We start from the raw sequence: 72,089 nt of genomic DNA, 5'->3' as shown, positions 1-72,089 counted from the left end.
GACTTAGGCTTTGTTTACTTCTTATGCATTTAAATGTTTATAAAACATCTTATAAACGCACAAGCAAACACAATGTAATAATATACTGATTCTATTCGTGCAAACGGCTCAAATAATACTGAATCAGGTCAAAAGTGGATTGTAGAGTTTTTCTGTATACAAGTAACGTTTTATTCGTGCCAACTTACTCGAAACATCGCAAACTCGCTCGAAACATGCTTTTCAGTATACTAACCCTAACACTATGAGTTAGAATCATTTGATTCAGAATAATTATAGAAGTGCAACGTAGAAAGACTAGCAAGTCTCAATGGTTTACACCAATAAGGAGACGAGCAAAGCTTTATGATCAGTAGTGGGAGTCTAATCTCCATTAACGAATCAAAGCATTCTTTCAAAGAATGGGATAGTTATGTAAGAAGGAATCGAAGTCTTTCTAAGACAAGTTTGATCAAGTGATGAGTTGTACTCATGAAAATCTTATCATTGATGGGATAAGCGTTAGATATAACGAGATACACCTTAAAGAAACTACCATCATCAGTACCTTCTACAAAACACGAGTTGTGGACTAGAGTGACTCTAGTCTAGCACATCTCAAGGTGTAATGTTGTTCCAACGCATGTTGGAAAGGTATCCAAGTAATTGGAGTTGAGTACTGAGGTATGTTTTAAGGTCGTCCTAAATGATGTTAGATTATAAGTTCTGTAATCTTCAAAGATATGATTCTTGTATGAAGATCAAGAATGGAACTAAAAGACTAACAGTGTGATAACTCTCAGTACAAAGAGGGATGTCGAATTGTCCACGTTACCAAGGACTAATACCATTAGAAGCTTATGCACTAATAAAATCAACTTCAACATCTAAGATTGTTAGAACCATGTCGTAGTGGGAGCGTTCCTAGGAACATAACAAGTTCATGGGTCTAAGAGTGTCGCAAGACTACGTCTTAGATTAACTTGAACATAATCCCTTTAACTACAATGTAGAATTGGTTTGTTTGGATATTCATCCTTGGAAAGGTGGTAGATTCCAAACTACAATCTTAGATAGACAACATATTTTACAAGACTTGCAATACTGCCTACCGGTTGTGTCAGTCAGTGGGAGCTAGTACATTTGCAAGTGTAAATGTGGATCTCAAATGGCTAGTCAATGACAATGGGCTATTCCCAAAGAGAAATATCATATTCTCGCTGTCGTTGTGCCAAGATTTGTTCGATCCTACTGTCTATCAGAACTTACATAAATTAGATTGCATGTAGTATGATTGTCAAGATAGCTTTCTATTAATGGGAGTTTTGAGGAAATCATCTACATGGAACATCCTAATGGGTATGTAATAGAGGGCAAGAAACACATGATTGGAAGCTAATGAAGACCTTTATGGTCTTAGGCATGCATCTAAATAAGAGTATATGTTTTAGCGAGATTGTCAAATGTTTGAAATTTGACATGTGCCCTTAAGCGTGTTGTAAGCACAAGGAAGTTGAAAGTGCATTGAATATGGTATTATTGGTACTCTACGATGATGAAATCTATAAAAGTTGCAAACAACTAAGATTGGCATCTAGCGTAGGAAACTGGTTGTCTACCCAATTTAAGATAAAGGATTTAAGAGAAACTAATTACATTCTAAGCATCTAATTCTTTAAGATTACTAGTAAGAATGTTGAGATTCTCTTAGGAATCTTATATCTATACATAGCTTGGAACATTTTAGCATTGGAAATTCCATGAAAAGGTTGTTACCATTCAAGATGGAATTGTCTTGTCTCTAGTCAAGTTTCGTTTGACACTTAGTGAGAACAAGAATTATGAGACTAGTTCTGCTGATAGATGTCTCATGTATGCTATGATGTGTACTAAGTTTGATATTAGTTGTGCTTTTGCATAGCAAGTATATATCATTTTAACCATGGCAAAGGACTTTGATTAAGGTAATGAATATACCATAGTACTTGAGAAAGACTAATCGCTATATTCTAGTTTACCAGTCATTCATGTAATGTCCTTGGGGATACACTGACTAAGTCTTATGACTAATCAGTGATCGAGTAAGTCATCCTCATTATATGTGTTTACCTTAGGAGTATACTCCTAGTAGCTTTGATTGTAAGTTTAAGTATGCCTATGAGTATTTTACTCTAGCAAAGGCTAACTCAAGAGGAACACGAGATCATAAGCTAAGCAATCACATAGTGGTGGAAAAGATATTATCAGAGAACAACCAAGCAGATTTTTCACATAAATTGACTTTGTGGCAACATGTTTCAAACATGATGTGAAATGAATGGTAGTTCGATATATCTAGCTCCAAGACATGCTTTGTGTATAAGTGGGAGAGTTTTTGATAGTGGGTATACTCGAAAGCATGTTTTGAGTATAAGTGGGCGATTGTAAGGGTTAGTATACTGAAAAGCATGTTTTCAGCGACTTCGCTCGAATAAAATCTTGCTTGTATACGGAAAAACTCTACAATCCACTTTTGACCCGATTCAATATGATTCGAGCAGTTTGCACGAATAGAATCAATATATTATTACATTGTGTTTGCTTGTGCGTTTATAAGATGTTTTATAAACATTTAAATGCATAAGAAGTAAACAAAGCCTAAGTCTTTTGCTTAGTAGTCTGGTTGTGGGCGTCGTCTACAGTCGGTTCTATGCAATGCTTTGCAAAAGAAAAAGAAGAATTTCACAGCCTAGATAGGCGTTGGCTACCTATCGTGAAAGGTTGCAATGTCAGTCCGATTATTTCTAAGCCTTATTGAAATAAGATGACGTTGGTGTGGTATAGCACTGAATGGATCTAACAGAAAGACGAGTCTTTATGCTATATACTGAAAGACGAGGTCTTGATAATTAATTTCTTAATTTACATACGTTAGCATTGAGCATACGACATTGAGTATCTACTACTTTGACTTACCAAAGGTGCGGGTTTTTCGTCACCCAACGATCCGGATATATTGGTTAGTGGTGATCATCATCTAGCGGTGCTAGGATTGCTATTATGTTGAATTGTGCGCGAGGTGAGTCTCGTTTGATAATGTCCTCAAGAGGAGCTTGAACAAGGTTTTATTATTCACAAACTGGCTAGTTGGAGTCTTATTACTCTATGAATAATAAATAAGTGTTTCTTGCTAAGTCCACTCTTGGAATTAATAAGATGTTAATTAATTAAGTCCATAGTAGACTTTAATTAATTAATGGACATTTATATCTTAAGCGCGAGAAATAAATAATAAAAAAAAATAGAAACCCAGATTACTTGTAATTTCGGATTTGGATGGGGAGGTCAATATTACGTCTGTAGTGGCTGCTCGTAATATTCCAATATAAGCTTGTATTAAATTGTGGATTCAATTTAATTAGTAAAAAGCTAATTGGGGGAGCCCATAAATAGGAGAATAAAGGAGACAGAAAATCAATTGATTTACACAATGAAATTTTCGTCCCCCTCTATTTTGAGAGGAGCTCGAAAATTTCTCAGCTCTCCTCCGTGAGTTTTTCAGCTCCTCCTCCGTGAGAAAGTTCTGTCTTCTTTATTCGAGTCCTAGTGTTTCGATAAGATCAGTCCACCCTGATGTCGGAATACAGTTCGGGACACTAGTCTGAAGATCTGTGGTCTAGTATTGAAGATCATTGTGGAGATGGCGCGAGCAATCGACGATTCTTTGGAGAATCAAATCGGTAACTCTAAACTGTAGAATACATGTTTAGGATTTATATTCTATGAGCATGAATTATTTGCGTTCTAGCATGTAATTCTGTGTTAACATGTGAATTGATTAATCACATAATCGCTCAAATAGATCCCATGTCTGATTTATTTGTTTTGTACAAGTCTTCCGTTGTGCAAGGGGCTCTAAACCCCAACAGGTGCGGCGGTCCGCCACAAAAGAGCGGCGAGCAGATTTACCCTAATTTCCTCTCCAAGATTTATCATATTTTGCAACCCTTTTCCTTATTTGAGAAGGGCGATTTTTCCTCTATAAATACCCCCTCAAGCTTCATTATTAGTATCCTCTTTTTGCAACATATTTTCTAGAGATTAAAAGTTAGAGTGCTTCATTGTGCAACGAGTTGAAGAAGGATTCAAGAGCATCAAAGCTACAAGGATTCAACCTTTTGGTGTTATTTGCTTTAGTTTTATGTTCCAATTGTTTTCCCTTCAATCTATGTCTTTAGATTATTACATCATGTGTAACAAATTCATAGGATTCTAGGGATATGTTCGTAACCACTTTGGTTAAACAATTCCTTTTCTCTTTAATATCCGTTTTGTTTTTACTTTGTTTTTTCTCTAAGTGAATACTGATGCTTCATGATTGAGTGATACAATCTTGGATGATTTAATATAACTTGCTACATAAGCGTGAGAGGAGGTTGGAGAGTTAGATCCACTTGTAGACACTACAATTAGCTTCCTTTAAAACGACACTGTTAATTGAGAGTGAGAACTTTTCAAGGGTCTTAGGAGCTTTTAGGAGTTAAATATTTAGGATTGACAACCCTAAAGTTAGTAATCAACGTTTGTATCACATGAGCATAAACTAGGTGGCTCGTCATATCAAATTAAGAACTGTGCTAGGGTATTGTAGTTAGAACTTGTATAACCATAATTGTGAACGCATATCCATGGAATTCCTTATCTCTATACTTTTATCTTCGTGATTTATTTGCATCTAGTTGTTTATTGCTTTCAAATTATTCTTTGTTTTCAAAATTCTCAAAATCTTTCGGTTTTTCAAATAGTAATTGAGTTTTAGTAGGAGGTATCCAATTTGTGACTGTTTTCCTCGTGATCAATATCCGGTACTGACCTTTAGCTATACTATTCATACTCTGTATACTTGCAGGTATTTATTGTGCTAATAAAAAGTGCATCACTTACCCTAGGGATTTGGGCCCAACATCATCCTATAAATATGGAGAGAGTGCGCACAAGAAGAGAGTTCGGCACCATCATCACCTTCAGTCACCTCATTTTCACCCTATTTTCATATCATGGACTAAGAAGTTAGCAGTCGGAGTCGTCGCTTCCACCTCTACTATCATCTCTTCTTCCTCATCAAGGAAGGAGGGACCTGGATCTGCCTAGAAGTCTTTGTAATTTGAGTTTTTCTTACACCTCGAGGGGTCAAAACAATTTCCATTATGTTTTCAGTTCATCGCTTCCGTAGCTTAGTTGTTTTTAATGTTATTCTTCTAGTTGCTACTCTAGTTACCTTACCATCGGTGATCGCTCTTTAAATCCATGTTCGGAATTCTGTTTTAGTTAAGCTTATTGAAGATCTTTTATGAAATGGAGTTTTTGATGCAAGTTGTGTTGGATCTGATGTTCTTTTTTTTGATTGCTTTCGTTAGTTTTAGTTCTGCTTTGTTTATGTTTACTCGTAGGTAGATTTACATTTTAGTTCGTTAACTTGCATGACAATAGGTTAGATACTTTAGATCCGCTTTTCTTTACGTCGATTTCATATGAATCTGTGTTTAATTTGTCTGATTTCTATTTTTATGTTTGTTGCTATATTTAGATCTGCTTTTGTTGTTTTTATTTAGTTACTTAGCGAAAAAGAAGGTAGGAGTTTGTTAGAATTGCAGTCTCTGTCACCTTTTCGTTGTTTACAGCTTTTTAGCAGTGCGTGTGATGAGGCTCGTTTCACGCATGTGTTCTAGCATAAAACTAGATCAAATTCTGGAAACTAACGTCCAATTTTGAGCCAAATATGTGTAAAAATCCGCCATATTCAGTGGACGAACAAATCAGTTGGGCAGATGAATGGATCAAGGAAAGAAGCCAAGAAACTATAGCATTGAGTTGATCAAGTCCAGAATTGAGTGGAGTTAGCAGAAGTCCTCCGCATGGGAGATAGAGTTGAAGACCCCACCACAAAGTGAAGGGCATGAATGATATTTCAGAGAGGATGGTACCCTAGGGATCATAGCCCTACGCATCTCTATATAAAGGAAGCCCAACACAAGAAGAAGGGTAGTCCTAGCCAGAGGTGACAAGGGGGGGGGGTCTCACATGCATTCTTAGAATATACTTAGGAATTCAGCTCTCTTCTAGGGCTGAAATCAAAGCCCTTTTACTTCATCTTCTTGATTTCCATCACACACACTTGATCCTGTTTTAGTTTAGTTTAGTTTAGTTTAGTTGGCATTTGGTAGTAGTTTCCTGTACTGTTAGCTTTCGGTTCTATTATTCCGCTTCGAGAAGAAGCGATGAAACAATTTCCTATTTTCCTTGTTTGTTTTTAGTTTACTTTTGATGTTATCGACTTTTGTTGTTTTTAATTTAGTAGATTTGAAGTTATGTTTTCATTTCTAGTTGATGTGTTTTGTTTTTATGCATGATACTTCTGATCTGTTTTGATTTCCATTTTACGATGCACATCTTAGCTCAAGTGTCTTGTTTCATGTCGATTTGGTCAGATCCGAGTTTTCAATTCACGTTTATGTTTAGATCTGGATGTCTATGTTTCATTTCTGCATGAGTATGAGTTAGTTTCTAGTTTACGTAGTCGTAGCTTAGATCTTAGGAATAGATTTAATTTTATGAGTTGTTATGATGTTTCATCTTACGTAGCTTTTCAGATTTGTTATTTGCTTTGTCTTTCATGTTATTTTGGTAAAGAAGATGAAGTTGTTAAAAAGTTCTTACTTTATCGTACACTTTGCAGGGGACTGACAGTCTCCCCTTTATGTTGTTTGTTCATTTATGGAAAGTTCAGTTAAGTTGATCAAGTAGATTTAGTTAAGCTTAGCAAGTTGATCAGTTTAGAACCCTAGTTAAGTTTATTTTCTCAAGTCAAGTAGTTAACTTAACCCACCCCTAGAAAGTGTGGTCACAGTCATTCCCAAGTCATGTCATGCAAACAAATGTCAAACACATCATCTGCATGAGATCGATCCTTACTTCCCTATACTAGTTAATAGTATTGTGGGTTAAGGTTTTGAGAGCACTTTTGAGTTCTTCCCTTCTTCTCACTCGAGTCGGAGTATGTCAAGTTGATCAGCCTGAATTTCCACTGGATCCACTCACCGGCATTTTGCAGGTAGCAGGCATATATAGGCCGTTGTTGGGGATGATAGTGTTTATCCTACATTTGTTGTGAGACTCCTTGGGTGTAAATATTGTTAATATTTTCTGTTTCTTTCTTTTGATTTCAGTTTAGAGACAACTCAAGGGAACAACAATGAAGAATCAATATTCTTATCTATGTGGGTTAAGCGTTTTCCATGCTGGTGTGAACCAAGGGAGGTACTGGAGCAAGAGAACACATAGATGGGTGGAGCGTCTCAGACTTTACTTAAGAAATTTAGTTTAAATTTTGTAAATAAGCTCTTTGTTGTTTTTTGTTTTCCCGGTTCGAAGGCACTGAGTCCAGGAGACAAATAGAAGAAGAAGAGGGAGTGGAGCCGCAGACTGCTCAAGACAAATCACCTCCCACTCCACCAACTAACTCCGATGCCAACTCTGAAGAAAGTGAGAACATCACTGTTGTGAGTCCACTTGAATCGATAGCCACCCTAAACAAGGAGGAAACCCAAGAGGAATCCACCATGGTTTGTGATCAGAAAGATGATCTGGAGATAAGTTCACTCTATGCCCACTCGGTGAATGAGCCGACATATGCCATATCTATCACTCAGGAGCAGGAAGCAGTGCATGTAAAACTAGAAGTACTTGCTATCTTACCTACTTTTTCAGGAGCTAGTGCTGAGAGCCCGATTAAATTCCTTCGTTAGTTTGATAAAATCTGCCGAGTGCAGAAAAGGCCAAAGAGGTCAAGTAAGGAGGATTTGAAGCTAAGGGTCATTTCCCTCTCTCTGAAGGGCGAAGCAGATACTTGGAACCCAACAGCATCAAGACGTGGTCAGATTTCAAAATGGAGTTCCTAAACTAACTCATTCCAGCAGCAAAAACAAATGCACTGCGAAGGGAAATCATAGAGGCTACCCAAGAGTATGGTGAGGGCCTATGCAAATATTGGAATAGATACAGAGGTCTCCTGGATGCATGCCCAAATTAGAACATGATGGAAGTGGAGGTCTACTCAAAGTTCTACGATGGAATGGATGGAAAGAGCAAAGACCTAGTGAACTCATCAAGCGGAAGAAGTTTCTACAAGCTAAGGCTGAGTAAGGCCAAGATTGTCCTGGAAAAGCTTCTAAACACAAAGAGAGAGTACGACGATACATTAGTGACTCCATTGCAAGAGAAAGTGAAGAGTACTTCCACAGAAGCCAATGACAATCTGCTAAAGAGCCGGATTGACAAGATAAAGAAAACTCTCCAGTCAGTGATTGAGTCAAGCCAACCTTAATTCCGTCCAATCCAAACCCACTTCTAGACTGATCAAGTGATCCTTCGCCAGAATACAGGGGAGATTTGGAGTTCAAATATGAGTTGGAACCATAGAGGTCAAGGAGAGGTGTACCAAAAGAAATACCCACACTGTGGAGAATGGAGCTGGGCAGAAGAATACCCACCTTTCCCATACCATACAGGGCCCTATCCTATCTCTATCCAAACACCCTCTTGGCCAATGAGATATCCAAACTATCAACCTCACCCTAAATATCAAAGCCATGAGTTTAGCCCACCGACATACCCACCTGACTATTCCAGTCATCACCCTTCATTCCTAAGTTATCCTCATCAGACCTACCATTCCAGGGCAGGGGATCACATTCCGACATGGTCAAATGAGGACTGGCAAACTCAAGATACTCATCATTACCAAGACCAAACTTATCCTGATCAACATCAATACCAAGACCAAACTTATCCTGATCAACATCAATACCAACCTCAACCTCAACAGAGTTTTGAATCGTCCTTGAACGAAAATCATTATGCAAACTCTACAGAAGGGGAGATTGAAGGATTGATCGTATCCCAGCAAAACATGCAGCACTGTTTGAAATCAAATGATGAGTTGACTTTGTAAATGCAGCGAACTCATGACGAACACAAATCCAGCATGAACGAAATGATCAAGCAGGTCTCTCTATTAACTGAGATGATGACGAGGATACAAGAGGACAGAGAAAGGCTTGGTGTGAATGAGAAAAGGACAGATGAAGAAGATGTAAGGAAAGCCGAGAAAAAGGAGCCATCAGAAGCTGAGGAAAAGTCATGGCCACTACCGGAGAAGCAAGAAGAAGTAGAGACTGCTGAGACAGAATTAGCTGAGAAAGAGATGCTAGCCGAAGAAGAGTCGATTACCACACCTACTGGTGATAAAACATCGCAGGAAATTCTAGAGGAGGAAATGATGAACCTCAAAAGAAAGGAGAAGAGATCATCAAGCGTGATGTGGAATTCAACAATACACTACTCTATCTCCGGTCAAGAAAAGTGCATGTGCTTGGTGAGAAAGTGAAGGGCTCTACAACTGAAGTGGAAGGAGAGAATGCACCGACAGAGAGACCACCTCCAGTGATCGACAAGTCTTATGGGTGTGGTTACGAAAAAAGTGAACCAGAGCTGAAGAAGGGGAGACCCAAAAGGAGAGCAGCAAGATCTATCTACTAGGTGCTGCTGCAACCATGGTCGGAACCGCTTAAGGTTGATAAGCCCCCGAACCCCGGATTATTTCCCAAGGAAAAGAAAAAGATTCAAGGGACGTACAAGAATCACAAGAAAAAGCGGGAAGCCATGATTTCCAAGTGGATAGAATAGAGAAAAGTTAATCCAGGATCTCCAAGTGATGACCATTCCCATAGAAGTTTGCCAACATACGAACTGATTAATTTGAAAAGAAACTTAGATCCACTTGATCCAGTCAACTGTAAAAGGGGCAACGAGAACCAGAGGATGGATGATTACGAGGAGAAAAAGAAGCTGCCAACTCAGAAGTACAGAGGTATAGGGATGATTAAAATGGCAGAAAGTACTACTCCTCATGTTTTGGTGGGAATCAAAGCAAGCCAAATTCAGAAGAGCAATTGCCCACTTGCAGCTCAACCGATCCACCGCATCTTGAGGATTACAAATTTCAGGGAATATCCGGCCTTATAACTTTGTATTTGACAATCTACCTAAAAAGAAAAGAAGAAAATAATAATTCAGCAGTGTGTGTAGTGGGGAAATCATACCACGACTTTGAAATAAATATTTTTATTTTCACTTTTTTATTTTTAGAAATTTTCCAAAACAAAAAGATTACTTCTTAGAAAACAGTAAAATTATTTACAAAATTCTGGGACGTACCTGGTAGGGATTCAAATGAAACTGTATCTTGAATATTTTCTACCAGTTGTTTCACAAAACTTTTCAAATTTACCTTATTTTTTAGCACGGTTTTAGCAATTAAGTGAAAAAGAAAGTTAATGTGCAACTTTTGCCTTTTAACCGGGAGAAAGCTAAAAAAGGAAAAAATAAAAGGAATATTATAAATCCTCAAATTTTGAATTTTGGCGTAGGAAGGCGAACAGGCGCTCACGTCACGGAGATCATTTCACCTTCCTTTGTTGATATCTAAACGTACTTCCTCCCGTCTTTTCATATCTCAGCCAAAATTTACACAGCCTATTCTCAAAGAAAAAAATAAATCTCGAACCCTAATCCCCTCACTCTCAACTTTCCGCAGAGTACCTTTTCAGCTAAAAATGGACAAACCCTCTTCCTCCGGTCTACCACAGAAACCCTCAGCCGGATATCGAGTTCGGTTGATCCCTGCAACTCCCCGACCAGAGGGCACAGCGCCTCCAACTGCACAACCAGTGACGATTCCGAATGTGGATACATCTCAGCCACCGGAGACAAGTCCGCCGGCAACCTTTACTCCGATATCATCAAAGAGGCAATGGCCAAACTAAAGCGTTTCGCAATCACTGCAGAAGAGACAAGCTCTAGTGAAATTTCGAGTGAGGCTGCAACCCAATCGGGCACCAAGACTAGCCCAACATCGTCGTCCTCACTCAGAATCAGTACAGACGACGAAGGAGAGGCGGAGGAAAGCCTGGAGAGGAAGAGAATCGGTCGGACGTTTGAAGAAATTGCGTCCGAAGTGATTACGGAGATGCGCGAAGCTGAAGAGATGGAGGTTGAAAAATCAAAAGAAAAACAAGGAGCTAGGGAGCCACTGCAAATACCTGCAGAAGCGGCCAACAGGGAACACCAAGAGAATTCCATTAGAAAGATTCACGACCTGACAGAGACATATGATGCGGGGGTAGCTGCGTCTGACAACTGGAAGCGTCAAATGGAGGACACGATGAATTTAGTGATAGTAGAGAATGCAGAGCAAAATGCTATGTTGAAGGCTCAAAGGGAGCAAATGATCAAGATGGATAGAGTTATCTCCTCTTCACGGTAAACATTGCTTGGTCTAAATGTGAGAAGTATTTTGTTAAGATATGTTTGTGAAGTTTGGGTTTTCTGTCTGTTCTTCTTACATTTAGTCCACTTCTTGGTCTAAGTGTGAGAAGTTTGTTTCTCTGCTTTTGACACCAACTACCTTGTTTTCCACTTCATCAAGTCACTTGAGGACAGCATGTAATGAAGTGAGAGAGGAAACAGTTGGTGTAGTTAGTGTCAAGGTTATGTGTTTTTTTTAGCTAGGAATCTTCTGTTAAGTGTTTTGCTTTATGTGTTTTTAGATAAGAACTGATTTAAGAAAATAAAGGCAAGATTCCTTTAATAAGAGTAATTGAAGAGATGATACATGTTGGTTTGTTAGTTTCCCTTCTCTAATAAACCAAAATCTGCTTCGAAGATGTGAGAAAGATAGAAGTAGCTTTAATCTAATCCCTATGTGAAGCCCTCTAAAATGTGAGTTAAAAGCCAGAGTATAACACTTTCTACTGAAATAAAAAAATTAGAGAGATTGCCATTGATGCTTAGAGGAAAATGACATAGGCTAGTAAAGACTAAAGAAAATAAGATACCCCAGTTGAACCTACTTCATTGTAAAGGCACCCGCTAGATACACCTTTTGAGCCTTAACTATGATCATCCCTTCTTTGAAAACCCTAAGCCTTCATGCCATGTGAACAAGAGGATAGGCTAGGGCAACTCACCATTCGGGATAAGAGATAGGTTGTGAAATAGGGGGGTATATAAACAAAGAGTTAGAAAGAAAACGGGCAGGAAACATTGTAACCTGACCCACAAAAAAAAGAGAGAAAGGTAGAAAAAGAAAAGTTCGAAAATGGGCAAGAAGAATGTATAACCTGACCCACAAAATGAAAAGGAAATAGGAAAAAAGAGAGAACATGAAATGATGTAACCCGACCATTAGAAAAGTTAGATAAATAAGGCCAAAATGGCCAAAGGTAGTTCCATAGTTTCAGATTGAATATAGGGAGGTTGTTATAGTTTTGTCCCTAAGTTCACATGTCCTTCACATTTCTATATAAATTATGAACTTAGAACCCATAGGACTCTTACCTGTATACACTACAACCCTTGTCCCATTACAACCTAAATAAAGACCTTAAGGAGTTAGATTCTGTCAATAGAACTCTAGTATCAATAGTATGGCAAAACGAACAAGAGAATGGTCCTAACAATTCTAGTGAGGATTGAGTGACCGAGTGAATCCAACAGTTGGGAAGATAGAAGCTATCTTGACAAACGGACAAGCATGATCAGGTAGAAGAGGGGAGGGAAAGGAATCTGAGACTGTAGACGATTGGATTGACCTTAAGCTTGTGGGGACGATTGCCGAACAACATAAACCAGTTCTGTCCTTTCGATCTTTTCTTTTTACTTGTCGAAGTGTTTAGTTACTTGTGTGTTTTACTTTTTAGGTCTTTTACATATTTGTGTTATTCCTAAGTTGTTTTAAATAAGATCCATGCTTTGAAACTTGCCTCTTTTCTTTTTCTTTTCTTTCATACTTGAGGACAAGTATGGGTTAAGTGTGAGCAGTTTGATGAGGCTCGTTTCACGCATGTGTTCTGGCATAAAACTAGATCAAATTCTGTAAAATAACGTCCAATTTTGAGCCAGGTGTGTGTAAAAATCCGCCATATTCAGTGAATGAACAGATCATTTGGGCAGATGAACGGATCAAGGAAAGAAGCCAAGAAACTGCAGCATTGAGTTGATTATGTCAAGAACTGAGTGGAGCTAACAGAAGTCTTCCGCATGGGAAATAGAGCTGAAGACCCCACCACAGAGTGAAGGGCATGAATGACATTTCAGAGAGGATGGTACCCTAGGGATCAGAGCCCAACGCATCTCTATATAATGGAAGCCCAACACAAGAAGAAGGGGAGTCCCAGCCAGAGGTGAAAGGGGGGGGGTCTCACATGCATTCTTAGAATATCCTTAGGAATTCAGCTCTCTTCTAGGACTGAAATCGGGGCCGTTTTACTTCATCTTCCTGATTTTCGTAACACACACTTTGTCCTATTTTAGTTTAATTTAGTTTAGTTGGTGTTTGGTAGTAGTTTCCTGCACTATTAGCTTTCAGTTCTGTTATTCCGCTCGAGAAGAAGCGATGAAACAATTTCCTATTTTCCTTGTTTGTTTTTAGTTTACTTTTGATGTTATCGACTTTTGTTGTTTTTAATTTAGTAGATTTGAAGTTATGTTTTCATTTCTAGTTGATGTGTTCTGTTTTCATGCATGATACTTCTGATCTGTTTTGATTTCCATTTTACGATGCACATCTTAGCTCAAGTGTCTTGTTTCATGTCGATTTGGTCAGATCCGAGTTTTCAATTCAAGTTTATGTTTAGATCTGGATGTCTATGTTTCATTTCTGCATGAGTATGAGTTAGTTTCTAGTTTACGTAGTCGTAGCTTAGATCTTAGGAATATATTTAATTTTATGAGTTGTTATGATGTTTCATCTTCCGTAGCTTTTCAGATCTGTTATTTGCTCTGTCTTTCATGTTGATTTGGTAAAGAAGATGAAGTTGTTAAAAGTTCTTACTTTATCGTACAATTTGCAGAGGACTGATAGTCCCCCGTTTATACTGTTTGTCAATTTATGGAAAGTTAAGTTAAGTTGATCAAGTAGATTTAGTTAAGCTTAGCAAGTTGATTCAGTTTAGAACCCTAGTTAAGTTTATTTTCGCAAGTCAAGTAGTTACCTTAACCCACCCCTAGAAAGCGTGGTCGCAGTCATTTCCAAGTCGTGTCAAGCAAACAAATGTCATACATATCATCTCCGTGGGATTGATCCTTACTTCCCTATACTAGTTAATAGTATTGTGGGTTAAGGTTTTGAAAGCACTTTTGAGTTCTTCCATTCTTCTAACTCGAGTCGGAGTATGTCAAGTTGATCAGCCTGAGTTTCCACTGGATCCACTCACCGGCATTTTGGAGGTAGCAGGCATATATAGGCTTGCAGGATCAATTTAATGATTTGATTTGAGCAATCCACAACGATACAACAAAGAGAAGAAGAGAACAAGAAAGATAGATTTCAGCTTCTCGGCGTCTATTTTGTGTCAGTGGTCCTAAGTTACTTTTACCATTCCATTCTTAGCTTAGTTGATCAAGTCACCCGTTCCCTAGTTATGAGTCTGTCTATTCTAGCTTGATCAGTTTAGTTTAGTTAGTCGATCAGTTCCCCAATCCTTAGTTTAAACTTAACTACTTAAAAGCATGGCCGCTAGCCAACCTCCCAAATGTCTCAAACCCAACTCCACTCGCATCTGTCCTTGAGGGATTCGACCCTTACTTCCCTTTACTAGTCAAATAGTATTGTTGGTTAAGGTTTTGAAGGTCCCGAGTCTCTCTGTTTGCATACCAATGACCGGCCAGCTTGATCTATTGCCTTACTAGCTTGATAAAGTGCGTGAACTCTATGTGCTTTTCATCTGTATTGTAAACTCTGAGTGCTTAGTTGCAACGAAAATGACTCTTCAGGGACAAGAGATAGAAACAACCTCCTTATTTAAAAATTTAACTTCCCAAAATTTGGAGTAGTTCCCTGACCATTTTGGCGATATTCCTTCATTATCCTCTACAGGGACAGGTTGCAAATTTTTCATGCCCACCTTCTCTAACTTCCTTTTTTTCTAATTTTTTTTTTCATATTTTCTCCTGGGTCAACTACACACTTTTCCTGCCCACTTTTTTTTAATTCCGGGTTAGATTACAACTTTTTCTGCCCTCTTTTTTTCTATTTTTCTTGGGTCAGGTTACAGATTTTCCTAACCGTTTTATTTTCTAACTTTCTACTTCATAACTTCCATATTTCACAACCTATCTCTACCCTGAATGGTGAGTTGCCCCCGCTCTGCCCCCTTGTTCACACGACATGTGTAGCACCTCAGAAAATTGTGGTTTTTTTATTATTATTTGTATTTGGCGGCTTTTTTTTTAATTAATATGGATGTTTAATGGGAATTTCTTTTGTGGAAATTGAGTCTATATGTGTTTGAGTTAATTATGTGAAATTAGTTGTTGTGAGTTATGTGAGTTAATTTGATTAAGCTTTCAATGTATGAATTAACTTAAATGGGATAATGCATAATCATTCTAGCCATTTTATTTGAAATTTTCGGTCCTCCTATTTATTGGAAATAATACTTTCTTTCTTGGATTTAATTAATTGCTTTGGGATATTTATCCAAATTAAATCCAAACCAAATTATCCCTATGCCATTCTACATGATTTTTGACCCCATGGCCATCCCTTGAAATTTTCAAAATCTCCTATTAATTAGGAGAGAGAATTATTTTTGTAGATTTAATTGGTATCTTGTTCATCTCTTTCCTTGAATTAAAGTCCAATTAAATCTTACCATATCTTGCCAAATCTCTCCATATTCTATGTTAATTAGGATTTGATTCTTTCTTTCCCTAAAACCTCATATTTTTCGCCCATGTGCCTTTCAATTACTTGTGGGATTAATTTATTTGTTACCTATTCTGTGGGAGTCTTTTCCTACAAGGAATTACCAAATTTAAATCCTATTCCTATTTGATTTGAGGATTTAAGTATTTTTCCTTGAGTTTTCCCATTATACACGCCCCTTTTGTGAGTATCTTTCTCTCCAAGTAAATACCAAATAAATATCTATGCTAATTAAATAGCAATTTTTGAAAATTACTCCCCCACATACTACACGCCTATTTTCCTTTTAATGGTGGGATTTATTCATTGACCTTTATTTTATTCTTCCACAATTTTAATTGCTTTATTGTGGGATTTATCCTAGACTATAAATTAAAAGAACCCTAACCCTAGCCCTCATATTTTCGCCTCCCTCTTCTCCCCATACCACACGTCACTCTCTTCCCCTCCTTCTCCACCAATCCTTCACCAATTCCTTGTTCTTGCATCATTTTGGAGTTGAAATTTCTAGATTCATCGAAGAATCGCATCATTCGTCATTCCTACCGATTGTTTTTCAAGAGAAAGGTATACTTTAATTCATCTTTCTCCTTCTTACCATTGAATCCATGTTTCTTGATCTCCTCATTCATATAGTGAATGTAGAAATCGTAGATTAAAACATTAATCGGTCGGGAAGGATGTTTGCATGAGAAAGTATGTGTATGTGCGTGTATGTATGTGTGTGTGTGAGTTTGTTGATGATTCATTGGTGAATGCTATGTGTAAATAGGAGAACATGGTTGTGATGTCGTTTTTGAAGCGGGAATATGTGTTGAAAGCATGAATATGTATGTGTGGATGAATGATAGACAAACCCTAGTTTGTAAATGTTGAGCATGAAAACTGTGGTGTTCGGACAGTAGGTTCCGATGAGTGTTTGGCCAACCAAACGATCATATTTTGGCATGAATTTTTAACTGAGTGAAATTTTAAGCGTCTTCTGTGTTGTGTCAAAATTTCAGCCTCTTTTGACGAAAGATGAATTTTTAACAAATTTTTCAATTGAACTGCGCAGTCCTGTCAGAATTTGTATTCTCATCCACTGAGTTTTGTTTTTATTTTTGACCAACCTAAAGATGTGATTTTCGTGTGGAATTTTAACTGGATTAACCTTGATGTGTCTACTGTGTGGTGACAAAATTTTAGCTTCAAATGATATCGGATGGATGTTTAATGATTTTTACAAAACGATTGCGCTGTTATGCCAGATTCATGTTTTGATTGAAATAGTCTTGTTGGCAAGTTTTAAATGAAATACATGATACATGTGTGAGTAAGAACTTATCCTATGATGTGATTATGCGTTGCACGTTGATGTATGCCAAAGGGTTCGTATCGTTTATGATGGTGAACGTTGGGATGGGCAATATGAGAAAATGATGAAAGGAACGATAGGGCATGCAAGAGTAATGTGTTGATAGAAAACTGATTGTGTTGTACTATGTGGTTATGATGTTGATAAGAGTTGTTGTGCGTACGTGGGTACGAAGAGCAAGGATTTCAATATAGTTGTGAACCGTGTTTGTAAGCAATCGAGGTGGGCTTTCTTTACTAAAACTCTTTTACTTTTCAAAAATGATTGTGGAGTTCGTTTGAGGTTTAAAGTGTTATATCATGCCATGATTGTTTTGATGTTGAGATTGTTGCCTGATGCGAAGTTCGTTTGAGGTTGCTCCATTAGGCTATAAGGCTGTGTGTGAAATGAATTCGGGTCTGAGTAGGGCCGCAAACCCTATCAGGCTGTGTACACTGGTGGGGTCGGGAGCCGTCCTTGCTAGTCGGCCGGTCTCGTGGGCGAATAGTGTGGCCACACTTTCGTCGCACTATGGTAAGAGGATGTGATTGATTGGTTGTGGAGAAAGTGGGGAGATTGTTTTCACTGGCCAGTCTACAGAAATGTTTTGTGATACTCGATGATATTCTTTTCTAAAATGTTAAAACTCGAGTTCACTATGGTGTGGATGACATAACTTTTATCAAATATTTTGGCGTGTGTCCACTGAGTATGTCAAGCACTCAGCCCTGCATATGTTTTCTATATGTGCAGGTTGAGCGGTGATGTTGTGGCGGATGTTGAGTTGAGCCTTAAGAAATTTCGGATGCGTCGTGTCTTCATACATAGGTGTCTCCCTATGACTCTCTAGACACCTTTATTCCACTGCCTTTTTCGAATCGTTCTTGATAAAGTCTTTCATTTTGCTCTACACTACTTTATGACATTAATTACCTTGATATATTAACCCGCTGCTTAATGGTATAATCAATTAAAACTTTTCTTTTGAAGCTTTCTTTAAGATGTTGTCTTTCATTGATTTCCCCTTCTTCTTCCCCGCTCCTTAGTCCCTTCCCTAGTCACGATTTCCCCGTCTTTACTATCCTTAGTAAGGGCGGTCATGACAACATGAAAGCTGAGGTGCCAAAAGAAAGGACAATTCTGAATAGGCTCAACAACAGTGCTAACTAGGGGTTACCCTAAAAATGAGGCTGGTCCAGTAGATTCGAAATAATTAAGCTCAACTGGTTTTTTCTATTGTCTTTAGTCCTTACTCCCCTATGTCATTTCCCCTAAGCATCAAGTGGCAGTCTCTCTGTTTTTTTCTGTTTAGTAGAAAGTGCTCTACTCTAGCCTTTTAACCCACTTTTAGGAGGCTTCACAAGTAGATCAAAACAAGGTTTTTCTATCGTTCTTACTTCCTCCAATCTGATTTTGATTTATTAAGGAAAGAGGTCTAAAAAATGGACATGCATTCTGTGTTCAATCACTCTCACTAAGGGAATCTTGCTTTCTATTTCGCCAGTTTATACTTAAACACCAAAGTCCTAAAAAAACTGACAATCTACTGACTCAAAACCAACATATACATGCTTTAACCTAACTGCACTAACTCCTCCCCCCTCCCGCTTCATTCCTGCTTGTCCCCATACTTAGACAGGGCAGTTAATGCACACACATTAACAGACAGAAACAACACAAGAAAAACACAAACTTCTCATACTTAGACCAAGAATTGGGCGAGGTAGGAGAAGACACAAAACATCAAACTAACTGAACATATATACAAAACAAACTTCTCACACTGAGGCAAACAATGGACTAAGTGGGAGAAGACACAATCATAGAAACTGCAGAAACCAAAAACATGCTAAATTAACAAAAACTTCTCACACTTAGACCAAGAATTGGGCTAAGTGGGAGAAGACACAATCACAGACATATACAAATACAACAAAACATGCACAAAAATAGGGACAAAACATGCATAACAGATACCTAACACAAAGGAAATTAAAAAAAAATGAAATGTAAAATTACATCTACACTGGGGTATTCAATTCTGTTTCTGGCTCCCTTAGGAGCCAGAGTTCTGGGGCACTTGCTTCGGGTGGTCGGCTTTCACTTTCTTTGGAACCGATGGGGCAGGTTCCTCTATCTCCTTCAAAGATGGCTTGGGTACGGTTTTCTTCACTGACACAGTGGTGGTGGGTTTGGTCATCACTTCCTTTCTCTTCTTGGACAGTGTACTGGCTGGATCACCTATAGCTTTCTTTAGAAAGGAGGCTTCTGGGGCTAGCAGATCAGGCTCTCTGCTGGGTGGGAGGTGCAAGCTGTTGGATTGGGGGAAATCTCTTCTCCATTGAGGTGACCATCCTCATCATCTGTAACGCCGGTACTTTTTAAAGTACTAATTTAATGTATATCACGAAATAATTAATAAAATTATTTCGAATTATGATGCTTCTCGATAAATGTGCTCTAGGAGAATTATGGTTACTGTGGTTAATATGAAAAGAAGCGTGCATGTTTATATTTAATTATGAACGTTGGAGACACGTTTAAGGTCTCGTTGAAAGATCGACAATGAAATTGTTGATTTATAGCAAGATGAAAAAAATATAAGTGGGAAGGAATATATGTTTTTATGGATAACGACGCGCATAAATCGAGGAATGGTCAAAGGGATATTATATTTGGGACAACACCAAATATAAAATGATGCCGTTAAACGTACTTTGATGTTTGGTTATGAAGAACGCGATAACAAAATAAAATAAAGACCCGTGAATTTTAATTAACGAAGGAAAATACGAAAAATATAAAAATGTATGAATTTATGTTGGACTTTCCAAAATAAATTTGAAGTCCAATTAAATATAAAATAACTTGAATTTTAATTACTCTTTAAATCCATCAAGTAGTAGTTTTTTTTAACTTGGACTTGTAACTTCATTATTTATTGAGCCCAATTGAAATTAAATCATGGAAGCCCAAGTATGGTTTTTAATTTAGTGGACCAAGCCCAAGTTTCTTTTTCTTTTTCTTTCTTTCTTCTTCTCCTTTTTTTCCTTCATGGCCGACGGCCTTCAACCCAAGGAGGAGACTCTCTACTTCTCACCCCTTCCATCTTCCACCATTACTTCCACCACCCCAAGAGTCACCACTACCTTCCATAACTCCACCTATAACTCCTCTCATCATTCACACTTAGCAAAAAAAAAAAAAAGAAAGTGAGAGAGAGCCGAGAGGAAGTCGACGGGAAGAAGGGAGGAAGTTTTGGGCCACCATCCTTTGTTTTTCCTCTACCATTTTCACCCATTTTGGAGGTATAATCCATTTCTATCTTAAAGCATGAGTTGTTTATTAGCTTTGCATGCATAATATATGTCTTTGTACCATATTTCTTCCATAACCACTTCAAGTAAGAAACCAACTAAGAAACAACCAAACGATCGCCGTATGTAATCGAAAGACTCAAAGAACGTAACTTTGTAATGAAAACGTACCATGCGGGTTGTTTTGGGGTGGTTTCGGGTTTGTTCGGAGTAAATCGGGGAAAGCGGCGGCCGGCAGCGGCTTTTGGTGGACGGCAGAGACGCCGCTGGTTCCCGGTGGCGACGGCGGCAGCTCCTCTTCTCCGTGGCAGCAGCGGCAGCGTCGTGGCGACCCAGCAGCGGCGTCGCGGCAGCAGCGGTGTCACGGCGAGGCAGCAGCGGCGGTAACTCCACGACGGACAGCAACTTTCCGACGGCACAACAGCTTCGATGACGGTGCAGTGGCGACGACCCCGACGGTGGCGTCGAGCCGGAGAGAGGGCGACGGCGGCGGGGCTTCGTCGTAGGGCAGATGGCCGAGAGAGAGGGAGTCGGGGAGAGAGAAATAAGATAAGAGGAGAGAGAGAGAAGTGGGGAAGGAGATAGAGTTTTGGGCCATGTGTTTTTTTTTAAGTTGGGCCTTGTTTTAAATCTTTTAGTTGGGCCTCATAAGTGATTGAATATGAATTTTATCGTCGTTACAGAGATTTAATATGAATTTTATGTGTTTTCCCGAAAAGGTGGTTCGCACACACGTTAACAGTCGGAACGAAGAAGTTTTATGGAAATCCGAAGCATTTGAGGTGGGCTTTACTACTTAAATTCTTTTATTTTGAAATGATATGTTTATGGTGAAATAAGGGTGGTTTAAAATAGTATGTCATGCCGTTTTTATGTTTTGAAGTGCTTATCTGATTGTCTACTAGAATAAAACTCTACTAGACTTTGATAGTTAACGAATTCGGGTCTAACTAGGGTCTACGCCCTACTTAGGCTAGTGCACTGATAGGGATCGTGAGCCGTCCCCTAGGTCGGCCGGTCCAGTGATCGAGATTGTGGCCACATTCTCGTTTCACATGATAGTTCAAATATGGTATATGATGGAGGATGATGTTAGTCAGCGCGGACACTTTTTAAAGGAATGATTTTTGTGCTTCTCGGTCTCTTTTAAAGTAAAACCCGGGATTCACACGATGATGGCTTGTCATATTTTAACGATAAATGTATTTCGGGCATGAGTTCACTGGGTGCATCAAGTACTCAGCCCCTGCATATGTTTTCCCTATGTGCAGGTTGAGCGAGGTCGGGAGGCGGAGGAATGTTGAGCGACGAATCAAGATCTATATTCAATAACTGTTCCAGTTACTATTATGTCTTCATACATTGTAGTAGCTAAACTCTCAATTGTTTCCGCTACTCAATGTTTTAAGAATTTCTGTTATTTTTCTTGAATTGTTGAACTCTGTCATTTTCGTTATGTACTTTCGGGTTTGACCTTTGGTTTGAATAAATGGAATTTCATCGTTGATTGTTAAGTTGCAACGCCTTGAATTGTATTCCCCCCCTTCCTCCCCGCTTCTTATTTCCCCCTCGAGTCACGATTTCCCGTGCCTCCTATCCTTAGGAAGTGTGGTCGTGACAGAATGGTATCAGAGACATTTTTCCTTCCGCTCTGGACCGACAGTCGTTTATTCAATCTAGTCTAGACTCGTTTCGCTAGACTAAAAGACTATCCGTTTAAAGCTCAACACTTCGTCTCACCGCGAAAGAAGGCAAAAGTTGAAACGAAGTATATTAGAAGTGATAGAACGAATGGGGCGCAGAAGGGCGCGATTTCCAAAGGATGATGAGGTGACGCGGCAAGGATAACCTTGTGAAACGCGATTGTGATAGATTGAAGGATAGACGAAGTTGCAAAAGTACCACGTTTATAAAATATGAAACATCTATCCTTAGATGATAATCTAAAAAGAAAAGAAGTGTTACGACTTTTCCTTATGGAAATCGACAGGTATATGCACGGTAGTACGCATGACGTTCTTTACGCGTTTTATCTTTTTCTACCTTGCTTTGTTCTTTTCTGCGACTGGTTGCTAAGGGGACTCACTTTTTGTAGATGGCGATCATGATCCACGCACCGCTAAGGGGAAGGTACGTCAAGAATGGATTGCGGGCGGTGGAGATGTATCGCGAGTTCGAGAGGGGCGAGAGGACCCCTTTGATATCTTATGTCACCGATTACTTGACTTTATGGCGGGATGCTCATGGTTGTGGAGTGAGGCACTATGAGGGAATCAAGAGATTGATTGATGGACTACCGGCACCTTGGAATAGGTGGGCCGACGAGGCTTCACGGTCATACGTCTGGCATAAGCTTCCCGACTATAGCATGCAAGGGGACATGCATGGTTTTGTGAAGGTTCTCTTGGAAGCACTGGTTGATGCTCGTGATGGACCGCCACCCTATGCTCCTCCTAGGAAGGAGGCATCCTCATCGAGTCGCAGCCCCTACAGCGGGGTCGGTACGAGAGTGAGACTCCGCAACCAAACTTCCCCAAGAGGAGGGGGCTTGGGATGCGCACCTCCGCACCTCCCGCGACGGAAGTTCTTGTAGTCGATATGCATATCGACGTGGCTACTTATGTTCGGGAAAACGACGAGGAAGAGGAGGAAGATCCTCTCGAAGATGAAGAGGAACCTCTTGAAGACGAGGAGGATCCCATGGAGGACGAAGAAGACCCTGAAGAAGAGCCCCTTGCGAGAGAGGTTGAGGTTGACAGCGAGGAAGGGGCGAATTATGAGAGAGCTCCCGAGGAGTAGTGTTTCGTTTGATGTTTGTTAGCTTTTGAATGTTTTGTTTTGACGAACTATGTAATAGTTTCTTTTGACGTTTGTTTTTCCTTCCTTGTTTTAAAGACCTTGTGGAAACACGTACCGTTTTGCTCTAAGTTAATAAAGTTTCCCGTTGTTTTATCGTTGTGTTCGTTTTACCACGTTTTGTATGGAAAGTTGTGTTATCATATTAGAAAGGTGTGTGGTATGATGTGGTGATGGTAAAAATTTGGACTTTGATACTAACGCATATGTTGAACAGAATGCCTCCCCGACGTGCAGCCGTTCACCACGAGAATGAGGCAAGCAACGAGACCCAAAGCAGTGTGGGTCCTGAAGGACAACCACCACCACCACCAACACCGCCACAGCCGGAACGTAACATCGAGAAGGAGTTCCGAAAGGAACGTCCTCCCATGTTCGATGGAATGGGAGATCCAACCAAAGCTGAGACCTGGATTCGGGCCATAGAACGCATCTTTAAGTTCTTAAGGTGCACCGACCTGGAGCGCCTATCATGCGTGACTTACCAGCTCACCGGGTCCGCAGAATTTTGGTGGGAGACTAAGCAGCGGACAATGACGCAAGAGCAATTAGACACCCTGACGTGGGAAGACTTTAAGGAGGAACTGTACGACAAATACATTCCAAGGAGCTACCGTAAGGCAAAGGAGGCCGAGTTCTACAACTTAAAACAGGGGCGGATGACTGTGACAGAATATGACCGTGCCCTATGTGACATGTCTCGATATGCACCGGAGCAGGTAAATACTGACGAGAAGATGGCGGAAAAGTTTTGTGCCGGTCTGAGGCACGAAATCAGGATGGCTTTGGCGTGCCGTGGAAGGCTCTCGTATGCCGAGTCATTGTCTCGTGCATTGGACGTGGAGGAAGTAATGCCACGGGAAAGGACAGTTACACCTACTACTCCAACACCGCCGACCCCACAGCAGAATTTCCGAGACAAGAGAAAGTGGGACGGGGACCGCGAACCCTTTGACAACAAGAGGTTCCAGGGTACCCCAAACTCTTCTCGGGGAAAAGGAAAGCAAGCTGCTCCATTCCAAAGTGGAGATTTCTGCCAGAGAGCACCCCTTTGTGCCAAATGTCAGAGGAACCACATGGGGGAATGCAGAGTTGGGACCAACGTGTGTTACAAGTGTGGTGGGGTCGGACACATCGCCAAAGAGTGCCCGAGCAACAACAATACTGGAGGTGGAGGAATGCCGAACGGACCTCGAGGGAATCCTACACCACCCCAGCATCAGCAGCAGCGTCACCAACCATACCCGACTCAAGCTAGGGCCTATGCCTTGGGACGCAATCAAGCAAAAGCCCCACAGGGAGAGCCAAAACAAGATAATCTGGCAGGTATGGGAACATTATTTGACATGCCTGTTGCTGTTCTGTTTGATACGGGTGCGTCGCACTCCTTTATATCGCACTCATGCGTGACTGCTTTAAGACTGCCTGTTGTTGAACTTGAACATAAGATGAATGTGAACTCACCGGTAGGAGGCCTTATAGACCTTTCACAATCTTGCTCGAACATAGAATTCATGGTGGGGGAACTTAGTTTAACGGCTCACAACTTGCATGTTATGCCGATGGATAACGTCGACATTATTCTGGGGATGGACTGGCTAGCCGAAAACTATGCCACTATCCGATGCCAAGAGAGGCAAATTTCAATACAAACCCCGGGGCAGGAGCCCTCTACCTTCCACGGGTTTTCGATGAATCAGCGAACTTGTGTGATATCGGCACTTCAAGCAACTACGATGATTAGAAAGGGGCGTCCTGCCTATCTCGTTTATCTACAAGGACATGACAAGAAAGAGAAGAAAGTTGAAGATGTGGCAGTAGTACGTGAGTTTCCCGACATATTTCCCGATGCTTTGCCAGGCCCTCCGCCTGACCGACAGTTGGAGTTTACTATCGATCTGGAACCAGGAGCCGCACCAGTGTCGAAAGCACCCTATAGGATGGCACCGAAGGAGTTGGAAGAACTCAAAATCCAGCTACAAGAACTACTGGACTTGGGTTTTATCCGACCGAGCGTATCGCCATGGGGAGCACCTGTGCTGTTTGTGAAGAAGAAAGACGGGACACTGAGAATGTGCATAGACTATCGGGAATTGAACAAGTTGACTCTCAAGAATAAGTACCCGCTGCCGAGAATAGATGATCAAGAATAAGTACCCGCTGCAGGAGTATTTTCGAAAATGGATTTAAGGTCAGGATATCACCAGTTGAGGGTACGAAGGGAAGACATACCTAAGACGGCATTCCGAACAAGGTATGGGCATTATGAGTTTGTAGTAATGCCGTTTGGACTGACAAATGCACCGGCAGTATTTATGGATTTAATGAATCGAGTATTCCATCCGTACTTGGACAAGTTCGTTCTAGTATTCATAGATGATGTGCTGGTTTATTCGAAGGATGAAAAGGAACATGAGGAGCACCTAAGTATCACGTTGGAAACACTACGAACGGAGAAGTTGTACGCCAAGTTCAGTAAGTGTGACTTCTGGCTAAAGGAAGTAAATTTTCTGGGGCATATTGTGACGGCCGAAGAGATTTGAGTCGACCCTGCAAAGGTGGAGGCCGTACAACAGTGGAAGGCGCCAAAGACCCCAAACGAGATTCGGAGTTTCCTTGGACTAGCAGAATACTACCGGAGATTTATTGAAGGATTTTCTAAAATCGCAAGGCCAATGACTCAACAACTGAAGAAGGGGACCAAGGTCAATTGGACACCGGAGTGTGAGGCTAGCTTCCAATTGTTGAAGGAAAAGTTGACCACCGCACCTACTCTAGCCTTGCCGGAACCGGGAGTAGACTATGTGGTTTACACTGATGCGTCGAAGGTTGGACTGGGATGTGTTTTTATGCAGAATGGTAAGGTGATTGCCTATGCTTCGCGACAGTTGAGACCACACGAGTTGAACTACCCTACTCATGACTTAGAACTAGCGGCCGTTGTGCACGCGTTGAAGATTTGGAGGCACCATCTCTATGGAGTTCGGTGTGAGATTTTTACCGACCACAAGAGTCTGAAATACTTCTTTGAACAGAAAGACTTGAACATGAGGCAACGCAGATGGCTCGAGCTAGTCAAGGATTATGACTATGGCATTAACTATCATCCGGGCAAAGCAAACGTAGTTGCAGATGCTTTAAGCCGGAAAGCCCAACCGCTGTTGGCTACCTTTCTCACTTAGGAAGCAGAATTGATTCGTGAATTTAGCAAGATGCGATTGAAGGTAGTGAGAGCTCCGGAGACCGTGAGGGGAAAGATTGCCACATTGGTAATTGTATCTGATCTGCGGACAAGGATAATAGAAGGGCAACGAAATGATGAAAACTTGGAGAAAATCCGACTGAAGGTGAGGAAGGGCGAGCAAGAGAAGTTTAGAGAGGAGGCTGATAATGCTCTCACCTACGAGGGGAGACTATGCGTGCCGAGCGACGAAGGACTTCGAAATGAAATTCTGACCGAGGCACACGAGACCCCATACACCGCTCATCCTGGAAGTACAAAGATGTACCAGGACTTGAAGGGATCATTTTGGTGGGATGGAATGAAGAGGGACATAGCTTTGTTTGTGGAAAGATGTTTGGCATGTCAACAAGTAAAAGCTTTACATCAACGACCCTATGGGAAGTTGCAACCGTTGGAGATTCCGGAGTGGAAATGGGAACATATCGCTATGGATTTTGTGACAGGTTTACCAAAGACCCGACAAGGGAATACAGCCATTTGGGTAATCATAGATCGCCTCACCAAGAGTGCGCATTTTATACCTATCCCTATAACTCATGGATCCGACAAACTAGCCCGGATTTATGTGAAGGAAATCATTCGACTACATGGGGTGCCAGTGACAATCACGTCAGACAGAGACACCCGATTTACTTCAAGGTTTTGGATAAGTTTGCAACGAGAGCTTGGTACGCGACTGAATTTTAGTACTGCTTTCCATCCACAAACCGATGGACAGTCCGAGAGAACGATTCAAACTCTCGAGGACATGTTGAGAGCCGTGGTCCTTGACAGAGGAGAGAATTGGGAAGTTGTGCTACCATTGATTGAGTTAGCCTACAATAACAGTTTCTAGGCGACAATAAATATGGCCCCATATGAAGCATTGTATGGGAGGAAGTGTAGATCACCACTCTACTGGGATGAGGTGGGTGAAAGAAGAATACTCGGGCCAGATTCGGTCGAAGAGATGATAGAGATCGTACGACAAATTCGACAAAGGATAAAAGAAGCTCAAGACCGACAGAAGTCGTATGCTGATGTCCGGCGTACGGAATTACAGTTCAATACGGGAGATAAGGTGTTTTTGAAAGTATCTCCGTCGAAGGGAATAACGAGGTTCGGTGTAAAGGGAAAGTTGAAGCCACGATACGTAGGGCCTTATGAAATTCTTGAGAAGGTGGGACCCGTAGCGTATAGGTTGGCATTACCACCGAGTTTTGGGACTATGCATAACTCGGAGATGATATTGAATCCCGACTTGAATGATGAGGAGAAACCCGAAGCTATTCTGGACAGGAAAGTGCAAGAGTTGAGGAATAAATCGATCGTGTCCGTGAAAGTACTTTGGAAACACCATGGCCATGAGGAGGCTACTTGGGAACTCGAGGATAAAATGAAAGAGAAATACCCAGAGCTTTTCGTTAGAAATGAGTAAATCTCGGGATGAAATTTCTGTTAAGGTGGGTAGAATGTAACGCCCGTACTTTTTAAAGTACTAATTTAATGTATATCACGAAATAATTAATAAAATTATTTCGAATTATGATGCTTCTCGATAAATGTGCTCTAGGAGAATTATGGTTATTGTGGTTAATATGAAAAGAAGCGTGCATGTTTATATTTAATTATGAACGTTGGAGACACGTTTAAGGTCTCGTTGAAAGATCGACAATGAAATTGTTGATTTATAGCAAGACGAAAAAAATATAAGTGGGAAGGAATATATGTTTTTATGGATAACGACGCGCATAAATCGAGGAATGGTCAAAGGGATATTATATTTGGGACAACACCAAATATAAAATGATGCCGTTAAACGTACTTTGATGTTTGGTTATGAAGAACGCGATAACAAAATAAAATAAAGACCCGTGAATTTTAATTAACGAAGGAAAATACGAAAAATATAAAAATGTATGAATTTATTTTGGACTTTCCAAAATAAATTTGAAGTCCAATTAAATATAAAATAACTTGAATTTTAATTACTCTTTAAATCAATCAAGTAGTAGTTTTTTTTAACTTGGGCTTGTAACTTCTTTATTTATTGAGCCCAATTGAAATTAAATCATGGAAGCCCAAGTATGGTTTTTAATTTAGTGGACCAAGCCCAAGTTTCTTTTTCTTTTTCTTTCTTTCTTCTTCTCCTTTTTTTCCTTCATGGCCGACGGCCTTCAACCCAAGGAGGAGACTCTCCACTTCTCACCCCTTCCATCTTCCACCATTACTTCCACCACCCCAAGAGTCACCACTACCTTCCATAACTCCACCTATAACTCCTCTCATCATTCACACTTAGCAAAAAAAAAAAAAAAAAAAGAAAGTGAGAGAGAGCCGAGAGGAAGTCGACGGGAAGAAGGGAGGAAGTTTTGGGCCACCATCCTTTGTTTTTCCTCTACCATTTTCACCCATTTTGGAGGTATAATCCATTTCTATCTTAAAGCATGAGTTGTTTATTAGCTTTGCATGCATAATATATGTCTTTGTACCATATTTCTTCCATAACCACTTCAAGTAAGAAACCAACTAAGAAACAACCAAACGATCGCCGTATGTAATCGAAAGACTCAAAGAACGTAACTTTGTAATGAAAACGTACCATGCGGGTTGTTTTGGGGTGGTTTCGGGTTTGTTCGGAGTAAATCGGGGAAAGCGGCGGCCGGCAGCGGCTTTTGGTGGACGGCAGAGACGCCGCTGGTTCCCGGTGGCGACGGCGGCAGCTCCTCTTCCCCGTGGCAGCAGCGGCAGCGTCGTGGCGACCCAGCAGCGGCGTCGCGGCAGCAGCGGTGTCACAGCGAGGCAGCAGCAGCGGTAACTCCACGACGGACAGCAACTTTCCGACGGCACAGCAGCTTCGATGACGGTGCAGTGGGGACGACCCCGACGGTGGCGTCGAGCCAGAGAGAGGGCGACGGCGGCGGGGCTTCGTCGTAGGGCAGATGGCCGAGAGAGAGGGAGTCGGGGAGAGAGAAAAAATAAGATAAGAGGAAAGAGAGAGAAGTGGGGAAGGAGATAGAGTTTTGGGCCATGTGTTTTTTTTTAAGTTGGGCCTTGTTTTAAATCTTTTAGTTGGGCCTCATAAGTGATTGAAAAATTTATTTGATTTTGGGCTCTTCTTTTAAATTGTTGGGGCTCACTAATTTAATTTGGAGATATAAGGTGGCTAAGGAATTAAATCTTTTGGGCCGGAAATTAAAATTTAATCGGGGGAAAATATTTAAATAGTTCCGTAAGTTCTTGTTTTAAGAGTGAATAATTTACCTTAGTATGAAATAATACTTTTTCAACGGTAAATAATTACAGAAATTAAAGTATGCGCTTAAATAATTTTTTAGAAATTATTTTCGACGTTATGGAAAATACAAGGAGCCAACGAAGGAAAGAACGAGCGTAAGCGGCCGACCGGCGTCGCACGCGACGCCTTGGGCGGCCGTCGAATAACTGAAAATGCACGAAAATCGAGAAAGAGAATTAAAAGATTTTAATTAGAGTGCATGCATTCTAATTATCGTCGTTACAGAGATTTGATATGAATTTTATGTGTTTTCCCGAAAAGGTGGTTCGCACGCACGTTAACTGTCGGAACGAAGAAGTTTTACGGAAATCTGAAGCGTTTGCATTGGGCTTTACTACTTAAATTCTTTTATTTTGAAATGATATGTTTATGGTGAAATAAGGGTGGTTTAAAATAGTATGTCATGCCGTTTTTATGTTTTGAAGTGCTTATCTGATTGTCTACTAGAATAAAACTCTACTAGACTTTGATAGTTAACGAATTCGGGTCTAACTAGGGTCTACGCCCTACTTAGGCTAGTGCACTGATAGGGATCGTGAGCCGTCCCCTAGGTCGGCCGGTCCAGTGATCGAGATTGTGGCCACATTCTCGTTTCACATGATAGTTCAGATATAGTAGTAGCTAAACTCTCAATTGTTTCCGCTACTCAATGTTTTAAGAATTTCTGTTATTTTTCTTGAATTGTTGAACTCTGTCATTTTCGTTATGTACTTTCGGGTTTGACCTTTGGTTTGAATAAATGGAATTTCATCGTTGATTGTTAAGTTGCAACGCCTTGAATTGTATTCCCCCCCTTCTTCCCCGCTTCTTATTTCCCCCACGAGTCAAGATTTCCAGTGCCTCCTATCCTTAGGAAGTGCGGTCGTGACATCATCATATTGATGGCCTCAGCCATCTGTCCATTTTGAATCTATAAGGCCCCCTTGAGTCCCACGGCAGTTGTACTCATCGTGCTCATTGTACTCCTTATTTTGCCCATGTCCCGCCTCCATCCATCTCTATCAGCACCAGTCGGCCCCTCAGCATCCTCCAGCTCTCTCTTCACAGTCTCTACCTCAGCATCCCTACTTCGTAAAACTAGATTTCTCCATTTTTCATATACAACAGCCCTTTGTTGAAGAAAAACGTTATGTTGAATAGCTATGGGCATCACACATAGGAAGTTGGGTAACTTACCTTGCTACCTTCATTATTACATTACTACGCAGATAAGCACCAAGGAGGTGGCAGGTATAGAGGTGGCGGACGGTGTGGGTAGTCATCAGATTGTAAGCTTGGGCCAACCAATATCCGAGATGGACCTTCACACCTTTTAGCATGCAGCAGGTAAAGTAAACTTCGGGTGTGGTAAGGGCAGAGCTTGTCTGACCCAGGAGATTGTACCTGAGGAAGACTTGCGCAAAGCGCAGGACCGGGTTGACGATGTGGATCCCTTTAGAGGAACTAGTCTTGAACACCTCTCCACGCGTGTGGGTGATAAATCCTATGGCCTTTTGCATGTTGAAGCTAGCAGTTTCTTTGGGGGGCTTATCTCCCTCTCGTTCGAAATCCCTTCTTCATCTTTCTCCAGGTTAAACAACCCCATCCGCAAAGACCATTCTCTTATACTCAGCGTTATCTCTTCGTTGAACAAGCGGAAGCTGTAGAACTCCTTGGCCAGGGCAATTGGCACCTCTGTCATTCTATGATCCAGCAGCCACTCGAATCCTATGGCGCTGATGTATGATAGGGATTCTTCCTCCGACTCTATCTCACGGAGAGATGGGGGGTGTAAGCGCTTTCCTGACTTCATGAGCTTCCCCTTCTAAGTATGCCCTTCACACGTCAAGGCCTGTTTAGGGTCCTCAAAGTGGACCATGGCCTCCAGTAGCCTCTTTGTCACCAGCACCACCATCACCTCAAAGATGGGCTCCTTCTCCTAGTGGGTCTTTGCTTCTTCTTCCTCCTCATCGACATCCTCGATCTCCTCTGTTGTCTGGGAAAATGGTACTCGGATTGGTTCTGGAGAGGCTTCTTTAATCACCAGGGTCGAGGAAGCCTACCTATGCTTCTGCTTTAGGGGTTTAGCCTCCTGCTTCCCTTTGCATTTCCGTTCCGCGGCATAGCGCTTCTCCACGGCTTTAGGAGAGACCTTCTCTATCTCTACTAGGGTCTCCTGGGACTCAGGAACATCTTCCCCTATCTTATCCTCGCCATCTGAGTCCACTAATTTCAATCGCCTAGCCCTCGTAGTAGTCCTAATGTAACACCCATAAAAAAATAAAAGAGGAAAAAAAATTCATTTATTTATTTCAATTTTGTAGTCAAATCTTGGTCAAATATATCTCTCCAAACCCCATCACCAAACGATTTCCCCATATCTCCACTCCCTAAAATCTCTCCAACAAACCATATCTCCACAGAATTATTATACTACTCCATATCAGTTTCAAATCTACAATTTATATGTGAATATATATACCCAAACCGTCCCACAAAATTTTCATCACGTCTGGAGTAGGGCAGCCGTGAGTTTCATCAAGTTTTCTTCATGCACATTGAAGTCCATTCCTTGAACGAACAGGTATAGCCTTTTCCCCTCAATTTTCTTGGCATAATTCATGATTCACGGTAGTTCCTCCACCAGAATTTAATTCACCCTTGAAAATTGTTGAATGATTTATTAAAGCCTCGATCTTTAATGCGTAGATGTTGCCTTTTTGTTTCTTCCAACCTCAATTCTTGATGCCCATTAATATCTGAAATCAAACAATTAGAAAACTTAATAAATGGTTTAGAATGGGGAAAAGGGAGAGGAGCGTACCTGTTTGTGCTTGGCGGCGGCGGTTGGTGAACGGAGCTGAGAGCTGGAGCTCGGCGGTGACGGAGAGGCAGTGACAGCGGCAACGGTGGTTGCTGGTGCAGCAAAGGCCGAGAGAGGGAGAGAGTTGGAGCCACATTTTGTACTTCTAATTTGGGTTTTGCAGTTTCTGTTTTGAGACTTTAAATTGTGAGATGAGAATTGGGATTGATGTTTTGCAAAATTGAGAATATGGAAAGGAGAGTAAGATGAGAGGAAGAGATGAGAAATTGAGAGTGAGCTTTGTGTTCATTTGTGACAGTTGTAGAAGAATGTCAGAGAGAGCGTGAGATTTAGAGAGGGAGAGAGAGAGAGGGGGAGATGCTGGTTTGAGTTGTGTCTTTGGGAAGCAGTCGTGTGGTGGCAGGGAGTATATAATGCTACTGTTTCCTTTTCTTGCTTTAGCTTTTAAATGTTGGGCTACTTTAATACTTCTAGTTGGGCCTTGTAAATTAAATAAACGGGTTGGAGAGTTTCTGTTTAATTGCTATGTAGTTTGCGTTTAGTATCTTCTGCTTGGCTAATTAAATAATTTTGAGTAGGCGTTGGACTGATTGTGCGAGAATATGTATGTTCATCTATGTGAAAGAACGATGAATAATTTGAGCACACGCACGTAGGATGCATGCATTGTTTTAAATTAATTTATTTTGCAAAGTCTGATTTTAGCATATCATATTATTTTAAAAAGGGTGAACTTTGCACGTCGTTTGTGGTTGAAGCAGAAGGTGATTGAGGAGTTAAACATTTGAGGTGGGCTTTCTAACTAAGTATTTTGTGGGCTTTCTTTTTAAATAAGGGCAATGCCCTAAGTATATTTTTATGTGAAATATATTGTGTCATGCCATATTTTGTTTTTAAGGATGTGCCTATCTGATCGCCCTAGTGGGGAGTGAGTCCCTACTAGAAGTTATGAGGTTAATCGAATTCGGGTTTGTCTAGGGAGTGAGTCCCTATTCAAGCTAGTGTACACAGAGGGGATCGTGCGCTAGCTTTCGAGTTGGCCGGTCCGGTGATCGAGAATGTGGCCACGTTCTCGTTTCACATAGGAGGTTCAGATATGGTACGAGGAGAGAGAAAAGTGGGTTGCAACCATACTTTTGAGCGAGAAAATGTTTTGGGTGACTTGGTCTTTTATAAAACCCCGAGTTCACTTTTAAATGCTGAAACAATATTTTATAAAATATTTTCGGCATAAGTCCACTGAGTGCATCAAGTACTCAGCCCTGCATTTTCTTTTTAAAAATTTGCAGGTTGAGCGTGACGGGCGCGGTGGGTGTTGAGCAAGGTCGTTGAAGAAATCTAAGTGTCTATAGTGTGTCATGTCTTCACACGTGGCATATTCCTTCTCTCAAATGCTTCCGCTAAGTAGTTGTCATTCTTTTAAGTTCTTGTATCGTTGAGATAATATTCCTTTTTGAGTTGTTGATTGTTGATACACTCTAATTTTATTCGAGCTATTTCCATTTGTTTCGAGCTATGGTCGAGTTGTGTTGTTTTCCCCCTTTCTTCCCCGCTTCTTTAACCCTCCCCTAGTCGCGATCAACCGGGTTTTCTATCCTTAGAAAATGCGGGCGTGACACCTAATCTCTTCCAATTTCTTACTTCTCCGGGTATTCCTCCTTGCTGTTCTCTAATCGGTCGGCGTGTCTTCTGACTCCGGCCCATCCTCTAGTACCAAAATATCCTTCAACCCTTCAGCAACTTCGGGTTTGTCTACTTCCATATCGACCTCTCTCTCGGTCTCGACATCATCACAATCGTCCTCATCGACGACTTCCTCCTTCTCTACAGCAGTTACTTCCACAGGAGTCTCTTCCTCAACCCTCCGTCCATCCTCTTCGTTCTCAGCTTCACTCACATTACCCTCGTCAGTCCTAACACCATTATCCTCAATATCTTTGTCATCCACTCCTACCTCAACCTCTCTACCCTCGCCCTAGTTATCTCTCCCTCATCATCCTCAGCATTCCCCTCACCCTCAGACTCATTCCCAACAGCTTCATCATCACCCTCATCCCCTTGGACTTTCTCCTCTTCATCCCCTGCCTCACTACCCTGTTCATCCTCCCATGCTTCTTCCTCAACCTCCCTTGTCTCCACTACCTTGTCGTCGGGGGTGCACTCAGCGGTACCTGCATGTGGTATGGTAGGAGAAGGAATAGATGTTACGGGTTAGGTTTCGGTTTGGGTAACCGATGATGGAGGATTTTTCACTGGGGCTAGGGTTTCAGATAAAATTTGGGGGTTTTCTTTGTGAGATGATGGGGTTTGTGATGTGGTCGTTTATGTTAAAGTTGTAGGTCTGGGTGGAATTTCAAGTGGGGTTAGGTTGGAGACGGTTCTTCCTCCTGAAAAGCGGACGGTGGTTTCTTCGCTGGTGGATTTTTCGTCGGCAGCTTTATTGATGACTCGTCGGCCGTAGATTTGACAGACTGGGGGTTCTTTCTCCTGGCAGTATGCCTTGGTGGTTGGTTCTCCATGGTGGTTCGGCTGGAAATCGGTGGTAATCGGTGGCCGTTTCGCCAGAAACTAACACATATGATGTTTGGAATTGGGAGAAAAGGATTTTAAAAATAAGATGTGTGTGTTATGAGAGAAAATAATTGTGAGAGAAAAGTTAAACGATATAGGGAAGTTATTTTAGGAAAAATAAAGAAAAGGGTAAGAAAAAAGAGAATAAGGAAAATCAAAATAAAAATAAAAGAAAAAGGAAGGGAGAGGGGCGGTTGCATGCTGATGCAAGCAACCGTACGCCTCTCCTTAAAATTTGAATTTTGAATTTTGAAAACTTCCCCCTATTTTGTCCGAAAATTCCTCCCCCTCTTTTTTTCTGAAAATTCAACACTTACTCTCACATTACAACACTTAGAAAAATATTTCCTACAAACGTGAAATACCTGAGCAACTGGTCAAGGGGAATTAAATCCAAATATTTCCAATTGCAAATTTCTCTCCGATATGCTGATTTTTTTTGTATTATGAAAACATGTTCACATTATATACAAATTGAGCGTAAGTATTCTTGGGAGTATGCTCGTTCAGTCCTCAGATTTTGAAAACTCCTTTCCTATCTACCTAACCTAGCAATTCCTGAAGAATACTTAGCAACATGACCAATTAGGTATTAGTGGAGAGCCTGCGTAGTGGAATTTCCTCCACCACGCACATCTGTGAACTATCCCTAAACACCATTAACAAGAACTGGAATAGAGTTAGGTGTGCTTCCCTGAATTTCAACGGCTCCATTCGCTTAGAGGCTCGTGTAGGGTCCTATCCATTAGGACTTTAGCTTCTTGGGAATCAGTTTGAGCCTTGATTGGAATAAGAGCACCTTCTGACCGACTTGCAATTCCTTGACCCAAAGGTTTTTGTCATGCCACAATTTGGTTTTCTCCTTGTACCACATCGCAGTGTCATATACGATTCAAGCCTAAGTACCTCCAGCTCTTGCAGTTGGAGCTTCCTCTTCTCTTCACAAGCCCGGGGCTTCATATTCATTTCTTTAACTGCACAATAAGCTTTATGTTCAACACTGATAGGGAGGTGGCAGATCTTGCCAAACAATAGCCTGTAGGGCGACATTCCAATGGGAGTTTTGAACACCGTTCGATAAACCCATAAAGCATCGTCGAGTCTTTTACACCAATCCATTCATGATAGGTTCACTGTTTCTCTAGAATAGCCTTGATTTACCTGTTTGAGACTTCAGCTTGCCCATTTGACAGTGGGTGGTACGGAGTAGGTAGCATGTGGTGGACTCCATATTTTCTCATTTACGCTTCAATAGTCTGATTGTAGAAATGGGTTCCCTGATCAGAAATAATAGCCCTAGGAACTCCACATCTACTGAATATGTTAGCTTTCAAAAACTTGGCCACCTCCTTGGAATCACACGAGCTTGTAGCCTTTACTTCAATCCAATTGGACACATAGTCCATTGCTACCAGAATGTAAGTATTTCCATGGGAACGGGCCCATGATATCCATTCCCCATACATCGAAAATCTCACATACTAGCAAGGAAACCTCCATCATTTCATCCCTCGCAGAGATCCCCCCGGTCTTTGGCAGTGATTACAATTCTGACAAAATTCATAAGTGTCTTTATTCAGCGTAGGCCAGTAAAATTCGCTATCTAGAACCTTCCGGACTATTTTTCTTGGCCCAAAGTGACCACCACATGCCAGTGCATGGCAATGATTTAAAACATCTTTTTGCTCCCACTCAGGGATACATCTTCTGATCACGTGATCTGAACCCATCCTCCAGAGGTAAGGATCGCCCCAGAAATAATACTTGGTTTCACTCTTGATTTTCATCCTCTGGGCCCGGGAAATGTCTGGTTTATTAAGCAACTCTTCTGTGACTAAGTAATTTTCTAGGCCCGCAAACCAAGGTTCTGCATTCAGCGTATACTACCCTTTGTCTGAATCTCCAGGGCCGGTTAACGCTAACACTGCCGCCCAACTAATAGGTCTAGGAGATTCCACCACATAGTACAAATGTTCCTCTGGGAACGCATTTGGTATATCTTCTTCATTGTCACCCTAATGTATCCTACTTAGGTGATCAGCCACCTTGTTTTCAGTGCCTTTCTTGTCTCTAAACTCCCAGTCAAATTCTTGAAGTAACAAGACCCAGCGGATCAATCTCGGCTTAGACTCCTTCTTACCTAACCGATATTTGATAGCTGCATGATCCGTGAACACAATTACCCTTGACCCTAACAGATATGGTCGGAACTTCTCGAACGAGTAGACTACAACTAGCATTTCTTTTTCTATGGTGTCGTAATTCAGTTTCCTTTGTGGATCCCGATATGTCTTTGCGTCTTCTTCTAAGCGGATGTGATGCATGCAGAGATTGGGGCTAATACCCACCAGGTCTGACAAAGTCCACCCTATGGCTTTCTTGTTCCACCTGAGCACTTCCAGTAATTTCGCCTCTTAAACCTGGGTTAGGTTACTGTTGACGATCACAGTGAATGTTTCATTCTCTTCCAGGTAAGCATACTTCAGGCTTGGTGGAAGTGTCTTCAATTCCTTCTTTGGTGAACTTGCCTCCTGGGGCAGTGGATTCTTTTTCATTTCCTTCGTGGTCATATCCTAGGGTCTGACACTTTTTCCAAACTGGCCTAATGGGTAGATCCCCATGACCTGGTCAATTCTTGAGTATTCATTACCTCGCACCATCCTCCTACCTCTTTATCAATGGAATGGCTCAGGTCTGAATTATCAATTTGTTCCTGCATGAGTTCAAGATATTCCTGAACCAAGGGGTTAATAATATCCACGGCATGATGGTTTTCCACATCCAAAGGTTTTTTCATAGCCTCATCAATGTTAAAATTGAATTTCTCCCCATTATAGTCCCGACAAATTATCCCATCAAAAACATCAATTATAGTCTTAGTTGTGCGTAGGAATGGTCTACCTAACAACACTCTGCTAGACTCAGCAGATTTATTTTCACTCATCTTAATCACATGGAAATCAGTAGGGTACAAGAAGTCATGTACCTTAACTATCACATTCTCTAACACACCTTATGGACTTATGCATGACCTATCAGCCAGTTGGATCACTACCTTCGTATCAACCATTCTTACTCCTACCGGTTTCTTATAGATCGAAATTGGTAAAACATTAATAGATGCTCCTAAGTCGCACATTGCTTGCTCAACTCTAATGTCCCCAATCGATATAGGCAAAGTGAACATACCTGGATCAGTTCATTTCGAAGGCATCCTCCTTTTCTAGATCATCGCTAAAACACTCTCTCCGATCACTATCTTTCCATTGGATTTGGTCTTCCCAACGATGAATTCCTTGATAAACTTGCTGAAGTGAGGCAATTTCAGAGCCTGTAGGAATGGCAGGTTGATTTCCAGTTTGCCAAAAAATTTCATGAAATCCACAGATTCATCTTTCTTCTTCTTGACTTCCCTGCGGCAGGGGAATGGTTTATCTTGCTTGACCGTGTTGCTGGAGTCTCCCATGGAAAACTCTCCAGTTTCTATCCTTACTCTTTCACTTTCCACTTCGGTTTCTGGGCTAAGGAGGAATGGGTCAGCCATTCAAGGTAGTGGTTTCCTCAAGTCACCGATCTGGATATCATCTCCTATTTTGGCTTTCCCTATTTTGGTGTCTTCTTTTTGCTTGGCCAGGTCATCATTTTCTTCATTCACCATGGTCGACACTCCTTCGTCAATCTTCATTGTTGGCCCTCTGTACTCGTGTCCTGATCTCAGGGTGATTTGACTGATGTTTGCTCTGTCTGGTGGCTTGACTGTGAGAAGAATTCTTCCTTCGTTCCCACGCATCTCACTTAACAAAGTGGCAATTTGAGACATCTATTTAGCTAGCATATCCATAACCACTTTCTGTTCTTACCGGGCGTCTTGCAACTTGTGGACTACTGTTGCTCTGGAGATGTTGTTGCGAGCTAAGTAGATCGCCAACCATGTCGTCTATATGCTTTGGTTGGCTAGGGTATGACTGGTTTGAGCTTGACCCTTGGTTAGAAGCGAATTTCCTCTGTTGCCCTTGGTTCGAGTTCTGGTGGGCACTTGGTCCTTGGTTTGCTTGGTAATTGGCTGGAGGATTTGCATTATTGCCCTCGTAGTTTCTCTGGTGTAGTGGAACATAGTTACTTGATGGTTGGTTTTGGTTCCTGTTAACCCACCCAATTGGACTGGTTTCCTTGATTCCCATTCCCCCAATTGTTTTGCCCCTCTCGATTCCTGCTGGACCAATTCGGCTGAAAATTTTGTCCTTCTTGATTCATGCTAGACCAATTAGATTGAAAATTATGACCCTCCTGATTTTTGTTAGGCTAGTTTGATTGGCCTTTAGGTGGGTTTGTATTCTGCGGTTGAGGAGGCAGATTCAGGTTGTCATCAACCCATCTAAAATTAGGATGATCTCTCCACAGAGCGTCCTTGATCTTCCAAGGGTTCCAGTTACTATTCTGGTTCCAGTTTCCCACTGCATTCACTTGAGCTTGGCAATTGATCGCTCGTATTTGTTACACTTTATTTTGTATCATTTTGAGCTTAAATTGGATTTAATATACACTTTTTGTATGTTTTGGTGTAGAAAATTGAAGAAATAAAAGTGGAGGCATGGGGGAGCAATGACAGCTAAATGTCGAGCAAAAAACCATAAAAAAGGATAATCCGGAGGACTAATCTACAATTTCCAAAGAAAGGAAAGATTGAAGACTCATTTCACTAGAGTTTTGTGACCTAGCTCCAGAGAGGATTCAAGGGGGATCCAACGCAGAATCACATCATCTCACACCACAATGGAGAGGATTTTCTTAGACAATGGTTGAAGATTCATTTCACGCTGCTACTATTTACAAAGGATTTTTGCTGCTATTCAGAAACTATGGGATAGAAGTCACTCATTTTATTGCTTTATTTTACTTCATTGTTCGACTCCAGCAGTTATTTCTGGGAATTTCAGCTCTTATTTAAGCTTAGTGCAGATTTAGTTTTCCCTTTAGCTTTGTTTCCTGCCATTTTCCAACTCTTCTCTAGATTGCATAAAGATGTTTAGATAATTGATAGCTACTGTTCCATAAGTTCAGTTTATTTTCAAATTTGAGTAGTCCCATCTTATTTCCATGGTTTTCTTCCAATTAATGAGTTTTGTTTGAGTTCTTGTTGTCATTTGGCTATTTCATTGTCTCATTCCAGTTGCAGGTTGATTAATAGCATTTCATTTGTAAGAAGGTTTATTTAATTTCATGAATGAGTTAGTTTGTTTTAAAACTCAAGTCTAGTGAATCTAGACTTGGGTAGTCGAGATTTTGTTCAACAGGATATGATGGGGTTTACTTTAGTTTAGTGTTTATTTAATTTCTAGTTAAGGTGCTCTTTAGAAGGGGGTGTAGTTATTTAGTCCTCTCTAGTCTAGTAGATTAAAATTCATTTTCTTAATCTTGTTTAAGGCCTAGTTTGCGTAAGAATTGTTGATCTAATTTAGAGTAGTCTATTAGTTAACGTAAGCAAAACCGATTTCATTCCCTTTTCGAGCTCAAACAACCTCTGCAAATTTTTAGGCTACACTCATGTAATCATGTTTTCATATGGTTTTCAAGCTCTCTGTTTCAAAGTGCTATTCAGTTCTCGTGCAATCATGCTCACTAGGTTAGATTTAGTTTAAGCACTCAAACTCAGTTTTTTCGTGTTTAAAGTTAAGTTTCCCATTTTAGTGTTTAGGTCCATGTTCAAGTGCTTAAGGACTGGTGGCTAACACCAACCCCGTGTCATAGAAACGATCTCGAGTAAATCCCTAGTCTCTGTGGTTCGACCATGCTCTTGTCACTATACTTCGTAATATTAGTTGCAAAAGTGGGAAACTATAAATCTTGTTGAAGTAGGGACACATGCTCACGACACACGTGCAAAAACCTTGTCTTCAGCTATCCATCTCCCCCTGCGTTCCATAGTATTGGTACCCTTCCTCTGGATCAGGTATATGCTTGGCTTTTTCTACTAGGGTCGGTGGATTATTCTTTTCTAGAGCATTCAGAATCGCCTTCTCCAGCTTGTCCATCCTACCGTCCATTCTATCCTCATCTTGCACCATTATTACGTCTACATTTCGCCTTCTAAGAATAATGGTCCAAGGAGTGCCATACGCCTTCTTGGCATCAATAAGCCTCCCCAGGATTTCCTTGGCTTCGCTTACACGCTTCCTCAAAAAATCTCCTCCACTCGATGAATTTATGAGATCCTTGCACTCTGGAGTCATTCCCCCATAAAAATTGTTGTAGATCTCTGCCTCAGCCATGCGGTTATTTGGGCATGAGTCTAATAGTCTCATCGTAATCCTGTCTAGCCCCTTGGATCTCCTTCTTGATTGCATTGGTCTTGGTGGAAGGGAAGAAATAGTCTAGGAATACCAATCGGAAGTCTGCCCAAGTACGGATAGAGTTGGATGGAAGCCTTAGTAGCCATGTGTTCGCCTCCCCCTTGAGAGCGAAAGGGAGAGTACGCAACCTGTAGTCCTCTTCACTTGACCCAGCGGGTCTCTTCTGGATTCCGCAGAGTTTGCAAAATTCATGCAGAAACTCCTACGGACATTTAATTTTCCGTCCATAGTAGTGTGGCATCACCGATAATACATTTGTCTTGACGTCAATAACAAGTTGTGCTGGTGTAACCACTATCGCCTGGGCTGGCTCACCATTGAGGTGGTCGTTCAGCGACCCTATCTCAGGAACATTATCAACTATTTCTGCCATAACTTCTGGCTTCTCTTCTTCCAACTCCAGAGGTAAATCCGGTTCTAACTTCACAGGTGAGGCTGGCTATGCCTCACTTTCTGAACTCGAAGGTGTTGGGTTTGCTGTGATTAACCCAGACCTGGTAGTAACAAGGGTTGTTTCCTTGGCCCGCCAACTAGTCTGGGTATCCCTCTAATTAGATGTATCATTCCAGTACCCGTACCTCGAGCTTCTGCTCATATACTAAAAAAGAAAAAGAAGAAAATTAAAACAGATCAAAAACTATATACACCAAATCACTCTACACACAAACTTAAATAACTCCAGCCATCTCCGGCAACAGCGCCATTTGGTGGGTGAGAGAGTGGGTGTGTGTTGCAGGTGCGTGTCAATCAAACAGGTCCAGAGAATTCACCAAACCGCAAGGTCTAGCAAATCATCAAACTATCTGAATTGGACATTGGGTGCACTCTCAATCACTACCAAAACCATAATCCATCGTATTATTGGCTAGTATATGGAAGTAAGGATCGATCGCATAGAGACAGAGGGGTTTATCAAGTGTTCAGAGGATTTGGAAAGGGTTGGTTGCTGCCACGCAACTCATGGGTTAAGTTTTTAACTACTAGACTCAGAGGAAATGAAAGACAGCGAATCTATCTACTAGATCTAGGAAATCAAAAAAAGTAGGTAAGCATGCATGACTCAAGGAAATGAAGTTTAACTAAAGAGATTGATGCACTTTTTATTAGCACTAAAAACACCTTCAAGTAAACAGGGTAGATCTAGTATAGCTAAAGTTCAGTACCGGGATATCGAACACGGGGAATATAATTGCAACTGACTATCACGTACTTAGCGTCATATACTATCTAGAGAAACAAGAGATTTGGTTTAACTAAGCAAAAACAAATAAAATAAAGGAAATAAATTAGGCAAAGAGTGGAATTCCAAGAATAGTGGTTTCACAATTATGATTATACAAATTCCAACTATAACACCCTAGCACAGTTCATACTTCAATAGAACGAGTCACCTAAGTTTTGCCCATGCGGCACAAGCGTAGATTACTAACATTAGGGTTGTCAATCCTAGATCCGTAAGTCCTAAAAGCTCCTAAGATCCTTGAAAAATCCTCACTCTCAATTAACAGTGTCGTTTTAAAGGAAGCTAATTGTAGTGTCTAATAAGTGGACCTAACTCGCCAACCTCCTCTCACGATTATGTAGCAAGTTATATTAAATCATCACATAATGTATCACTCAAACGTGAAGCATTATCCAACAAGTTAAGTTTCCTCCAATTAATAGTAATTAAGGAATTTTCGTACCCCATAGGTTAAAGAAAAGATTTGGCTTCACAAGGTAATGTCTTTTTTACTTCCTTGAATTTCTACCTAAAATTATGCACTTGACAGCTTTGCGCGACTTTGGTAGAACGGCCATAACTTTTTTCCTAAGAACTCCGATCAAGGTACTAGTGCCAAGCTCTTTCAAAGATGAAGAGAATGGTATGTAGCACGCCCTGATCGGACTTTAGAATCATCGGAAAATTGAGTTTAAATAGAGACTGTCGTGCACGATTATACCCAGCGGGCGCTGGCATGAGCCCAGCGGGAGCTGGAGAGAATCAGAACGTTCTGGAGTGATTTTCAGTGACTGTTGGGTTGCCTTTTGCTCCAGCTTCTGAACTTTGACGTTTTTATGCCCTTTTTACCTCTATTTTGCACATTTCTCACAAAACACGTCAAAATACCAAAATAGATAAAATATGCAAATAATGGACATGTAATGCAACTTTGACACTCAAAACGGACCACAAAATGGTCTTAAAATAGTGCAAAATCTGAGCGTATTGAATATTTGTTTGTCCTTAAACAAAACAAGAAAGAAACATAAATAGACGCATGGATTGCATAAAGACTAGACGTCATAATTGCATCAATTTATGGAAAAGATAGATTAAGAATGAATTAACGTAATCAAATCAGGCAAGACATATAAGTGCACTTTCAGTACTAACTCGTGGAACACCTTGAACTTATGCACTCACATGTGGCAAACTTCCAAAGATGGGAAGTGTATTTATCTCTCACTCTCAAAGTGTATAAAGGTAATGTGTATAAGCATTCAAATCATGCATCATGCAAAGTTTACCATAGGCTTGCTCAAAGTCTAATCCCTCCTCTACTAGATGTGATTAAGCATCAAAAGTCCTAAAGGTCTATATTTTGGTTGTAATGTAGGCATTTTGGTAGGTGAGGAATATTTGGCTTAAAAGTGACTGAAAAGTAAAAATATCCCAAGTAGAGTTAAAATGACTCCACTTTTCTAATAACCCAAGACACTTTTGACACTTATTTTTCTCTATCAACTCACTTTCAAAACCTTTGATTTTTTTTCTCTCTTCACAACCTTTATTTCTTTTTTTCTTTTTCTTTTCTTTTTCTTTTCTTTTCTTTTTCATAAGCATCCTTTCTAGATTCTTTTCTTCATAACCCAAGCACACATTTTGAATTTTTTACTATATCTCACAACATGCATTTTTCTATATTAAACACACTACTTTTTATAACTTTCCTCCTTAGTTCTCCAATTCTTTTACAAAAGATAATAAAAACTATACAAACCCAAGGAATTACCCCCATTTATTTGGCTTTCAAAGAATAGGCTTAAAGGCTCAAAATTGGCTTCAAAGGGAAAATTTTTTAGAGGGTCGAAAATTTTAGGTATAAAAGTCGCTAAGAAAGGATGGCCTAACATCCTCCTTCGTCAACTTAAACACTATGTAAACTTAGGCAGACTAGGAGCAAGTTCTAGAAACATATACATGCATGCAGATATATCACACAAGAAATAAATTAGGCTGAAATCTCACAAGATAAAGCATGAATCAATGCGAACAATTAATTCACTAATTATGCACCATTTTACCAAACCGTCATATCAAAACGTCAAGCCATACTTAATCTAATGTATCCTTATACATGCGTGTTTCTAAAATTCTCCATGTTATGTTCATGACACAATTCACCTCGGGTTTTGTCACGACCTCCCTTTACTAAGGATAGTAAAGACGGGGAACTTGTGACTATGGGGAAACGATAAAGAACAACATTTAATATAAAAACTCAATTAACTTCAAGAGAAAGTGTTTTAGTCTACAAAATGGTTAAGCAGCGGATAAATGTCTCAAAGTACTTAGTGGCATAAAACTATATAGAGTAATGCGGAAGACTGAAAAATAAAATAGTTTCGAATAAGGCAGCGGAAAACAAGTATCAAAGGAGAGTCATAGGATGACGCCCATGTATGAAGACACGACGCATCCGGGAATTCCTAAAGCTCGACTCAACATCCGCCGCAACATCCCGCTCAACCTGCACATAGGGAAAACATATATAGGGATGAGTACTTGGTATTCTCAGTGGGCTCATGCCGAAAATATTTTATAACATTTATGTCATCCATACCATAGCGAACTTGAATTTTACATTTAAATAAGAAATATCATCGAGTATCACAAAAATAGTTTCATAGTCTGGCCAGACAATCAATCTCCCCACTTTCACAACAAACCAACAATCACATCATCTTTCCACAGTGCGACGAACGTGTGGCCACACTATTCGCCCATGAGACCGGCCGACTAGCAAGGACGGCTCCCGATCCCACCGGTGTACACAGCCTGATAGGGTTTGCAGCTCTGCTCAGACTCGAATTCGTTTCACACATAGCCCTATAGCCTAAAGGAGCAAGCTCAAACGAACTAGGCATAAGACAACAATCTCAACATCAAAACAATCATGGCATAACACTTTAAACCACCCTTATAACTCCGTAATCATACTTTTGAAAAAGTAAAAGAGATTTGTAAAAGAAAGTCCACCACGCTTGCTTATACACAATTCACAACTTTATTTCAACCCTTGCTCTTTGTACCCACGTACGCACCACAATCCTTGTCAACACCATAACACGATCAGTCTTTCCATCAATACATTTTGTCATGCATGCCCTATCGTTCCTTCCATCGTTTTCTTATATTGCCCATCCCAACGTTCATCAATTTAAACGAAACGAACACTTAAGCATACCTCAATGTGAAACACATCATAGGATACATTCCTTTTTCACATATGTATCATGTAATTCACTCAAACTTGTCAACAAAGTTCATTTCAACAAAACCCGAATTTGGCAGAATAGCGCAGTCTTTTTGTAAAAATCATTAAAAATCCATCCGACCTCATATGACCCTAAATTTGGTCACCACATAGTAGACACGTCAATGTTTATCCAGTTAAAATTTCACACCAAAATCACATCGTTAGGTCGGTCAAATCAAAAACGAAACTCACTAGACGAGAAAACAGATTCTGTTAGGACTGCACAGTTCAATTGAAAAATTCGTTAAAAAATCATCTTTCATCAATTAAGGCTGAAATTTTGACACAACATAGAAGACACCTAATACTTCACTCAGTTAAAAATTTATACCAAATAAGATCGTTTGGTCGGTCAAACACTCGTCAGAACCTACTGTCCGAACACCACAGTTTTCATGCTCAACATTTACAAACTAGGGTTTGTCTATCATTCATCCACACATACCTATTCATACTTTCAACACATATTCATGCTTCAAAAAATGACCTCACAACCATGACCTCATATTTACACATAGCATTAACCAATGAATCATCCACAAACTCACACACACATCATACACACACATACACATATTTTCTCATGCAAACATCCTTCCCAACCGATAAAGTTTTAGGTCTACGATTTCTACACTCACTATATGCATGAGGGGATCAAGACACATGGATTCAATGGTAAGAATGAGAAAGATGATTCAAGTATACCTTTCTCTTGCAAAAACAATCGGTAGGAATGACGAATGATGCAATTCTTCGATGAATCTTGAGTTTCCAACTCCAAAATGATGCAAGAACAAGGAATTGGTGAAAGATTTGTGGAGAGGGTGAAGAGAGGGATGGAGGCATGTGGGAGAGAGGGAGAGGGAAGAAAAACGTGTGAATGTGGGCTAGGGTTAGGGTTCCTCCCTTTTTATATTCTAGGATTAATCTCACACTTAAATAAAATAATTATAATTGTGGGGGAATAAAATAGAGGTCAATTAATAAATCCCACAATTAAAAGAAAATAGGCGTGTAGAAAAGGGGGAGGGGTTCTCGAATTTTGCTATTTAATTAGCAAGGGAATTGATTTGATATTTACTTGGAGAGAAATATATTCACAAATTAGCTAAAAAGATAATGGGTATTTCATAAATAAGGTAACGAGATAATTTAAAAATCTCCAAGTATGGAAAAAGGGGGGGGGGCGTGTACTTTAGGGAGTAGCAAGGAAATTATTTAAATCCTCCAATAAAATAGGAATAGGATTTAAATTTGGTAATTTTTTGTAGAAAAAAACTCCCACAAAATAGGTAACAAATAAGTTAATTCCCCAAGGAAATTTATCGGTATATGGGGCGAAAATTATATGCCTTAAAGAAGGGAAGAGTCAAATTCTAATTAAAATCGGATATGGAGTGATTTGACAAAATATGGTTAGATTTAACTAGATTTTAAATTCAAGAGGAAATTAAACAAGGTACCAATTAAATCTACAAAAATAATTCATCATCCTAATTAATAGGGGATTTTTGAAAATCTCCAAGGAATAGGCTAAGGGTGGAAAATCATGTAGACTAAATTAGGGATAATTTGGTTTGGATTTAATTTGGATAAATATCCTAAGACAAATAATTAAATCCAAAAAAAGAAAATATTAATTCCAATAATTTGAAGGGGCCGAAAATTCCAAATAAAATGGCTAGAACAAAATGCATGATCCCATTTAATTAATTTCCCACATTGGAAAATATAGTACATTATTCCACATAACTCACAACTATTAAAACTCACACCGTTAACTCAAACACAGAGAAATTAAATTCCATGAATGAAATTCCAAATCGACAACCACATTAAAGGAAACAAAAGTTGCACTTTTCGGGATGCTACATCCTTCCCTTCTTAACAGAAATTTCGTCCCGAAATTTGTTCGTCTCACATAAACAATTCGGGGTACTTCTCTTTCATCCTATCTTCTAACTCCCACGTGGCTTCCTCAGGACTATGGTGTTTCCACAACACTTTCACGGATGCTATTGACTTGTTTCGCAACTCTTGCACTGTCACGGCCGCACTTCCTAAGGATAGGAAGCACGGGAAATCGTGACTAGTGGGGGAACTAAGGAGCGGGGAAGAAGGGGGAAACAATCAAACAGTTCAAGGCAATACAATTTAACAGTCAAAGGCGAAATGCCATTCAAGTTAACTAACGTTTCAATCCCAAAGTTTACAAAATGAAAGATAACAGAGTTCGATAATAAGGAAAATAACAGAGTTCAACAGTTCAAAGGAAATAACAGAAATTCTGAAACCATTGAGTAGCGGAAGCAATTTTGAGAGTTTAGCTACTACTATGTATGGAGACATAATAGTAACCGGAGCAGTGACCTAATACGTTCTTGGATCATCGCTCAACATCCTCCGCCTCCCGACCTCGCTCAACCTGCACATAGGGAAGACATATGCAGGGGCTGAGTACTTGATGCACCCAGTGAACTCACGCCCAAAAACATTCATCATTAAGATATGTCAAGCCATCATCGTGTGAATCCCGGGTTTTACTTGGAAAAGAACCGAGAAGCACAAAAAATTCATTTCCATAAAACAGTGTCCGCGCGGACTAACATCATCCTCCGTCATATACCATATCTGAACCATCATGTGAAACGAGACTGTGGCCACAATCTCGATCACTGGACCGGCCGACCTAGGGGACGGCTCACGATCCCCATCAGTGCACTAGTCTAAGTAGGGCGTAGACCCTAGTTAGACCCGAATTCGTTAACCATCAAAGTCTAGTAGAATTTTATTCTAGTAGACAAATAGATAGGCAGTTTCAAAACATAAACACGGCATGACATACTTATAGAAACATCCTTATAACACCGGAAACATATTGATTTAAAATAAACGTTAAAGAATAAAGCCCACCTCAACAGCTTAGAAATTTCCTTTTATAACTTCTCGATCCGACTTTAACGAGCGTGCGAACCACCTTTTCGAAAAAACAATTAAAGTACACATCAATCTCAACAACTAAAACATTTAGAATGCATGCACTCTAATTAAAGTCTTTTATTCCCTTTTTCTCGGTTTTCATGCATTTTCAATTATTCGGCGGCCGCCCAAGGCGTCGCGTGCGACGCCGGTCAGCCGCTTACGCTCATTCTTTCCTCCGTTGGCTCCTCGTATTTTCCATAACGTCGAAAATAATTTCTAAAATTATTTAAGCGCATACTTAAATTTCCGTAATTATTTACCGTTGAACAACAAAAAGAAAGTATTATTTCATACTTAGGTAAATTATTCATTCTTCCAAAAGTCTTCCGGGATTTAATTAAATATTTCCTCAGATTAAACTCTCAATTACCGACCCGGGGTTAAATTTCTTAGCCACTTTATCCTCAAAATTAATTAGAAAGCCCCAACAAATTTCCAACAAAAAGAAATTAAAAGCCCAAACTAAAAGATTTAAAACAAGGCCCAAAACTCTATCTCCTTCCCCACTTCTCTCTCTCTCCTCACATCTTCTTTCTCTCTCCCCGTTTTCTTTTTTTTTTATTCCTGTCGTCCGCCACCGCACGACGAAGGCACACTGCCGTCGTCTTCTCTCCGGCTCGACGCCGTCGACGGGTCGTCGCCTCTGCGCTGTCGTCGAGGAGTTGACGTCCTCGGTCGTCGCCATCGCTGGTTCGCCATCAACCTAGTTTCGCCGTCACGCTACCGCCGCCGCGTTGCCGCTGCTGCTTCACCGGGCCGCTGCCACGGCGGGGACGGGGAAAAGCTACTGCCGTCGGAAGCCGTCGCCCGCCCCGGAGCGTCGAGCACGGCTGTCCGCCGCTGCCCATCGCCGGCGACGGTTTTTCCTCCCCCGAAACCATTCCGAACCCGCCCGGAAACACTCCGCAAAGACTCGCAACACGTGATATTAACATAAAGCTAAGTTCTTTCTAAGCTTCGGCTACGTACGGCGATCGTTCAGTTGGTTCTACGTCGGTTTCTACTTAATTTGATTATGGAAGAAAAGCTATGGAACAAGGATATATATCATGTACGCAAAGCTAGTAAACGTCTCATGCTTTGAGGGTGGAAAATAATTATACCTCCAAGATGGTTGAAAATGGTAGAAGAACACAAGGTGGTGGCTCAAGCTTCCTCTTTCTCTCTCGGCACTTCTCGCCGCTTCTCCTTATTCTCTCTTCTCTCTTCTTTTTTTTTTTGCCAAGTGAAAGTGGTGAGTGGGTTAGAGGGGTTTGAGGAGGGTGTAGGTATTGATGAGGGAAGTGGAGAGGTGGAATAGAGACGAGTCTCCCCCTTGAAGAGGAAGAAACCGCCGAGAATGGGGGTGAAGAGGGGAAACCGTCGACGTGGGGGGGGAAGAATTAATTTGGGCTCAGCTAATTAAAAATCCATACCTGGTCTTCCATGATTTAATTTCAATTGGGCCAAAATCATCAAATAAATTACAAGCCCAAGTAAAAAAAAACCACTTGATGGATTTAAAGAGTGATTAGATTTAAATTATCTTGTATTTAGTCTTCAAATTTATTTTGGAAAAACCAAAATAAATTCATACATTTTTATATTTTTCGTATTTTCCTTCGTTAATAAAAATTCACGGGCCTTAATTAAATTTTGTTATCTCGTTCTTCATAACCAAAAATTAAAGTACGAGAAATCGTACATAATTTATATTTGGTGTTGTTCCAAATATAATATCCATTCAACCGTTCCTCGCTTTACGCACGTCGTTATCCATAAAACATATATTTCTTTCCATTTAATTCATTCGTCTTGCTAAAGAGTAGCAATTTCATCATCGACCTTTCAACGAGACCTTAAACGTGTCTCCCATACCTCACAACAAGAAAACACCTAAACACATTCCTCTTCACACCACACACAAACCATAATTTTTCCCATATCACATTTATCAAGAAGCATAGCATTTCGAAATAATTTTATCAATTATTACGTTACATAAGATTAATTTCAAACTTAAGGTACGGGTGTTACATGCACCTTTCGATCTAGGATCGCTTTGGGTCTCTCCTCGTAGCTCATGTCGGGAGTCAGGACCACTTCTTCTTGATGAATCACATGCTTGGGATCAAATACGTACTTGCGTAACTGTGACACATGGAACACGTTGTGCACATTCCCAAAACTAGGAGGTAACGCCAAGCGGTACGCTACAGGACCTACTTTATCAACGATCTCGTACGTTCCTACAAAATGCGGTTTCAATTTTCCCTTCACTCCAAACCTCACAACTCCTCTGGTCGGGGATACTTTCAAGAAGACTTTGTCACCAACACCGAATTTTATTTCCATTCGGCGCACGTCGGCATACCACTTCTGTCTATCTTGACCTTCTTTGATCCTCGCACGGATTTGATGCACAATTTCAGTGATAGCGTCGGGTCCTAACATCCTTCTTTCACCAACCTCATCCCAGTAGAGTGGGGATCGACACTTTCTGCCACACAGGGCTTCATACAGCGCCATATGGATAGTCACTTGATAGCTATTCTTGTAGGAGAATTCTACTAATGGCAGAACAATTTCCCAACTTTCTCTGCGGTCTAGGACAACGGCTCGCAGCATATCTTCAAGTGTTCGAATCGTTCAGTGCTAAAGTTCAATTTCGTGCCTAGCTTCCGTTGCAAACTCATCCAAAATTTTGACGTGAACTTCGTATCGCGATTAGATACAATGGTCTTTGGCACACCATGCAAATGTGCAATCTCACTCACGTAGAGCTTAGCTAACTTGTCCGATCCATAGGTGATTCTAACCGGTAAGAAGTGCACGCTTTTAGTGAGTCGATCAATAATCACCCAAATCATAGTGTTCCCCTTTTGTGACTTTGGTAAACCCGTCACGAAGTCCATGGCTAAATGCTCCCACTTCCATTTGAGAATTTCGAGCGGTTGCAATTTCCCATATGGTCATTGGTGTAAGGCCTTCACTTGTTGACATGCTAGACATCGTTCCACAAACGATGCTACATCACCTTTCATTCCATTCCACCAAAAATGTTGCTTCAGGTCTCGATACATCTTCGTGCTTCCAGGGTGAGCAGTGTAAGGCGTGTCGTGTGCCTCACTCAAAATCTCATCTTTAAGCGCCTCATCATTCGGCACACACAATCGCCCAACGAATGTCAGAGCATTATCCGCCTCCTCACGAAAGTGGTCATGCTACTCGGTTCTCACCTTCGCACGTGTCTCTTCCAACTTCTCATCACGTCGTTGAGCTTCTATGATCTTGGTTCTTAAGTCTGGCTCAATTACTTGCGTCGCTATTCTTCCCCCTACTGTCTCGGGTGCTTTCACTATCTCTAATTGCATCCTATCGAACTCACGGATCAATGCTTTCTCTTGAGTTAGAAAAGAAGCCAGTTGCGGTTGGTTCTTCCTACTCAAAGCATCGGCTACCACGTTCGTCCTACCCGAGTGATAGTAAATACCGCAATCATAATCCTTCACGATCTCTAGCCAACATCGGTGTCGCATGTTCAACTCTTTATGCTCGAAGAAGTACTTGAGACTCTTATGGTCCGTAAAAATCTCACTCGCACTCCATAGAGATGATGTCTCTAAATCTTTAGTGCGTGCACTACTTTTGCTAGCTCTAAATCATGAGTCGGAAAGTTCAGCTTATTCAGCCTCAATTGTCGGGAAGCATATGCTATCACCTTCCCATCTTGCATCAACACGCATCCTAGTCCCACTTTCGACGCGTCAGTATACACGGCGATGTCCTTGTCGGGTTCTGGTACTGCTAGGACAGGTGATGTAGTCAATTTCTCTTTCAACAGTTGGAAACTCACCTCGCATTCCTGCGTCCAAACTACCTTGATTCCTTCCTTAAACAGTTGCGTCATCGGTCTCGCGATCTTAGAGAATCCCTCGATGAAACGTCGGTAGTATCCCTCCAATCCCAAGAAACTGTGGATTTCACTCGGCGTTTTCGGCGACTTCTAATTTTGCACAGCCTCGACCTTTGCTGGGTCCACTTGAATTCCATTTGCCGTCACGATATGACCAAGAAAGTTCACTCTATTCAACCAGAACTCACACTTACTAAACTTGGCATATAACTTTTCCTTCCGCAACGTTTCCAACACTGTTCGCAGGTGCCATCCATGCTCCTCCTCGTTCTTCGAGTATACCAACACATCGTCGATGAAAACTAACACAAACTTATCGAGATACTCGTGGAAAACTCGGTTCATCAAGTCCATGAAAACTGCCGGGGCGTTAGTCAGTCCAAATGGCATCACGACAAACTCATAATGGCAATAACGAATGCGAAAAGCAGTCTTAGGCACATCCTCTCATCGGATATTTAGTTGATGGTATCCCGACCTCAAGTCCATCTTTGAAAATACGCCAGCTCCTCGAAGTTGGTCAAATAAGTCATAGATTCTTGGCAGTGGGTACTTATTCTTCAAGGTCAACTTGTTGAGCTCACGATAGTCGATGCACATCCTTATCGTACCATCCTTCGTCTTAACGAACAACACAGGCGCTCCCCGCGGTGACACACTAGGTAAATGAATCCCAAATCTAGCAGTTCTTGCAACTGAATCTTCAATTCAGCTAACTCCTTAGGGGCCATTTGGTAAGGTGCTTTCGATACTGGCACAGATCTAGGTTCCAAATCGATGGTAAACTCCACTTGCCTGTCAGGCGGCGGTCCAGGCAAAGTTTCAGGAAATTCATCGGGGAAAGTCACGTACTATGGCCACGTCTTCCACCTTCAAGTCCTTCTTCTCTTTTCCATTTAAGTACACAAGATACGCCGGATGCCCTTTTCTGATCATCGTGGTTTGCCTGTAAAGCAGAGATTATGGAGGTTCGTCGGTTCAAAGAAATCCCATACAAGATAGTCGGCTCGTTGCCAGGGGCTTGGAAAGAAATCTGTCTCTCTTTGCAGTGGATCGTCGCGTGATTCTCGGAAAGCCAATCCATTCCCAAAGTTATATCAACGTTCTCCAAAGGCATAACGTGCAAAAGTCGAGCTACTACTCCTAACTCTCCTAAAACAAACTCTACGTTTGAGCAAGTTTGCGAAATATCAATCAGACCTCCAACAGGTGAAGACACACTCAAACCCAAATCACGTTTAGCAGTAGAGAGTTCTAAGGCATTCACACATGACATCGAAATAAAAGAGTGCGAAGCACCCGTATCAAATAGCACGATAATAGCTAGTTGCTGGAGCTTGCCCATACCTGCCAAGTTATCTTTGCCCTTGTTGGCTTGCTGCTCCTGCCCTTGATTTCCTCCCAAAGCATATGTCCTTGCCTGTTGTAGGGCCACTTGTCGGATCGGTTGTGGTTGTTGCGGTTGCCTCTGTCCTTGTCCATTCCTCATTCCTCCATTATTGTTCGGACACTCTCGAGACATGTGTCCGTTTCCACCACAAGCGAAGCATCAAATTCCTCCGACTCTGTACTCCCCAACATGAAACTTGGAGCACCGGTTGCAGTAAGGTGCCCTCTGTTGATTTCCTCTCTGTTGTGGCACGACTTGTCGGCCATAGTTCTGTGGGTGGCGGAGAGTGGAATGGTGTCGCTTGTTGTCAAAAGGGGCTCGGTTGCCTTCCCACTTCCTCTTGTCTATATAGTTCGATTGTGGTGCGGGTAGTGTAGGATTTGCCACCCTCTCGTTCTTAGGCAGTGCCTCTTCCTCATCTAAGGCGCACCTCAAAATCTCGGAGTAAGAAATTCCTTGGCAGTTAGCCACGGCTACTCTTATCTTGGTTCTAAGGCCAGAGTAAAACTTCGCGGCCATCTTCTTATCCGTGTCCACAAACTCGGGTGCATAGCGGGTCATCTTACAAAGTGCACGGTCATACTCTGTCACCGTCATGTTTCCCTGTTTCAAGGTATGGAACTCTACTGTCTTAGCTCGTCTGTAGCTCATGGGGACGTACTTATTATACACCTCCTCCTTGAACTCGTCCCATGTCAATGCCTCTCGGTGGGCGGGGTCCATTGTCCTTCGCCTAGTTTCCCACCAATGATCAGCAGGCCCAGTCAATTGATAAGTCACGCATGCCAGACGCTCCTTATCAGTGCACACCATATACTCAAAAATACGCTTGATGTCGCGTATCCAGGCCTCTGCCTTTTGTGGCTCTCCCAACCCATCAAACTTTGGGGGGTTTTCCTTTCGGAAGGTCTTGATGTATTCCTTATCTTGAGGTTGCGGTAGGGGTGGTGGTGGAGGCGGGGGTTGATTCCCAACACTTCCCTCAGACCATTCCTCTTCATTTCCCCCTACTCGTGGGCCACGTCTACGTCACGGTGGCATCTTGATCTAAAACACAAGTTAGCATCGTTTTTAGTATTCGTTGTTATCTAAACAATGCTTCCTTGCATTCATTCACGTGTACGAAACGATAAACCACAAGTGCGCGAAGTCAAACAAAACGTGGAACTTTTATAGAAGCTTGGAAAGGGAAACAAAACATTCGTTCAAGATCAAAAGCAAAAGGGGTACTACTTCTACTTGTTTCTAACAACTTAAGACAGAAACAACCATCGAACTATCTATCGTTATTTTCTTCCTCTTCGGGGTCCTCTTCTTCTTCCGAGTCCTCTTCTTCTTCCGAATCCTCCTCTTCGTGATACTCGTTAAGCAAACGGAGGTCTTCGTCATCCTCCATGGAATCCCACACATAATCGTCCTCGAAGCCCGGAACCATTCCTACTGGTGCTCCGGCTTCACCTCCTGTCACGGGTCCAACCTCGACCATATGTTTGTCCTTCCATACTATCTTGTCTTCCTCCTCTTCCGCCGACGGTGGTAGCTCAAAATGGGAATCGACTAGAGCACACTTCACGGCCTTCAGGAAACCATTCATGTCACCGTCCATCTCGTTACTTCACTGTTCGTACCAAGTGAAACGACTGGCTTTCGCTTCCATCCATTCCTTCCAACTCTCGGGCATTAACCCAACTAGCCTTCGTATGCCACCATAAGTCGTCTCATAGTGCCCTTGGATCTCTTTCCACAGGGTTTCGAAACGGGCGAAAAACTCTCCCAGGGCTTTTCCTTCCTCTCTGTGGTAGCGGCGGTACTCGTTCCATGCTTGTCGCATGCTGACATTATATTGAACGCTCTTGCGTGCGGTTGCTTTGTTCGTACCATCTATGCGAAGACGATGATTTTCCTTAGTAAACGAAGATTCCTCAAACTATATTTTAACTCGCTGTTTGTGATAGGTCTAAAGCTTGCCACGTATCACTAAATTTGAGATCATCTTAAGGCTTTCTATGTTCACATGCTTACGTCGCAACACTTTCACGCACATAACACATACTTAGGATATAGTGTCATTCCTGCTCATGTTCCACATAATCATACCATCACATTATCATATTCACACATAAAATTCATACACATGCATACTCTTGCAAAAACATCCTTATCATCACATCATCGATTTCACATTCTTTCAACAATTTAAAACATGCCTCACTTTCTTTTGGTTGAGCGTGATGCTTCAGATGTTGAGCCTTCGTGACAGTTCTAGTCTAGGGGTACTAATCTAGACTTAAGTTGAAAGAAGACTCTCGGACCAGAGCGAAAGAACGAAGCTTTGATACCACTCTGTCATGACCGCCCTTTACTAAGGATAGTAAAGACGGGGAACTCGTGACTATGGGGAAACGATAAAGAACAACATTTAATATGAAAACTCGATTAACTTCAAGAGAAAGTGTTTTAGTCTACAAAATGGTTACGCAACGGATAAATGTCTCAAAGTACTTAGTGGCATTAAACTGTATAGAGTAATTCGGAAGACTGAAAAAAATATAGTTTCAAATAAGGCAGCGGAAAACAAGTATTAAAGGAGAGTCATAGGATGACGCCCATGTATGAAGACACGACGCATCCGGGAATTCCTAAAGCTCGACTCAACATCCGCAGCAACATCCCGCTTAACCTGCACATAGGGAAAACATATGCAGGGCTGAGCACTTGGTATACTCAGTGGGCTCATGCCGAAAATATTTTATAATAGTTATGTCATCCATACCACAGTGAACTCGAGTTTTACATTTAAATAAGAAATATCATCGAGTATAACAAAAACAGTTTTATAGTCTGGCCAGACAATCAATCTCCCCACTTTCTCAACAAACCAACAATCACATCATCTTTCCACAGTGCGACGAAAGTATGGCCACACTATTCTCCCACGAGATCGGCCGACTAGCAAGGATGGCTCCCAATCCCACCGTGTACACAGTCTGATAGGGTTTGCGGCCATACTCAGACCTGAATTCGTTTCACACATAGCCCTATAGCCTAACGGAGCAAGCTCAAACGAACTAGGCATCATGCAAAAATCTCAACATCAAAACAATCATGGCATGACATAACACTTTAAACCACCCTTATAACTCTGTAATCATACTTTTGAAAAAGTAAAAGAGTTTAGTAAAAGAAAGCCCACCTCGCTTGCTTATACACAATTCACAACTCTATTTCAACCCTTGCTCTTTGTACCCTTGTACGCACCACAATCCTTGTCAACACCATAACACAATCAGTCTTCCCATCAATACATTTTGTCATGCATGCCCTATCGTTCCTTCCATCATTTTTTTATATTTCCCATCCCAACGTTTATCAATTTAAACGAAACGAACACTCAAGCATACCTCAACGTGCAACACATAACCACATCATAGGATACGTTCCTTATTCACATATGTATCATGTAATTCACTCAAACTTGTCAACAAAGTTCATTTCAACAAAACCAGAATCTGGCAGAACAACATAGTCTTTTCGTAAAAATCATTAAAAATCCATTCGACCTCATATGACCCTAAATATGGTCATGACACAGTATACACATCAAGGTTTATCCTGTTAAAATTTCACACTAAAATCACATCTTTAGGTCGGTCAAATCAAAAATGAAACTCATTGGACGAGAACACAAATTCTGTTAGGACTGCGCAGTTCAATTGAAAAATTCGTTAAACAATCATCTTTCATCAATTGAGGCTGAAATTTTGACATAACACAGAAGACACCTAAAACTGCACTCAGTTAAAAATTTGTGCCAAAATACCTACTGTCCGAACACCACAGTTTTCATGCTCAATATTTACAAACTAGGGTTTGTCTATCATTCATCCACACATACCTATTCATACTTTCAACACAAATTCATACTTCAAAAAATGACCTCACAACCATGACCTCATATTTACACAGAGCATTCACCAATGAATCATCCACAAACTCACACACACACATACATACACGCACATACACATACTTTCTCATGCAAACATCATTCCCAACCGATAAATTTTTAGGTCTACGATTTCTACACTCACTATATGCATGAGGGGATCAAGACACATGGATTCAATGGTAAGAATGAGAAAGATGATTCAAGTATACCTTTCTCTTGCAAAAACAATCGGTAGGAATGACGAATGATGCGATTCTTCGATGAATCTTGAGTTTCCAACTCCAAAATGATGCAAGAATAAGGAATTTGTGAAGGATTTGTGGAGAGGGTAAAGAGAGGGAGAGAGGCGTGTAGGAGAGAGGGAGAGGGAAGAAAAACGTGTGAATGGGGTCTAGGGTTAGGGTTCCTCCCTATTTATATTCTAGGATTAATCTCACACTTAAATAAAATAAGTATAATTGTGGGGGAATAAAATAGAGGTCAATGAATAAATCCCACAATTAAAAGAAAATAGGCGTATAGAAAAGGGGGAGGGGTTCTCGAATTTTTCCATTTAATTAGCTAGGGAATTGATTTGGTATTTACTTGGAGAGAAATATATTCACAAATTAGGTAAAAAGATATTGAGTATTTCATAAATAAGGTAACGAGATAATTTAAAAATCTCCAAGTATGGAAAAGGGGGGGCGTGTACTTTAGGGAGTAGCAAGGAAATTATTTAAATCCTCCAATAAAATAGGAATATGATTTAAATTTGGTAATTTTTTGTAGAAAAAAACTCCCACAAAATAGGTAACAAATAAATTAATCCCCCAAGGAAATTTATAGGTATATGGGGCAAAAATTATAGGCCTTAAAGAAGGAAAGAGTCAAATCCTAATTAAAATAGGATATGGAGGGATTTGACAAAATATGGTTAGATTTAATAGGATTTTAAATTCAAAAAGGAAATTAAATAAGGTACCAATTAAATCTACAAAAATAATTCATCCTCCTACTTAATAGGGATTTTCGAAAATCTTCAAGGAATAGGCTAAGGGTCGAAAATCATGTAGACTAAATTAGGGATAATTTGGTTTGGATTTAATTTGGATAAATATCCCAAAATAAATAATTAAATCCAAAAAAATAAAATATTAATTCCAATAATTTGAAGGGGCCGAAAATTCCAAATAAAATGGTTAGAACAAAATGCATGATCCCATTTATTTAATTTCTCACATTGCAAAATATAGTACATTATTCCACATAACTCACAACAATTCAAAACTCACATCGTTAACTCAAACACATAGAAATTAAATTCCTTGAATGAAATTTCAAATCGACAACCACATTAAAGAAAACAAAAGTTGCAATTTTCAGGGTGCTACAGGTTTGAAAAACAAAAGAAAAACAAAACAAAAACCTAAACTCACGGTTCACCACTTCATCCCCCCAAACTTATTTACCATAAAGTGTAAAATAAGTTTGTAAAGTCGGTAGGGACGTGAGTAAACTACTAAAACAGAAAACATGCCTTGAAATTTATCACGTAGTGGCTGGACGGGGCAAAAATTTGAAAAATTCGAGAAAATTGTGGCTGGAAAACTGTATTTGGGCAGCGGTCGTTAGGGGCCCTCCAGCGATCGCTAGCGACGAGTCAGAATGTTCCAGTGGGTGCCCAGCGGGCCGTTGCGAGCTCTGCAGCGGTCGCTGGGAAGAGTCCAGAACCTGTGAAAAATTTCAATCAACATGAAAACAAAATTGAACACAAAAAGTACTTTAAAAACTAGAAATAAATGGTTAGGTTGCCTCCCAACAAGCGCTTATTTTTCATCTTCAGCTTGACGTTCTTTGAAGCTCATGAGTTATCCCGCATCGTGGGAATTCCGTTGGGATGCCTTTGTACCTAAAAATTCGCAATGAGAGCATAGAATGAAGAAAATTATAGTAGGATACAACACATAATATTTGACAATCCCCAAAACTTGAACCAAATCATGGTGTAAAAAATAATCACATGCAAGACCAAGTAATCTACCTTGACTCAAAAATCATCCCCCACCCCCATCATGATCTCTATCTAAAGGGATTGGCAGCGGAAGCGTACATCAGATTGATCACATAATATCTTGATCTATTTAGCAGATTATTTAAACAAAATCTATTCGCGTAATTCTCACATGTATCATGCTCATAACTTGAATTTAATCATGCTTTAGCGTAATTGAAACCTATAACATGCTTACTGCGGAGTTAGCCAATTTATCTCGTTGATTCTCCAAAGAATCGAAGTTGGCTAGCGCCTTCTCCTCGTGAAGATCTTGATTACTAAACCACGGATCTTCTGACTGGTTCCCGGACTGTAAACTAATATCTGTGTGAGCTGATCTCACCAGAATACTAGGACATGAATAGAGAAGATGGAAACTGCTCACGGAGGGAGCTGAAAATCGTCCATCTCCAGAAAGAGAAGGGGACGAAAATTATGATGATAATTAAGTCATTTTTTCTGTCTCCTTTATTCTTCTATTTATATTAAGTCACATATTGGGCCCAGTCAGGGATCTATGGAATTATTTAGATATGGCCTCCCCCAATTAGCTTCTCACTAATATAAGCTTATATTGGAATATTACGAGCAACTACTACAGAAGTAATATTGCACTGCCCATCCAAATTCGAAATTACAAGTATTCCGAGTTTCCATTTGTTTGTCGTTCATTTCCCGTGCTTAAGATAGAAACATCCATTAATTAATTAATGTCTACTATGAACTTAATTAATTAAAATATTATTAACTCCAGGAGTGGACTTAGCAAGAAACACTTATTTATTATTCATAGAGTAATCACACGAGACTCACCTCGCGCACGATTCAATATAATAGCAATCCTAGCATCGCTAGATATTAATCACCACTACCCAATATACCAGGATTCTTGGGTTGTGAAGAACCCGCACCATTTGGTAAGTTAAAGTAGTGCAAAATCAATACCGTATGCTCAATGCTAACGTACAATGATTAAGAAATTAATTATCAAGATCTCATCTTTCAGTAGATAGCATAAAGACTCGTCTTGCTGTTAGATCCAATTCAGTGTTATACCACACCAATGTCATCTTATTTCAGTAAGGCTTAGAAATATTCGGACTGACATTGCAACGTTTCACGATAGGTAGTATAGGCCTATCTAGGTTGTAAAATTTTTATTTTTCTTTGTTTAGAACTGACCGTGTTACATTAAAGTGGACGACGCCCACAACCGGTCTACTAAAACAATGACTTAGACTTTGTTGCGTTGCTTATACATCTAAATATGCAATAAACATTCATTAAATGTAAAACATAACAACATTATGGCAAAAATAATCTGTTGCATCCATTGGAAATAAAATATAGTGTTTTACAGTATTCAATCACTCGAAAGGTGATTTCTAGTGTACAAACTCTAAAATCTCCCACTTATACTCAAAACAACTTTCGAGTATACAAAAAAATGTGCACTACGTCTAATTCTCCCACTTATACTGAAAGCGAGTTGAGGTCTTGAATGAGTCGAACTCCCATCCCTTCAACATGGCGTTCGAACGGTTTCACCGCCAATGCCTTTGAAAAAGGATCTGCTAGGTTGTTCTCTGACGCAATCTTGACCAATTGTATGTCGCTTCTCTACACTATATCTCTAATGATATGATACTTCATCTCTATATGTTTGCTCGCTTTGTGAGCCCGTGGTTCTTTCGAGTTTGCCACAACACCAGAATTGTAACAATAAATGGTGATGCTCTTAGGCAGATTCGTAACCACACCTAACTCCATAAGGAAGTTCTTGAACCATACAACCTCTTTTGCAGCCTCCGAAGCGGATACATATTTGGCTTCCATGGTAGAGTCTGCGATGCATTTTTGCATCACACTCTTCCAAATTACGGCTCCACCTTATAAGATGAACACATATCCACAAGTAGATTTTCTCGAGTCCTGATCAGCTTGAAAATATGTGTCAGTATATCCCAAAGGACAGAGCTCGGCTGCATTTTAAACTACAGCATAGTCCTTAGTCCGTTTAAGGTACTTGAGTATGTTCTTTACGGCAGTCCAATGTCCTTGGCCTGGATTCGACTGATATCTTGCTACCATGCCAACAGCGAAGCAAATAACAGGCCTTGTACTAAGCATAGCATACATGAGGCCATCCACTACGTTGTCCCTTAACCGTCGCTTAAACTACTATTTGAGGGCCCCACTGTACTTTTTTACTCCATCCCTTAACTAAGGGACGGAACCTGCAACGCTCCGTCCCTTAACCGTCCCTTAACCGTCCCCTAAATTACTATTCATTCAATTTCATTTTTTTATTTTTTTCTCCAAAAAATTTAATTAATAAAAACCACACTTCATTAAAAATAAAATAACTTTATAACTTAAAATTCAAAAAAATAGAAAAAGACATAATTAAAATCCTAAAATATAAAAATGGCATAATTTAAAATACAATTTTATAGAGACAACCAAGAATGAGCTTGTCTCACATCAAGAGTGGAACATAAAACATTCAAGGATGTCTCTATAAAAGAGAGACAACCAAGAATGAGTATATCCCACATCGAAAGTGGAAAATAAAACATTCAAGGATGTCTCTATAAAACAGAGACAACCAAGAATGAGTTTGTCCCACATCGAAAGTGGAACATAAAACATTCAAGGATGTCTCTATAAACGAGAGACAACCAAGACTGAGTATGTCCCACATCGAAAGTGGAAAATAAAACATTTAAGGATGTCTCTATAAAATAGAGACAACCAAGAATGAGTTTGTCCCATATCGAAAGTGGAACATGAAACATTCAAGGATGTCTCTATAAAAGAGATACAACCAAGAATGAGTTTGTCCCACATCGAAAGTGGAACATAAAACATTCAAGGATGTCTCTATAAAACAGAGACAACCAAGAATGAGTTTGTCCCACATCGAAAGTGGAAAATAAAACATTCAAGGATGTCTCTATAAAAGAGAGACAACCAAGAATGAGTTTGTCCCACATCGAAAGTGGAACATAAAACATTCAAGGATGTCTCTATAAAAGAGAGACAACCAAGAATGAGTTTCATAAATTCACAAGCCCATCAAATATATATGGGTTAATACGAATTTATTGTATTCATTTATTTGTAAAAATTGTTTTTAAATATAAAAAATAATTTTTATAAATAAAAAATATTTTTAAAAAATTCATTTTTAAAAAAAAAAGAATTATTGCGTCAGCGTGACGATGCCCACTCGCGGGCCGGCGAGTGGGCGTCACGCATGCTCTGGGAGCTCGCCATGTCACCTCGGCGCGTGGCGAGACGTCGTGTCCCGCGTCGCGTGGTCGCGGGCTACGGGACGGCATGGAGACGGGCTGGGGACGGAACGCCTCGCTGCAACGCGTCCCGCGGCGGTTCCGTCCCTCCGGAACGAAATGCGGGACAGTCGCGGGACGCGTAGTGGATGCTCTGAGACTTCCAACTGTCGAAGCATATGGTATCCTTCTCATCTCTTCTATCTCGGATGGCGTTTTGGGGCACATCTCTTGAGATAGATGGATGTCATATCTAAAAGGTAAGAAACCTTTCTTGGCATCTTACATGCTAAAGCGACTAAGTACAGTGTCGATGTAAGGTTCTTGAGATAAGCACAACGTCCTCTTCTCACGATTCCGAAGAACCTTGATTCCGAGGATGTGTCCCGCGTCTCCCATATCCTTCATCTCGAATTGGTTTGGCAACCAAGTTTGTACTGATGACAACATCTTGTTATTGTTTTCAATTAGAAGAATGTCATCTACATATAAAACAAAGAACACAACATTCCCCTTTTCAACCTTCTTGTAAACACAGCTTTCATTTTGGTACTTTTCGAATCCAAACTTATGAACAGTCTGATCGAAACATTGGTTCCATGGTCTAGATGCTTTCTTGAGGCCATAAATGGCCTTCTTAAGATTACAAACCATGTGTTCCTTGCCCTTCACGGCATATTCAGGTTGTTCCATGTAATTGGTCTCCTCAAGACTCTTGTTCAAGAATGCAGTCTTAACGTCCATCTGCCACACATCCCAATCCATGTAAGATGCTATAGACAAAAGTATCCGGATCGATTTGAGCATGGCCACCGGGGAGAAGGTCTCATCGTAATCGACACCTTCCCTTTAGGTATACCCCTTGGCCACTAGTCTTGCCTTAAAAACTTTAACTCGTCCATAGGGTCCTCGTTTACGCTTGTATATCCACTTGCTCCCAATGGCAGTACAACCTTCGGGTAGGACGGACAAATCGTAGACGTCTTTGTCTATCATAGATTGTAGTTCCGAATCCATTGCTTTCACCCATTCGCAATGATCGACATCCGCTTGCGCCTCTGCAAAGTTCCAGGGATCTAATACATTGCTGTCCGAGGACTGATCCATAGATTCCCCAAACCAATGTATCTATCGAGCTCATGAGAGACCCTCCCACTGAGGCGCATCACTACAATACTTGGGGTAGAAGTTGAAATTTCGAGAATTGTTTGTGATACGGGGTTCTTGGTTAATGGAACTTGTGACAGAAGTTAGCTCGTCAAGAGCCACTTCACTGTTGGGTTTATGATTCATTACAAAGTCTTCCTCTAAGAATGCCGCGTGAGTACTCACAATGACTTTCTTGTTCTGGAGACTATAGAATTCATAAACTTTAGATCCTCTAGAGTACCTGATAAGGCTAATTTCATGCAACGGTTAGGGGGTTAAATTCAACAATTTACGGGGTCTAACGCATCTTTTAAGCCAGGTGTGTAGAAGAAATCGCCAGGTCCAAGAATGAAGGTAGATAATCGCATGGCGAAGGATTTGGCGAGAAAGTGAGCATAGTGAAGGAAAAATTGCCAGACGGAGGAGATCGCTAGCCGGAGGGCAGAATAGTGATTTCAAGAGAAGGCTTCTAGAAGATCGCCTCCACATCTATAAAAGAGAGAGCATGCAACATAAAAAAAAGTGGGGGGGAGAGCAAGAAAGAAAGGACTTTTTGGCTCTAAGCTCACTTTCACACACTTCTACACACACTTGGGGTAATCGGAAGTCTAGGGGTGTTTTGGGGGGTCATTTTCGGTTTGATGTTGTGTACCACCGTCCTTACGTAGGGCGAAGAAACAATTTACTGCTTTTATTTTAGTTTTCTGCTCGGATTTCTACCGAGTCTTCGATGTTCGAAGCTCGGCTTTCGTATTGGCTGAAATATTAATGATCTATCTATGGAACTTCTATATTATGTCATGATGATGCTGATGTTGAGTTTTGATTATATTTGATTCTGAGTTTTGTGGTTGTTTACTTGAATGGATGCTTTTCGCACTTGATCTGGTGAATCGAAGTTGAATCGAGGTTGGATTGTCGTTGATTGGGGTGGATCTGTTGAATCGGAGCTCATGGAGTTGTTTTTGGTTGTAGTTTGGTTTGGATTACTTGGATCCGGAGTGGATTGAGTGTCTGACGTGTGGATCTGAAGCTGAGTTGGTTGATTGTGCATGAATTTGATGACTCGTTACTGTGTTTCTGTTTGCTTAGTCTAATAGGTGTAGATCTGTTCAGTTTCTGATTAATCGCAACGTTTTCGACGACTGAATTATGTTGTTCTGTTTGAATCTGGGTTGTTACTCTGTTTTCTTCATGATTCGAGCTTGAATTAGGTGATAAGATGCAGATCGTTGTTTGTTAAATTCAGAGTTAGTTATTTGCAGCTTTTCATTCGTACTTTACCTTTTCTGGAAATGGTCCCCACTGCATGTTTGATCTCTGTTTAGTTACTTTAGGAAGTCATTTACTAGGTCGAGGAAGTTTGTTTGAGATATTGTAGTTAAGATGATGTTCCATGCCTGCATGATGTTTTCAGTTTCCTAGGTCTAGTGTCTGTTTTCTTTTCCGCAGCCTAGTTATAATTTTCTCAACCCAAATTTGCATGGCAACAGCCAAACCCGTTTCCAGAATCTCTTGAATGCCTTCTTATGCATCCATCTTTGTGGGATCGATCCCTACTTCCCTATACTAATTCATAGTATACCGGGTTGAGGGTTTTGAACGCGGAATTTGTGTGTCCGACGACCGAGACTCCCAGGATCCTCTGAGTTCCTAGACCTTGTGATCTAGCGGATTCTCTGGACTTGAGAGGCTTGACCTATCACAAAAGCACACACAATATTCTACCACGCAAGCTTTCAGTACCCTATAAACACACATACCTCCGTCCTTGATCCCAGCTTAGTTGGATCATTTTCCAATACATGAGCCAGGCAATCCCAAATCTTGAGATGTGCTACATTGGGCTTGTGCCCAGTTCAAAACTCATAAGGAGTAGTAGACACGGATTTTGACGGTAAGTTGTCTAAAATATGACTTGCATAAAGCATGGCATGTCCCCAAAATGAAATAGGTAGTCGTGCATAACTCATCATCGATCGGACCATGTTTAACAAGGTCCTATTCCTTCTTTCAGGCACGCCGTTCTGCTGGGGCGTGCCCGGCGCGGTCAGTTGGGATTCAATTCCCGCCTCCGATAAGTAATAAAAAAACTCGGCACTGAGGTACTCGCCTCCACGATCAGATCGCAGGCTTTCGATACTCTTTCCATGATACGTCTCCACATATGCCTTAAACTCTTTGAACTTGTCAAAAGATTTAGACTTGTGGCACATCAAATAGACATATCCAATTTTCGAGAAGTCATCAATAAAGGTGATGAAGTATCGAAAACCGCCTCTTGCCTCGGTTGACATTGGTCCACACACATCGGTATGAACGAGCTCAAGTACTTCCTTGGCCCTATTGCCCTTGGCCTTAAACGGCCTCTTGGTCATTTTGCCTTCCAAGCAGGATTCGCACGCATGGCAAAGTATAAGGTGCCATAAGTACGTTTCGTTCATTGAACTTGAAGGTTCTTTTCTTTTCCTTGAAATTTTTGATGTTGTATTAAGTTCTTATTTGCGATTATTAAACTGTGTAAATGTGATTGTGTACAGATTGTTTTCCATGTTACCACGACAGATATAAGAACTATCTTTCTTAACAACGCAATTGTCATTAAAAGAAATCGAATATCCATCAAAAAACAATTTAGAAACTGAAATTAAATTTCTTCTAAAAGAAGGTATCAACAAAACATTCTTCAAAATAAAAAATCTATCACGACTAAAACGCAAATAAACGTCTCCCACTGCAACGACCGCCACTTTACTAGCGTCGCCCAGCTTGACCTCGATCTCACTATCATATAGCCATCTTGTTACCTGCATTAAGTCAGGATCAAAACAAATATGATTAGTAGCTCCAGTGTCAATAACCCAAGTATGAGTAGATGTCAAAGTCAAACATGATTCGACAACTACAGCTTGGTGCATACCTGTAGCCTTGCCCTTTTTAGGACAGTCTGGCTTTCAATGCCCCTTCTCTCCACACTTGAAACACTTCCCCGAAGGCTTCTTGTTAGCCTTCTTCTTCTTTCCCTTAGCATTCTTAGCCGCAACTGGGTTCGTTGCCCTCTTCTTTCCTACTCTCGGCTTAGAGACAGAGGAATGATGCGCCAAACTCAGCATAGCTACCTTAGCTTGAACCATAAGGTCCTCCACCTACTGAAGTTTAGTGAACAATCTGCCAAGGTGTAATTCCTTTTGTTCATCTCGAAGTTGAGCTTGAACTGATGGAAGCTAGGGGGAAGACTCTAAAGGATAATAGTCACTCGGGACTCAAGATCGATCGTCCCTCCCAAAACCTCAATTTGGTTGAGGTGGCTCATCATCTCGAGGACATGGTCCCGCATAGACGTGCCTTCCTTCATTGTCTTCGTTACGATACTCCGAAAGGTATAAGACTTAGTTGTTCGATTCTGAGTACCAAAAAGATTAGTGAGATTTTGCATAATCTCGGTGGCAGTCGCCATGGCAGAATGCTGATGCTTAAGCACTGAAGACATAGAAGCCAACATATAGCACTTAGTCATCTCATTCGCCTTATGCCACTGTTTATGCGCATCTCTAACTCCTGCCACGGCATTTGCCGCCGGCACTGGAGGCCGTGGAGTAGTGAGCACAAACTTGTACTCTTCAGCTGTGAGAACGATGTCCAAACTTTGTTTCCATTCTATGTAATTTTTGTCCTCGAGTTTGTTTTCTTTAAGAATTGCAGAAAGAGGATTGAATTACATTTTTACGATTTAGTTTGCACTACAAAACAGAAGATTTACTATTTGTCATAAACTTATGTAAGAAATTTAAGTAGATTAACCATAAAACTTTTCAAAATCTTACAACTGTAAAATTAAAATTTTGTACCCTCCATAAGAGGTCAATACACATTAAAATTTTAGCATTTTGCTGGTCACAACACTGATGAATAGCCCAGAGACCACATAATGGCATGGCCGCCTAATGTTACCTAAACAAGACCACCAGATTTAGCATTACAGAATCACATTTCTATAATACACTCGCATAACAATGCTCATGTGCTGCTAATAAAATCAAGCTATCTCATAAATTCCGTGTGAACTCCTGAATCTCATAGTTTCTTGGGATTATTGTCCCCACATAATGAGTGGCGATAATATTAGAAACCACATTCTAGTTCATACTATTTATATTTGAGAAGTCCGCCCTCATGAAACTATTTCTTAGAATTATTGTCCCCACATAATGGTTGGCGATAATATTAGAAATTAGCTTCACTAATTGCAGACCAATCGATAGAGATCATATACAAACATTAAGTTCGTAATTATAGCTTAGATATTTTTGTTATGGTTTTTTTTAATTATCCTTAGCCTTAAGGCTGAAAAAGGTTTAATTAAATTCTGTTGGCATTTAATTGATTGGAAAATTAAATCTTTTATTATCTTTTAGTATCTTACTTTAGGAAATTAATGATTCTAGAATTTAATTCTTATTCACGCCTACTATGAGATGTTTCTAAAATAAACAAATTATTTAAATCTTAATTAGACATGAAAAAATAAATTCAAATTATTTCCATGTTCAAGATTAGGACGAGAAATTATATTAATGAATGTATTCCTACATATTTATCCTTATTAGGATTCTAGATATAATAATTAGGAAACTATTAAATTATTCTTGTCCATATCATCTAGGAATCAAAATAATATTATTTATTTCCATAGATATAGTCAATAATTTAATTATTCATAAATTCAAGGGAAATCTTCCTAAAATATTTTATTTCCATTAAATAATAATACTTTAGTGATATCTTTTAATTAAAGAATTAAATAATCATTAAAATAATCCATCATCGATATCGCATCGCACGAGGTTTGCATGAACGATGAACGACGAAAATCCGACGAGTTCTTCGTCGGAACCCAAGGCTCACAGCCGCACGCGCGTCTCGGCCAGTGGCGTGCGCACAGGGTGCCGCTGCTCTTGGCCACGCATCATGCCTGCCTGGTTCGTCGGGTGGCGCCTGCGTCTCAGCCAGCAGCGTGCTCGCTGCACCGCTCCTCTCGACCGGTGATCATCGCCCTTTACGGCATTGCATGACCCGAAAGTTCCATTGCCTTGGCCAGCGTCACGCGCGAAGGTGCATCGCTCTCGGCCACCGGCTGGAGCCTCGTCTCGGGGACCTTCCGCCTAGGGTACGGGGCTGGGCGGCTCACGGTGTTTCAGCAGGTTCTTGGATGAACCGTCGCACCGCACGTGCCCCTTTCGTCTAAGCGATTCCAGAATGCGCGTGGGCTGTGCGGTCTCAGATAGCGGCACGCACGAGCCCTTGCTCGTCTTGCGCGTCGCACCGTGATCACCGCCCGTTGCTCCCACTGTTTCGACATCCCCGCTTTGGGTGCATGTCACGCGATCCGTCTAGGCGCAAGCGCCGACGGATCGCACGACTCGTGTGCTCAAATAATTCACGTTTTTTGATTCGATAGTTCATGAGTTCATCATGCATAAAATATAAACAAAAACACTAAGAACATGGTTCGCAATCTAATAACACATGCATACATGAATTTCACGAAATTTAAATCCAAATAATCAGAGCCAAAGACTGGCTCTGATACCAATTGAAGGGGTTGGCAATGGAAGCGTGCATCAGATTGATCACATAATATCTCGATCTATTTAGCAGATTATTTAGAGAAAATCTATTCGCGTAATTCTCACATATATCATGCTCATGACTTGAATTTAATTATACTTTAGCGTAATTGAAACCTAAAACATGCTTACTGCGGAGTTAGCCAATTTACCTCGTTGATTCTCCAAAGAATCAAAGTTGGCTAGCGCCTTCTCCTCGTGAAAATCTTGAGTAATAAACCACGGATCTTCTGACTTGTTCCCGGACTGTAAACTGATATCAGTGTGGGCTGATCTCACCAGAATACTAGGACTTGAATAAAGAAGACGGAAACTGCTCACGGAGGGAGTTGAAAATCGGCCCTCTTCCAGAAAGAGAGGGGACGAAAATTAAGATGATAATTGTCTTTTTTCTGTCTCATTTATTCTCCTATTTATATTAAGTCACATATTGGGCTGAGTCAGGGATCTATGGAAGAATTTAGATATGGCCTCCCCTAATTAACTTCTACTAATTAAATTGAACCCACAATTTAATATAAGCTTATATTGGAATATTACGGGCAGCCACTACAGAAGTACCATTGCCCTGCCCATCCAATTCCAAAATTACAAGTATTTCGGGTTTCCATTTGTTTGTCGTTCACTTCCCCCGCTTAAGATAGAAACGTCCATTAATTAATTAATGTCTACTATGAACTTAATTAATTAACATATTATTAACTTCAAGAGTAGACTTAGCAAGAACCGCTTATTTAATATTCATAGAGTAATCAAACTCCAACTAGCTAGGTTCCAAATAATATAACCTTGTTTCGAGCTCCTCTTATGGACGTTATCACACGAGACTCATCTCATGCACGATTCAATATAATAGCAATCCTAGCACTGCTAGATATTAATCACCACTACCCAATATACCAAGATTCTTGGGTTGCGAAAAACCCGCACCATTTGGTAAGTCAAAGTAGTTCATAATCAATACCGTATGCTCAATGTTAACGTACATTGATTAAGAAATTAATTATCAAGACCTCGTCTTTCAGTAAATAGCATAAAGACTCGTCTTGCTGTTAGATCCAATTCAGTGCTATACCACACCAATGTCATCTTATTTCAGTAAGGCTTAGAAATATTCAGACTGACATTGCAACCTTTCACTATAGGTAGTCTAGGCCTATCTAGGTTGTGAAATTCTTATTTTTCTTTGTTTATGTCACGACCTCCCATACTAGGGTACTACAAACGCGGCGATCGTGATACAACATGCAAGGATAGCCTTTGAAAACATAATTAACTTAAAGAGTGAAAAACTTTTTTTTTTGGTTTAAAGAAGCTTAAAGATATAATTTTACTATTAAATAAAAGCGACTTATGATAAACACTTTTAAAAGAAGCAGCGGAGAAACAATAAATGTTAAAACTCAATCAACTCTTAAGAAAACATTTAGTTTAAAGAGCGGGATATATCATTTTCAAGTAACATTGTAAATACTCGTTTCAAGCCTGACACAACCAAAACATACACAAACATAGTACGGAAAAGATTAAAGTAGTGAAACATAGTTCAAAAAAAAAACATAGCAGCGGAAATAAGGTTTAAAGAGAGTCAAGGATAACGCCTATGTATCATATCCTAAGGCCAACTCAACATCCTCCGCAACATCCCGCTTAACCTGCACATAAGAAAAATAATATGCAGGGCTGAGTACTTGTTGTACTCAATGGG

General features: G+C 40.6%; 1 protein-coding gene across 1 annotated transcript; it reads right to left on the bottom strand.

Moving 5' to 3' along the window:
- Positions 1–54,487: 54,487 nt before the first annotated feature.
- LOC121803981 lies at positions 54,488–55,141 on the bottom strand. The gene has a single exon (XM_042203544.1). It carries the CDS (start codon positions 55,139–55,141, stop codon positions 54,488–54,490), a length of 654 nt encoding a protein of 217 aa, XP_042059478.1.
- Positions 55,142–72,089: the final 16,948 nt, after the last annotated feature.

This window comes from Salvia splendens, chromosome 5, assembly GCF_004379255.2.
Source record: "Salvia splendens isolate huo1 chromosome 5, SspV2, whole genome shotgun sequence".
Classification (NCBI taxonomy): Eukaryota; Viridiplantae; Streptophyta; class Magnoliopsida; order Lamiales; family Lamiaceae; genus Salvia; species Salvia splendens.
Note: the sequence above shows the minus strand (reverse complement) of the source record. Positions and strands in the feature narration are given on the sequence as shown.

Bases quoted from the DNA above. Each gene is read 5' to 3' on its own strand.
- LOC121803981 (XM_042203544.1), bottom strand. From the start codon at position 55,141: ATGGTGTGCACTGATAAGGAGCGTCTGGCATGCGTGACTTATCAATTG.